The sequence below is a fragment of the Polypterus senegalus genome, chromosome 12, assembly GCF_016835505.1.
Source record: "Polypterus senegalus isolate Bchr_013 chromosome 12, ASM1683550v1, whole genome shotgun sequence".
Taxonomy (NCBI): Eukaryota; Metazoa; Chordata; class Cladistia; order Polypteriformes; family Polypteridae; genus Polypterus; species Polypterus senegalus.
The window spans coordinates 50,240,035-50,312,123 of NC_053165.1; positions in this window are offsets into that span (position 1 = coordinate 50,240,035).

Genomic DNA, 72,089 nt, shown 5'->3' on the forward strand with positions numbered 1-72,089 from the left:
GTTTGGGGCTTAGAGGGTGCCCCCTTTTGGTCACAACATACAATACACTGTATACTATCTAGCCAGTCCTCAAATCTATAAGCCTAAAATTAAACATGCTTAAATCTAAGTGCAGAAGTTTCATCTACTGTAGCTGAAATGAATTCAACAGAATGTAACTGCAGTCCACAATACCTATGTCATTTGCGACAAGCTCACTCAAGGAAGGTTATCATTCTTGACACAATCATTTCAGTGTGTCACATGTAAGGTTAAAATGCATTGCATTTTTCATTCCATAAGATGGAGCATCCATCCATTATCCAACCTGCTATATCCTAACTACAGGGTCGGGGGGGGGGTCTGCTGGAGCCAATCCCAGCCAACACAGGGTGCAAGGCAGGAAACAAACCTCGGGCAGGGTGCCAGCCTACCGCAGAAGATGGAGCATATCACCATCAATAAATCCTAATGAAGGAAACTGTAAGGAGAAAAGTGAGAGACAGTAAAAAAGCTAACAGAAGAAGTGCTAATCCTATTGGAACCCATGCAGAGGGAAGTAGCCGATGGTCTGACTGTGGTGGTCTCAAACCTTGGTCCTGGAAGGCTAGCATGATCTCTTTATAGATGTTAAAGGAATTTACTCTTCATCTATGCAATTCATTCCTACTGTCATTTTGCAAGCTTAATGAGGGCAGATCACCAGAATGTTTAATGGACTTAACTTGTTATCTATATCTCGCTCTATCATTTATTTTCAAGTATATTTTTTTCAATATAAACCTTCCTTTATCAAGTCAGTGTCAGCTTGTACCTTGCCTCAATTATTGAGCATTTGGTTCTCAACAGCAGTGGAATTGTTTGAGGTGCCATCTGTTGGAATTAAAAATACAATGCATTTTCTTACTAAATGCATCACAAAATACACTCCAATAGATGGCGGATCACAAACATTAACATGGAGAGTAACTACTGGCCGGACAGAAATCAATTTATACCACAAGATAGTGTATAATGGCTTCGTCAGACTAGCTTACACCAAATTAATATACCTTGCTGGACCGATTTAAGTCACTTTTTGCTCGGCTATCTTTTATATGCTTATCCACATTTTCAATCCATTATTTGTTAAAGTTTTTCACTTCTATAATGTTCATGACTGAATCCTACATCATATAAAAATATGCTTTTTTTTGTTGTGATATAATGTAGGTTTATGGTCTTATTTTCAGGTTGTATATGGATGATTTTGATTCTCAAGCCACATGCTGCTACATGAGACACATGTCTGTCTGCTTTATAAGGGAATGCTGAAGTAACGAAGAGCACTGAGCTTGTCTGAAAGGCTAACTAATCATATTACTTTAAGAATTTTAAAGAAGGACATAATAGTTTCCCATCACATCGTCTACAAAGACTACCTTGTTAAGTTCAAAATCATTCCTAATTTCTGCATTCTGAATGGTGACTAGAAAAATGATGTTTTCAAGCCATTCAGCATGCACTCACAGCTCTGTCACAAAAAGTCAAATCAAATCATTAGGATTCTTGTCGCATGAAAATGATTTTATAGCTGGGATGAAATAAATAAACAAATGGGGAGGATTACACCATTACAGTTTCTATTACCGATACAAGAAGTTGCAATTTTACAAAATAATCACCATGGCAACATCAGCATGCGGTGAGCTCTTGAAAACTGAAAAGTGTCATCGGAGAAACCGAAGACAGAAAAGCAAGCATCTTAGATGTACAGTAGGCTAAATGAGGCTGCAAATCTGTCCTCGGCCCTCGGGTGCAATGTCCTGTTCCAAAGGCCTGTACATTTTCAATATCTTGCCCTTTTCCATGTTTTCTCTGTTTGCTGTTGACAGGTCTATAAGGGAGGCAAAGAGATCAATCACTGTTTACAAAGAGGCAAGATGACAAACCTGTCTCTTTTTACAATTTTTAATAAGGTGAATGGCTGTGTGCACAAATAAAACAATCATACTGTATACAATATAGCCCAAGCATCCATCCATTGTGGCAAGCGGCTGGGGGTGCCCAGAAGGACTGGAGGAGGAATTACGACTCCTCCAGATCATGAGGGGGCGACTGCCCTGTTGGCTTTGGAGACCATGGGAAAGGAGCATGGAAGCTCAACCCTATTGGGGCCTGTGGTCACCGCCACACCCGGAAGGGGAGAGAAGACCAGGAACACCTGGAGTGCTTCTGGGTGCACAGCCGGTGTACTAACGAAACATCCTACCCATCGAAATGATCTACTCACTGATACTACGCATGTGCAGACCAAAATTACACAACTTTTCTCAAAGCTTGCCAACTGTTCGTTGATCTGTCCTAATGTCTTCCGGGCATTAAATGATGCATATAGAATAAATTGAGAAATGTTAACATTTCCATAAATTTTGATAGACGACTTCTAAATACAACATGTTCAATGATGACATGGTATAACGTTCAGTTTAATGTTATGACTTACAATAAATGGATGGGTGTAACATATACTGTGTATATATCATTTATGCCAAGTAACAAAGTAGGACAAATCGTCAGAACACCGGCACTTCCGCCACACCAGCAGAAGCTCATTTGGAGGCACCTCGAGCAAGTCCGGGTGAGGATAAAAGGGGCTGCCTCCCTCCATTCAGGAGCTAGACTCGGGTGGAAGAAGCACACAGCCTGGAGGAGAGGAGGCGGTGAAAGAAAGGCATTGATAAAGGCCTGGACTTGAGAGTGATTGGGTATGGAAGTACTGGGGTTGTGTGTTCAATTGTAAATATGGTTACGGTTAATAAACGTGTGGTTGTGAAACCATCGGTTTCCGCCTTTCTGTGTCCGGGCCAGCTTCCACAATGGCATCCCAGATGGGACTCCCCGCCTGATACAAGGTGGGGACCCATTAATTTTGTGGGCAGTCCGGCGAAGCAGGTAAACCCACACACGCACTGCGGTAGCAGTACGCACACAACCCCGCGAGAGCGACTCGCCCGACGGACCACCACCGGTTCAAAGAAGGGCCATTCCCACCTGGTGTGGGAAGGTGACCTTGGGCGTAGCCAGAGTGCAGCAGTAGTTTTCAGGTGAATAATCCAACATCACTGCCACTGGGATTTCATATTCAGCCCACAGACATTTTAGAAGGTAAGTAGAAAGAGATCTGCTTCTCAAAAAACATGTCCTGTGTATCAGAGAAAAAATAATGTATGTGCTGCTAGGCAGTACTGTAAACAATAGTGGGTGCTATATAACAAAGACCGGGTCCTCTGTGGCCCTGACAAAAATAAAAGACATTTTTGCATCAGCAGAGGGCACATGCTCCCAGGGAATATGTTCATTAGAAATTGAAGCTTTTACTCAAACAAATTTATAGACTGTAACCACCAGGCGGCACCACTGAGCCCCAAACCACAGACACATCAATCGCCAACACAAACCTGAATTTACATCAAAGATATTTATTTAGTCAAGCCACCCTTCTTGTAATCACCCGCTCAAAGATCAGCCACAATGCAAACAAATTAATCAAATTCTTCCTCCTTCTAGCCTCCAGTTGAGTGCTGCTTACAGCCTGTGAGCTGGCAGGCTCCTTCAAGCTGGAATGCTTCTGGTGCCTCAGTGTGCCTTCTTGTAAGCACTTCTTGGTCATTTGGAAAGCAGGGAGGTCCTCCCCATACAGGTTCTAATACCCATGCACCCCAGCAAGTGTCCAAACTGGAATGCCACAAGAGGACCACTGCCACTTGCTGTATGGGGAATGGAACTGCTCCCAGTTTCCTAAGGATAAACCATTCCATTAGTCCAACTGGATACTAAGTTGTTTCCTTGTGCCACCAGCCAGCTTGTCTTTCCTTCCATCCAAGCCTCCCTGTCCACTATCTTGTATCCTGGGCGGGATGCCCGTCCATCCTCTTGGGCACTTAAAAAATTATATATTATAAAATGATATCCTTCCCTAGTAATATGACAATGATCCTAAAATGAAAAAAGAAAAAAACACAAAGGATACACTTAGCTGGACACTCACAATTAAATTTTCAATGGAGAGCTACTGGTGAAAGCGTGCAGTTGTAGGGTTCCTGCAGTCAGCTCTGGTCTGCTTTGAGAGAGTGTGGGAGGCAAGTTTCCTAGGTATGGGCTGAAGCGATCTTTCTTTCATATACTTTTCCCAAGGTCTTTGTTTTCAAAATATTAACATGCATTTACCAAACATGGGATTCATTCACAGGGAAACTCTGAATAGCAGAAAGTAGCTCTTGACCATCATCAAACAGGGAGCACATCAGCACTTTGTAACAGCCTGCCTAAGTGAGTTGCCACCACTTGTCTCTTCCCATCTCCCTGTCAGGTCACTTACATGGCAGTAAAGTTTCTGTCCGTCATATGGTTTGCGTGGCTTCATCGGTATTTATGGCCTCAAATGCCCACTTTAAATAAAATTACGTATGGAATAAACCTCACAGATCACAGTGGCACATTTGGATCCTTTTCTTATGATTGGCTCAGGTAAAGTCAACAGATTCTGCTAGGACACCATACTTGGAGGACTACTGGGGGCAGTATGTGCCAAGGGCCCCTGAAGGTACAAGCATTGGACTCCATGGGACTTCCAGTTTATTAACCCAAATTCAAAAAGTTGGCCAACTTTTTATGGATGGCCCTCATTGTCAGGATAGCATGGAGGTTACATTTATATTAGTACGTTCCTGACAATTTTTCTACATTTGATAGCTTGTGTGGCCTGTACAGGACATACCAGATGTCTAACACATCTAAGACTAATGGTAAAAGTAGAATTCCTTAAATTTGTTACCAACTGAGAACTCTTGACTATGATTTCGGATTCCCCTGCTTTACAAAACACAGTGGGAGTAATACTGAAATATTCCACTGAAACGTTAGAAATGCAATAAAAGAAAAATGGAGTATTTTACATGATTTTTTTATCTCAAGGTTATGATTTTGTTTTTTTGTCCTCTAATCTCTGCCACCCAGATTTTCTACAAGAGATTCACTCTATTAATTGTAAAAAAACTGTATTCACCTGAGTATTGCTGCTGCCCTTTGAAAGGGAAAAGTGGGTTTGGATTGTAGGGAAAGCAGAAAGAAGGGTAGGAAATGACACAGGAAGAGATTGGGAAATCTGTCTATCGATCTATTTTGGTTGTGACTTTAAACTATATCCTTTGAGGAAATCAAGAAGAAAGCGCTGAAACTCTTTCTATTGCCGTCTTCTATGGCATAATCCAAAAATGAGTTCAAAATGAATGATAGGAAAGGCACAGCACTACACAGATGGAAACGACACTGTATAGCAGATTCAGTTATATTATCAAATTCATTTTATGTTATGTCCAGAATTATACTTTTGTAGTAGTCTATATGTTTACAATGTATGAGTATATTTTCAGGTCTGCATTTAGGTCATTCTCTTGGTGTTTTCCATTATTTTGCTACTTTTAGTATAATGTATGTGGCATAAAATATAAAATTCAGAAGAATTTGAGGAGTGCAGAGTTGTGTTTTATTATTTTTACCTAAATATTGTAGACTACTTGTGCAACATAGTTTTGAGACCTTTAAATCCTTGGCGTGTGGTGATGAGCAGTATCGGTATATGAATTTCATCACAAGTAGTACATTGTAGCTTTTTACAAAATTAATCCGTTTTTTATTTGTCGGAGGTTGTGTATTTTTTCCTAATGCTTTATCTATCTATCCTGCCTGCTATACTAAAATCTCTATCTATACAGAAGCCTGTAAAAAGTTTGGCTTTATATGTTACCTGTTATATTTTGATTTATTGCTATTTGATCAATAAAGATCATTTTTAAAATATCTATCTCTCATGTGTAATGAGCAGCAGGTTGGTGTTCCTGACCCTTCTATAAGTGCACAGGAGTGCTGCCTGTTAGCTTCTGCCTAACACTACTGTAGCCCCCAAAGGTGCAGAGATCAGAATATCCAGCACTATCCTGTCCTTTATGAATTCTCAACTAAGCAGCAATGGTTTGTGGAACTGCATCATTTACAATTCACGGTGGGTTTAAGTGAAACTCTTTGCAGACATTATTTAGTGGACTGGAATTTATCCTTTGTGTCTCAAGGGCTCAAGGAGGTCCTGTTTGGCGTCTGCCTTAGTACTATATATGCACTGTCGATTATTTGCTTTTGTCAGTTTCTTCATGCAAGAGACATGTTAGCAATTAGAGTCAAATTAAGCACAATTAGAGGGCTCAGCTGTGTGTGCTGCTTCCTTCACTAGAGCACCTGGGAGGGGCACAGAGGGCAGCAGATGGGCAGAGTAGCCCAGGGAGTGTTTAGTCCCTGGCATCAATACCAGAGAGGGCAAAAACTCTCGGGGTAGCTGTTTTGGCCAAGGTCAGTATGGATTGAATGGGTGCTCACCCAGACATGAAACTCAGCCCTTTTTTAAAATTTATTGAAATTAAGTTAAATTCATTCATTTTGATTTAGGTTTTTACTGCCAAGGAGAGGTGTATAGTGTATGCATGGCATTTTTGGTGTTCCTTGTTAATATGATTTGTTAAAGAATTCACTGGAAAGTGTGTAAATCTAACAAATGTTATCCTAACATAATACCAAACATAAATGGGGGGGAAAAAAAAGAAACAATGTAAAGTATATGTTGTACATAGTGTATTTGATAAATTTAATATAAAAACCCAGTATCTGCCTCTGTATAATTGTAAACTGGTCGCATCAGGCTGGCTCCAGCCTCAGGCATGACCTCCTACTCCTTCCTCTTGTTCATATTCAAAGTGCATTTAGCACTGAAGGAGGGGCTTTCATATTTTACGCTCTTATGGTTAAATGCCCATGGTTGCCTTATGTGTGTGTTGTAATATGCATTTATATTTTGCTTTTGAAGCACTTTGGCATAAATATCACTACAGGCATCACAATATCACATTAGTGGACGCTTCTGTCTCATACCCCAAGGGACTTGGGTTCAAATCTAGGCTGACTCACTGTCTATGTGGATCTCACTTCTCTCCTTTGGCCTGAATTGATATTCTCTATGCATTCCAGTTTTGTCTGACTCTCCAAAAATATGTATGCTAGGTTATTTGGAAACGAATGCCGCTTCATAAAAAAACCTTTATTGTTATTAGTACTATTTAATAACAGAACACTTAGCACTTGACTTTATTTGCCATAAAGCTACATTGAATTTCATTTTAGCTCATCTGAAAACAATTGTGATTTCACTATTAACCATTATTGAAAATGTGTTTTTAATATAAAATTGGATAATCTATTACAATCATTTTTAATCTAAGAATACTGTATTTTGGTTGTAGCATCTACTACAGTATTAGTATGGAATCCTATTATATTACGGAAGCTGGGAGGACAGTGTTATAAATATATAAGGTTCAGATATATACAAAGGATAGGAGTATAGATTTTGTTGAATTTTCTATATGCATATTAATGAATCGGCTCCCCAACCAGACTTGGATCCATGCTGGTACAATGGAAGAAGCACCACAGAAAACAGACAAATGGATGACGTCAATTTAGTTGCAATGTGTGGACCGTGTAGGTGATCCCCACATTATAGGGTACAAGGTAAGGACCACATGCGGTGGAGAGGAACTTCATGAACCTTCTCATCTCAACTTGATGTTTTAGACAATCTAGGTGAATAGGATGGGTGGACATGATGGGCCGAATGGCCTGTTCTCATCACTTGTTTTGTAATGCTGTAATGTTCCAACTCTGAGTGGGCCACCACAGGGTTTAATCACAATTTATAGTTGTCAATTAACCAAATAAAACACATGGGTTTCTGGGATGTGGGAAGAAAACCTATGCAGTCATGAAGAGGACATGTAAACTCTACAGAGACAGTGACCAGGCTACAATTCAAACTTAGAGCTCCCAAGCTAGAAGTAAGTAGGACCAATCCCTATTCTACTATCAAGTCAAGTGAAGTCGGGGAGCATGCTCAGGTACAGTGCATTGCCACACCCACTACACGGCGAAACAACTCCGTATCCCGGTCGGCAACCCCCCCAGGCAGACACGCGGTCCAGTCATACCTCCCGGAAATGACCCTCCCTCTGCCGCAGCCAGGTGTTACGTGGGCAACCCCTTGGTCTGGTCCAGCCGCTTAGGTCCCTAACAATGAGGATCTTGCAAGCTGGATCACCCTCCGGGGAATCGTGCCACATGGCCATAGTGCCGTAACTGACACTTCCTCACAATGCAGGTAATGTGCCTTATTTGGGACTCCATGAGCATCCGCTCATTCAACACAAAGTCAAACCAACGATACCCAAAGGTTTTCCAGAGAGACACAGTACCAAAGGAGTCCAGTCTTCGTCTCAGTTCACTGGATAGCGTCCATGTCTCACAACCATATAGCAAGACAAAGCACCAGGACTCAAGATTTGGACCTTCATCCTTTTTCATAGATATCGGGAGCGCCACACACCCCTTTCCAGTGACCTCATTTCCCCCCCAAATGCTCTCCCAATCCGTCTACTGACTTCCCTGGCAGAGTCACCAGAGACATGAATGTCACTGCCAAGGTAAGTAAACCTCTCAACAAGGTCCACACTCTCTCCGCAATCAGACACACTGCTGATGGCTGTGCCCAAGAGGTCATTAAAGGCCTAGATCTTGTTTTTTTTTTTTTTTATCCAGGACACTCGCAAGCCCAGACACTCGGACTCCTCACTCAGTCTCTTGAGTGCCCTCAGGGTTCTCATAGAGTGCAAACGGAAATATCAGCAGAGTTTCTTTGCAGCCTTTGTCATCTTTCTCAAAGTCAGTTGATCGAGCAGCCCTGTGGGACATGCTGAGTGTTCGCGGGATCCCCTCATGGTTGCTGGATATCATAGCTGACCTGTACACTGGTACTGTGAGTGCTGTGCAGAGCGGAGGCAGGACCTCTGCATTTTTCCCAGTTGATTCTGGGGTTCATCAGGGGTGTGTACTTGTTCCTACTCTGTTCAATGCTTGTATGGACTGGGTGTTGGGCAGGGTCATGGGGTCCAGCGGCTGTGGGGCTTCTGGTGACGAAACAGAATGATTGACTTTGCTGACAATGCTGTAATCCTCACGGAGTCCATGGAGGCTCTGATCGGGGCGCTCAAGAGATTCTACTATGCCACACCAGTAAGAACAAAAATGGATAATTCTAAAAATGGATTAGCAAATTGCAAGTCATTATTAATATATATTGGTGGAAAAAGCAGTTACTATTTTAAAAATGAATGATACATTATGTAGTCTGGAAAGAATACTCTGGCTCAGATATGCAGAAAGGATTGGGAATTAATGTCTGACTATTTTCCTATGGACCATCTAATTGACTAACATCCCTCCAAGAGCTGGGTCCTTGCCTCCAATGCTGCTAGGGCTTAATCAGTTTTTTTACAACTCTGTAATGGAAAAACAGCAAGTTCAAAAAGTGCACAGATTGATGTGTATCATTCTGTGTGGATCTTTCAAAGTGAACTTAATCTTGTTATACATATTTTGTAATGAATGCCCCTGAACTTTGCATTCATAAAAACAAAACATACACAGGAAAATTTTCCCACATCTAACAATACAGCTCCTTAACTTGTAACCTACTTTACAACTGTCAGTTTACAGAATTTGTAAAACCTTATTGCCTTTTTTTTTTTTTTTTGGTTTGCTAGATATAAATGCTTTATTTTCTTTGTGCTAGTTCATTAAACTCATGTGCATGTGTATGCCCTAGAGGATTTATCTGAAGGTTTTGCAGTGAAAAGTAGAATTTGTTTCAGCAATTATCTATGTATTGTATTGTAAATGCTGACTGGGCAGTTAAAGATTTTAATTGGAAGTAAAATGTACTTCTTTTCATCCCATAATCTCATTAAGAATGTACATCAGAATGCCAAATCACAAGAAAATCACTGCAGAAGCTCCTGTCTTGCAATTTGATGTGTGCACTATGATGGATATCACATTTTCCCCAAATGAATGAACACATTATTTCACTGAAATGAACTTAGAGTGATAATAGATTTCATTTATTGGGCTGTCACTTGTAACTTGGGGAAAAATAAGTCAAAGTATCCTGTCTGGTACCTTCGAGACTAAGCAAATAAAGCAGAAATCAAGAAGGAATTAGGACCCCAGAAGGTGTGAACTCCATTAAACACACACAAACACTCCCGGCAGCCACTATGACAAACTTCTTCTTAAAATCTTATGAGAGCTTGTTCCTTTATCCTCCTGGGTCATCAGACTGTCTGACAATGGAATGGGGACTCATTTTATGGTAGCACTGGCGCACAGAGTTAAGTTGGGGTCACAAGATTTCCTCAGTCGACGGCTTTGGGTCTAAGGAGTAAATAAACCTACCTTCTGCATGTAATTTGTATATCTAATTTTGATATAAAATTATTTTGTTTCTGTAGCTACGTTTTCTATTTTTATTATTGTGGGTAGTTATTTTATCTGTATTGACTAAAAAAAAATTAGTCAATAATTTTAAATATTCCCATAATACTGTGCTTTTGAATTAAAGGCGGGACTTCTGACCAGTGAATAAGGGTGAGAGGCAGCTCTTCAATTCAAAAGCACAGTATTATGGGGATGGCTTTCCTGTTTACCTTGTATGCTTATTTTTCCAGAATTAACTATCTACAATGCAATAAACTGCTGAAGTCCGTGGATGTGTCCGGTCTCTCTGAGCAATCTGATTAGTCAGTTTGGCTTTGGTGTGAATGGTCAGTTTCTCTTTGGTCACATGATTGAAGGAGGAAGTGCGAGTGTGAGATCCATGAGGAGGAGTAAAGGTGTAGGAGGCACGCTGAGCATTGCCTTCAAAGATGGGAAGCATAAAAGCAGACAAGAAGCAAGTAAGGTGCCTGAAAATGACAAGAGTGTAAGAAGCAGGCTTTATGGGAATGGAATCAACACAGAAGGCGTTGTGCGAGAGATATTCCAACATAACTGGATTCAGAGGAAAGGCAAAGGTACATGGCGTACAAGAGAGCAAATATTTTAAAATGTTCTATTACCACTCTGACAGGTATTGTGGTTAGATGATATTCTTGCAAAAAATGCATGCATTTTGCACATTTTGAGCACTGTCCTATAAACGAGTCCAAGACGTTATAAAGGTTTGGGACAGCCACTCATATATTTTTCCCAGCTGCAAAAGGGTTTTCTTAATCAAATACACAATGTGCATATCACAGAGTCCAAAACAGAACTGGCTATAGTAGCCCAAGATGGAGACTTTACAGGTCTGGAGAGGAAGTGACATCAAAGGGGCCGGCTTTGGAAGTGACGTCTTCTGAGGTGCCGGAACCTTGCAGTATTTCCTGGGAAAGGTCTGTAGGGAACAGACAGTCCCCGTACTCCGCTGCCCCCTGGTCGGATGTTTTATTACAATTACTCAGGCCATTTAGCTGCCTCCTACTCGCACGTGTGTGACAGCACACAACTGAATAATAAGCATATGGATTATGCAATAAGTGATATATAAAACATGTTTGGATTATTCCTTTAATGCTGTATTCAAAATTATATTCAAGCACCAAACATAACAGCAAGTTGTGTTTTTTTTTTTTTGTTTTTTTTTTTCCTATTTTAGTGGGACTGCTTTAATTTTCCTTTAATTTAACTCCTCCTTGTTTCTTGTTATAAAGGCCATTTATGAGATTCATTCATCCTCTTAGCTCTGTTTCTTTCTAATATAGAAAACAAACATCAATTATACACAAAACAAATACCTGCAATCTATATATTTAATCCCTGTCCAGAAACATTTGGAGTTTTCTAGGAAATTTCTTAATTCAGTGTAAGCATGTAGCTTTTTCAAGAAGCTGATGATCCCATCACTAGACAGAGACATTAGATTGGGCATCCTGGAAATAACAAGCAGTGTACCTATCTGACAGGACAGGTAGTTTACCTACTAAAATGAACAGATTTATAAGAAAGAGGAGGAATACATTTTATTTCCATAGATTCCATTAATATCACACCCAGCATGTAGTGCAGAAGACCTGACTAAGACCCATGAGGTGATGTGTACTCTGACATAATAAGGGAGCACTTTCAGTAAATGTGTAATATACTGTGCATACAATCATACATTTATGCTCTTTTAGCCAGTGTGCAGAGAAGCAGAAATACTTTGAGATGACATTTTTTCCCAGAGTCTTGAATGCAAAATGCACCTTCTTAGAAAATGCTAAGATATTAATTAGGGGTATTTTGTAACACAACACACACTTCTTAGTTCAGGTGAAGCTCAGGCTAGATTCTGTTTGGTTGACAGTTATAGAAGAAGTGCTATTATTTCGCTGTCCTTGATTAATGATGTTCACAGAATAACAGCTTTGTCTTGTCCAAGTGAAACTGAAGCGTGCAAAAGTTGATTTTCCTCACCTCATTTCCCACAGCTGATTTTAATGTCTTTGCCTCCTCAATATGGCATTTGTTGTAAAAAAAAAAAAAAAGGAAATAATGCAGGTCAGTAGGAGCCAGATTGGTTACTTAAGTGACATATCAATAAAAGATAATGCCAAGTCATTTGGTAGTTGCCAATGCTTATCCATGAGAGAAACGTCAAAGAGATATAATAATAATAATAAACAAAACAATCATAAAGGAAGTTGTACAAGGAGTTGAGTCAGGCATGACCATGACATGCACTAAAAATGTGCTGCTGTTGGGGTCTTGTAAGGAGACTTGACAGTATATTGCAGCAAAAAATGTCGCCGTTTATAAGTGAACTTTGGACGGTGCTCTGTCTTTTCGGGAGTCAGGAGTTTGGTGCTTAAAATTGAGCTTGCACTTCATAGTCACACTTCATAATATGTTACTTTATGTCAGACTCAATACACCATAAATTACATTTCATTAATCACTGTAAGTAGCATATAAAACTATATCATATCCATTTCAAAATATTCATTAGAGTGGCACAAGAGGTAGCTGTACTACATCACAGCTCCAGACGCCATCCCCGACCTTTGTTTGTCTACATGCTATCTTCTTATAAAATACGCTATCATCGCTGTCCGCTTGTCTGTCCAGAATTTTAAATCACCTGTAGCTCGCAAACCGTTTGACCTATTCACCTGAAATTTGGTACACATATTACATGATGTCTACTATCTGCTTTCAGGTGATGATTGACCTCCAAGGTTATTCCTATTTTTATTTTATTGTAGAATCAATTCTCTGCCGCGGCCAGCAGGGTGGCCATTTGGTGCATGTGTTCAGGCGCCGTTCTCATCCCTACCACCTTCACCTTCATATCTTACATCATTCTTGAGGCAGATTGAAGACTTAAGTGCCAGTTTAAGTGAAAAATTAAGGAAAATGTACTAAGTAATTGCAACACAAACACTGACTTAATCAGTTTTAATGTGAAAAGATGCTGACAAAAGAAGAGAAGAAGCGGGCCGTTAGGGTGGAGAAAAGGAGAGCTGCTCAGGAAGCAACAAGCGCATCAAACTCTGAGCAAATGAATGCTAAAAGTACAGAGAAAGAGGATGAAAACTGAGTGCTCAAGTCAAGTGTATTCACTGCACGTTATCGTCCAGTGCGCCGTTATTGGTAATATAAAACATTTTGATTCATATGGTAGGAGTTATTGACACCTGTTCAAGTTATTGCATGAATTCAATTATTACGTATCCAAAATGTATCAAAAAAGAAACTGAAGATTTCTCTCATCCTTACTGTCATTATCTATAGTTGTTTTGGACTAACTTCTTGGATTTTCAAGTATGTTTTAATAATTTGCACTTTCTGTGTATAATGTAGTGAATAAAAACCAAAACTGTTGTGATGTGCTCTTTGTTACGAAAGCCTTTTCCTGGCTGTCAAAAGTAAAAATGTACTGCATTATTTCACAAAACAATTGAGTGAGTTCACAAAGGTATTGCCTACTGCCATCCCTCTCATCTTACACGCATGTGCTCCGGTTGTCTAGTGACAGCCATTGAGGGAGAGGGTAAGCACACCATAGCATATAGTCAACTGTCAAAAACTGAACTTAAAATATATTATAGGAATAGACCGTAAATTTCATCTTGCATGTGCTGAGGTGTAAATTTAAAATGTTAAGTTAAGGGCCCTCTGAGCCAGTGATTATTGTAGCACCACTGGGTGTACAGCAAGAAACAATCTTGGTAGACAGTCCACCATTCCTTTTATAGGGCTCAGAAACAAAGCTAATCAGAAAAGAGTCTGTTACATGCAATTTAGTAAATGTATCTGTTTAGTTTTAATCTAGTTATTTGCTATAGATATTTTGAAACTGTGTGATCTGATGGCGTAGTGGCTAGTGTTTATACGTCAAATTTTCAGTGCTTGCATTGACGATAGAAATTTTCACAGCACACAAAACTAAAAATGTTTCGTTAATGGAGCAGAATTACTGACACATTTTCAGTATTTTGTGTTATAACCAATCAATCCAGAAAGTCACAGGAAGAACATGCAAACTCCATGCAGTCCCTTGCAATGTGAGTCAGGAATGACAGCTCTGCAGTATCACTCTACCTATGTTAACACACCTGTACTAAACTTTAACCTGATTAAAACTAACTGTACAGGGTGTGCACAAAGTCCATATACTCCTATCTTTAGGAGCAATTACAGGAATAACCATGATAATTTGGTTCCTGTGGACATCAGCCCTAGTCTTCCTGGTATTTCGAGGTGTGTTTCCGACATCCTGTCTGGTGCTGCCACCTGCTGCCGCTCAAGAAATCGCAACAACATTCCAAGACGAAGCGATGGGTGACAAGTGTTTTCACAATCAAAGTGCTTGGTGGCCCCTGTGTGGGTTCATGAGCAGCCTGTTACTGGGAAATCGATTAAAAATGTCATGGATGACTCTGTTGTGCATTTTAGGAAGGCTTCGCCGACAAAGAGGACGTTGTTGCAGTGGGAGAAGAAGGCTTGCAACGGGCAGCGTCTGAGATGCGCCACGAAGTGGAAGACCATCCACAAAGCATGAAACGTGTGCAGATGTGGCAGAGCCTGTCCAACGATCCCCAATGAAATCCACTTGTAAACATGCTGCTGAGTTGGGGAATAGCGGAATCAACATTGCAAAAACGCATCAAACAGGACTTGCAAATGAAATGTTGGTGTCCATTGCACGTTAACGAGTTATCAGTTGCCGACTTGGCCAGACGTCGGGAAGCTTGTGACCTGATGCTGCACCAATTTCTAACAAATGCTGAGAAGGAAAAGGTTATGTTCTCTGACAAGTGCGCGATTTATCGCAGCTCCCGCAATCGAAACGTGTGTTTTTTCTGGGGAAAAGAAAATGCACATTTCTTTGAAGAAATTGAGCATAACCCACCACACGTGATCATCTGAAACATGCGGTTCGCGCAGCATTCCAGAAAGTCGGGAGAACCTGGCGGCGAATTCTGCTGTGCAGAGATCATGGAGGGACCCATACAGATGTTTTGGATTCCTAAGAGGTAACCTTTAGCTTTCAAAATCTTCCAAAAGATGGGGGTATACGGACTTTGTGCGCACCCTGCATACTGTCATGGATGGGGCTCTAAGGATCACGTTTGAGGCAGTAATAAAGTATGTAATACCCCATCAGGACAAGAGGGTGATCCATGGCTTGCTTTGCTGCCTCTTTTCTCCTCTGTAGCTCAAGAAACCACCCTTTGAGGGCATCTAAGCCACACCTATGGTCACAGAGATTCTGCCTCCTCGGGTCGGGACCTTATATATTCGAGAGCTCCTGGAAGATGGAGTCTCAGTCTCCCACGATGATACTCCTAAACCTGGACTAGAAGATCCATTAGAGAAGCTGCAGAGGTTGCGAAGGCATTTGTAAATGGTTACGTTTTTTGTTGTGCCACTACATGCTCATTTTTGTTTTTTGGACTCTACTTTTTTTTGGTTCTCCTTGGCCTTCTCCTTCCATCCTCCCATACCTATCACTTTTGTTCATGTCTTGTCACTTGATCACATGCTAGATGAATGCTTAACCTTTCCTCCTTTATCTGTCACTAGATAACTGAAGTCCACATGTACACAATGTTACTGGCAGTAGTACGCAATATCTTTGTGAAATAATGCAACACTTTTTTTTTTTAAATAATGCAATCACTATTGCAATATAATGCAATTCTTTTGCAACATAATTATAGTTTCAACTGAAACACACGTGCACGATGTTACTGGCAGCAATAGGTACTATCTTTCTGAAAAATTGTGAAATAACACTATTTTAGTGCTATAGGAGAAAAATCACTTGAACACGTGTAAACTCCCTTTAGACAGCAAAATGGGCTAGGATTTGAACCTAGATGCCTAAGCTGTGGGAAACCAACAGTATAAATTGTATAAACCCCATAATTGGTAATACAGAAAAGCATATCAAAGTGAGTCTAAAATGTCAGCTCATTATCATGTTTGTTGTGTAATCATAACACACTCCGTGCATAAATGTGAGTGCACTTTAGTAGACCCAGGACCAGAGATGATCAGATCAGTTGAGGTCTTAAAATAAGATTAATGATCATCCATCTTTACACAACAATCCTTCTGGACCTTGATATTATAAATATATAATTGTTTAACAAATTTTGTACTTTTTATTTCAACACATCCTGCTTATCCCCCAACAGTCTATGTATATTCCTAAAGTTCTGTATTTGTTTTAATAAACTTTCACAGTTAAGTCCATTCGCATATGTGACAATTCACGGTGTGCTTCATTAACCTGCTTGAACATTGGGTGTAATTAATGAATTTACAACCAAAGTAAATCTGTCACGCCTCACATCTCATACCTGCAGCGTTTAAAATTGACACAGTATGGGATCAAACACAAACATATCCTGTAATCTGCCCTGTTTGTAAAAACTCAAAACAATCAACACGATAGTAATAAATGTTTGCTTGAAGTTATTAAGTTTTTGTTGATTTCTGTATTTAAATAATTCCTTTTAAATTTCTGACCTTAAGACTTGAACAGGCTTGAATTTCAGCCTGCTTACCCCATGTATGTGTGGGTCGTGTCTCCAGTTTCCCCTATCCCTGTTAGTTACTTGGTGACTCTAAGTTGATCCTGTGTGAGTTAGTGTACGTGTGTTTGTGAGTGTGCCCATCTAAGGAATGGTGCGTCCTCTACAGTTGGTGCCAGCCATGTCTGCTGCTGCTGAGATTGGCACTATCCTCTCTTTGAATCTGCAGCTGGATTACATGAGTACAGTAAATGAATGGAAGGGTATGTTGAACAGGTCTTAATGGCATAAATACCGGTGAAATAGTTAATACACTGTACAAAAAAGAGTGCCTTTGCAGCTCAAAAACAATGATGTAGAAAGAACTGATTTATCAAAGTGATGCCTTCATTTTTGAAACAGCACACACAGTACTAAAGCGAAGGGACAGCCAAATGAAATCCATGCTGCTCCTCTGGGTCAGTCCTGTCTGACTGGCAGTGTGAATTCCTAAATGTCCAAAGCTCTCACTTACTGTTGATCTTTTTCTGGTTGCAGAGCTCTTTCTAAAGAGCATACTACAAAGTAATAGTTCGCTAATTAATTTGTAACAAATCTGTCACCTCTTAATAGCTATTTCTTTATCTGAAACCACATAATGCTTGGAGTTCTGCCTTAACAGTTCAATTTTTGTCTTTTCAGATCGGAGAATCTTTTTTTTCAGTCTTTTAAATGCCATTTTGCTAACTTTTACCCAGGATAGCTAGCATAAACTAATATATTTTTTTATCACAAGCTGCAGTGTGAACTGTGGGACTTAATATACTTAGGCGTGTGTTTTTTTAAAAGATGTCCTGTCAGGACAGCTTGGCACATTTGGACTCCAATCAAGTCGGATCGGTCGAGCCCCGGGTTAACAATGACTGCCACCTGTCCTGTTAGCCAACAGGGTGCTGGTGGAAATTGGGATAATGTTGGCCGAAGAAGAAGAAGAAGAGGGGGGGGAGACGTGTCCAGAGGCAGGAGGAGAGGCGGAACGTAAAGAGTGGAACTGAGGGTAGGAACTTTGAATGTTGGCAGTATTGGGTGAGGGGAGTTAAGGGGAGAGAATTAGCAGATATGATGAAGGATATAACTTCCAGGCAAGAGAAAAAGAGGAAGGCCTAAGAGAAGGTTTATGCATGTGGTGTGATAGGACATGCAGGTGATGAGTGTGACAGAGTAAGATGCAGAGGACAGAAAGATATGGAAGATCTGCTGTGGCAACTCCTAACGGGTGCAGCCAAAAGAAGAAGACAAACCTTTTCTGAAAACTTGTTTTCACTTTGTCATAATGAGTTAAGTGTGGATTGACTGGCAAATACAATCCTATAAAATTAATTCCAGAACGCAATAAAGTGCTCATTAAGTGAAGGGGTCTGAATCCTTTCTAAGACCAATTAATCAAAATGGACTAACCTGCTGTTTAATTTATCTTTGACGCTGATAAGTCCGCAGACTTGCTTCTGTAGATACTATTCTGTGACACTGTCATATAAAAGGTGCTGTCCAGTCACCAGCGTTGACTTCTTTCCTACTGTATGGCCCCCAATGAATCATGTGTCGATTGACATAACTGATGACCTTCTTTTCCTTGGCAAACCTTTTGCAACTGGGCAGCTACTTACTACTTTTTATGAGTGAACAATTTTAATTTCTACTTTTCGACTGTCACGGTCTCAAGTGACAAAGCATACATTTAAGTGAATGCCTGACCAAAATCTGATTGAAATTCCATACTGTATTTCTTTGCATTCCCAGTAACATAACAGAAGTTTTACACCACCCACATAATCTAAGATGACAGAGTAGATAGTAAATGGAACTTTCATTTCAGTTTTTTTTTTTTTTTAAACAGAAGCCCTTTAAATAAATACATACATGCAGTAAATAGATTGATAAATAAATATATACACTGTGACACATGTAGGTTTTGGATTACGGTAATTTCCAGTCAGAACACAAGAGGGCGCTGTGGACTAACACCTTCTCATCCTCCCTCTGCAGACCAGAAGATTGACAGCTTCACCACCTGCCTGGACCAGCCTCTTCCTGCCAGAAGTCCTTATCAGTGGAAGCTTCATCATGTTGAATTAGTCTGCTTGGAGATTTGCGTCCGCAATGCCGTTTTCTTTTCAGTGCATTTATAACACACGTTTTGTTTAAATTATAGGGGGATTGCCTATGGTTGTCTGTGAAGGATACCATAAGGACTGATTGAGATCATTTATGTCAGGTAGAATGCCTAGAGGGGACTGGGTGGTGTCATGGCCTTGGAACCCCTGCAGATTTGTGCTTTTTTTTTTTTCTCCAGCCGTTTTGGAATATTTTTTTTGTTTTTTCTGATCATCGAACTTTACTTTTATTCTATGTTAATTAGTATTGCCTAATTTTATTTTTTATATTTTGTCCTTTTTCTCTTTCTCCATTCTGTAAAGCACTTTGAGCTACATCATTTGTATGAAAAGGTGCTATATAAATAAATGTTGTCTGTGTCCTTTCTTACAACACACATGCACTATCGTCTGAAAACATGACAGAATGACTGAAAAAAAGAACATTTAAGAAGAAAGAAAAAACTTCTGACTTGACAGTCCCAGTCCCAGTGAGGCATTATACAGGCGTACACTGGCCGAGTACCTTACTCAAAAATACATGTTTAGTTACACTCTTCTTTGTTAAAATATCGTTTTGTTGGCATTTTTCAAATTGTTGTAGTGCATCATGATTATGTTGTTGTTTATTGCCTCCCATTGCAGTTTACTGTATCCCTTCAAGCGTTGTGGTGGCTCAAATAACAATAAAGGCTGGATGATTGCTGATTATTTAAAAATTGGTGCATAACAAATGTAAAGTCCTCGAGGGATATTCTCTTTGGCTGAATACAAGGAGAACTGTTCTTTTGATGCCACTCTTGCTTATATATGCAGATCAACCCAATGGATTTGACAAGGCTCTCTTTGAGGTTTATTATGCTTTTCACCTTACAAAAGTCTTCCTCTGTATTTCAACCTCTTCTATGCCCCGGCTGGAGAAACACAAAGCTCTCTTATTTCTTGAGTATTCAGACTACAAAACTCAAATGTTATTTTTTTTTTTTTCAATTAATTACTAAGATCATGAATTTATTTTTAATTTATTAGAACAAATTAATTTACAAGGTAACTTTCCAGGTCTGTGATAGGGTTGTCAGTTCATAAATAAATCAAGTAGAGTTAAAGCTGAATGTCCAGCATATCAATATATATTTTCTATTAGTCTGCTAATTGAAGTGGAAATCTCATTTCATAAATGATCTGTTTATCTCTGCACATACATTTAAAACCTTCACACAGTTTGTTTTTGCTCAATAAATCGCATGAGAGGAGAACTCAATGCAGTACATTTTTCATGTTTCTGTACAGTGGTAGGCACATACAATCCAATAATTCTACCGAACTGAGATTTCTGACATAGGACCTTTCAATTGAAGTTCTACTCAAAGTGTTCAATTTCTGTCTTATCAGACCAGGAAATCTTGTGAATGATAATTAGGATAGATATTGTTTAAATCTGAAAATCACACATCCAGCATATCTCCATTGCTGATGCATCAAGACCTGCCTGTAAGCACTGGTGATGAGTCAAGCAGCACACCAAAGTGGTGAACATATATGGTGTCTGAACTATCACTGGGTATGGCTTGCATATCACTACAAAGCTAAAAAATGGAAATCATTTCATGTTATAGGCATGGGTGCAAATTCTTAAATATCCTCCAACAATGTTTTGGTCTGCACTTTCCATTATGGGATCATAGGCTGCTGGAAAGTGTTCCACAGCAGATAGATTCTTCTGAGAACATTTGCTACCTTCAAAATGGTTTCTTGACTTGTAAACCTTTGGTAGAATAAAATAAAATAAGTCAGAAAATGTACGCGTGATGTACCATTCATTTGCGTTTTAAGACTGTGAAGGCACTGTAGCCCTCAATAGACTCAGATTAGTAGGTAGGTTCTAAAACTTTCTCAATGCATTTCAGGAATTTGGGGGCCAAAGGCTTTCTCACTCGCTCATAAACCCACACACCACAATTTCCAATTAACATAACCTAAATAAAAAATAAAGAGAAGAAATCTTTGTAATAAGTCTCATCTTTGCTGAAGCATGTCTGGTCAGTGCCTTACCCTAGACCGATTTCTTTTTCTTCGGTTATATTCTTGAATAAAAGCGTACTTGTTTTATGTGTGTCTTTTGTGAAAGAATTTATTTGATATTTGGACTTCTGTCTTGACACATTATACACTTCACGTTAGTATTTTGCCAAATATTAGTAGAACATGAAGAAAATTTGTTTTAGGTATTTGTTCAACATTTCTTGCACTTCTCACATTTCCTGTTGTCCTACATTTACATAGATCGCTGTAGATGCGGAACACAAATGAAATGCATGTGTTCCAAATGGTATATTTACCCAGTACAATTCCAGGCACCTTATACGCAGATAAAGAGTCTTGAGCTGGGAGAACATTTTGCCCAAGTGGAGCTGTGGCACTGGGGGGTTGAGATAGCAGGCTGCTTGCTGCCTGTGCTGATCGACACATTTACAAAACAAAAAATGCTAATGGAGAGGTGCGAAGAAATTTAAGGTGGACCGGGATAATGAGTTTTTTCATAGGCTTTAGGAATTCTAGTGTTAAGCTGTCCAAATATCTCACCCAGATACTTTGTAAAGGTTGTCAAGGTTTCTGTTACAAAAAATAACATCTCAATAGTTTGTTCAAGACTCTCTGGACACTTTTTTTCTCTAGTGTCGTTTCTCGTGACTGAAGACAGAGAGATATAATTAAAGTTAGTAAAAAATCTTGTATTAATACACACCAGGCAAAGGTAAGAATGACAGAGAAGCACAGTCCTAGGACACCTGCCCTTCATCTGCCCCGAGAAGTCGGTGTCCTAAATCTTTTATAGGGCAAAGCTTTGTCTTATGACTTTAGTTGCACAAGAATTTTGAGACATTACATCTTTACAACAATTTGCTTGGATCAACATTTTTAAAGTTCATCAGTTGGTTTTAAAGTTCATCAGTTGGTCACATGTGGTTTTTTGTCTGTTAGGAAAAAACAGGAAGTTGCACTTGCACTATAGGCATTTTGCTTAGCATGCACTTCAGTTCTGATCATTAATTCCTATTTTCCAATCTATACCATCTGTATTTTTCTATTTCACAACTCCCACAAGTCTTTGAGTAAATTAAGTGCTTCTTGGCTTTAGTCCTAAATGCATTTCCCCTTAATCTTCCACTTCCAACTCCAAATCACCTGGCTGAGGTGTTGGAGCTTCTTTTGAAACTTGACCCAGGAGTAATCCTGGTCCAGCAATATTGCCTCCATGAAGCATTTTTGGGTCAGTGGAAACCTCAAAAAGACAACTTTGCTTTCTTTGACATTTGTTTATATTGCATATAAACACATAAATATTTTCTAGCTGAAGGCCAGTGTCTCATAGGCTGCCTTTGTTTTAATCTCTCTTTTATTCATCTGCTAAGCTTCAGTTTTATGGAGGAATATTTTGGACAAAATTAAATAAATAAATAAATGCATAAATAAATAAATGTGTCATGAAATGAGAGCCTAAATAAATAAATGTCATGAAATATGTTTTTTGTTGTTTATTTATTTATTTCATTTTGTCCGCAACATTCCTGCAAACCGTCATGAAATAAGACTTGAAATAAAACTGTCACTTTCACTCGTCAAAGTTGAGAGGGTGGGCTCTAACACGCCCTCTAGTTACTGATTGGTGAATCGATAGCACGAGAATTAATTAGAAAAATCCTTACTACTGCTAATGAAATGGATTCTGCCGAAGATATTACGCATTTCAGAGAGAGAATTGAAGATTTATCGGAAGAAATCCTTTTAGACTCCGATGTAGATGAAACTATTTTTGAAATTATCGAAGAACAGGTGGAACGGACTCTACTACACTCCAGTTCAGGTGATGCAGTACCCTGATCAGTTGCCACTGATCAGAGCTGTAGAGTTGTTTGAAAAAGTAGCTGCGAATATGCACCTGACTTTATACTCGTAAAACAAGGGTCAAATACTCCGTTCAAAATATTAGTTGAAGCAGTTTAAGTCTTTGTTTATTGTCTGACGTAAAATTGTTTTTCATAACAGGTTTATTTCTGTGACAACCTAAGTATTCTTACGCTGTAAAAGAAAAACTGAGTGGGTTAACACCTGGCTATTTACACAGCCTTTTACCCTGATGTGAATGAATGAAGGGTCCTTTCACAGAGCACACCATTACAAGTCAATGAATAAAATACTGTAATGAATTACTTCAGTTTGTGTGAGGGGTATCATTTGTGGAGCAGTAAACTGGCACCTCACTCAAACTGTAGTTCATTGTTACTAATGACATTCAAAATGAATGCAATGCTTTAGTTGGATAGATAATAAAGAAAAGGCTGAGAGGAATTCATATTACCTTTATTTTTACATTTCATTGGCTGTGCCAGCAGTTTAGGAAATTAGCATCTGTTGGTGTTGCCACTGTGGTAATTCTCACCTGGCACAAGTTTGTAATTGATAGATTAATTGTGTGCCACTGACGTTTGGCTTACCCTTGCTCTGTGAGATGTAATTAGGGATTTAATGTAAGACAAGGACTAGAAACCAGCAAATTCCCAATGCTATCAAGCTGCTGCTGGGCCAGAAAGCAAGAATGCTAAATGCTACAGTGGGAAAAAGCTTTATTTGTGTTAGAGAACAAAGCACATTATTAGAAAGAGAAATAGCCATTAATCTCCTTGCAAAAAATTAATTAACAAGTCATTTTTATGTAAGTAACTAATTAAGCAGGGTCTTAGAATTTGGCTTTCTCTTTGACATAATGTGGTTTTCATATTTATCTTTGCAGCAAAATCCTAGTTAAAATATATTAAGCTTCCATATTACATAATAAAATAGTAAAGAGTCCAAAGCAGTGAATACTTTATTGGTCATTGTGTGTATCTATGCATTTGTGCTCATATTGCCTCTGGAACAGTAGAGATGTAGCCCACTGATCAGATCTCAGACTACCCTTCTATGCCACCTTTTCCTGGGGTAGTAAAAATTAAAGCTCTAAAAGTCAAAATGAATTGATAAACCCTAAATGTAAAAGTATCTATCTATCCTCATTACCCCCATAGTGCGTAGGTTTCTTGACTCAGCCAGTATTCTTGTCATCTTTCTTTCACTGTAAGGTCTCACTGATATTGATATACTTTATTGCATGTAACCCTTATGAAAGAACATTAAGGATTAAGACTAGATTGACAAACCACAAACTCATTTTCAGGTAGAATTAAATAAGTAAACAACACAAACAATTAAAATTACTGTGAAATGCATCAATTTGTGAAAAATAATGTGTAATTAGAGTATAAATAAGTCAATGTGAAAAACAATATTTTTGTTGCTTATTTCTTCATGTGTTTATTTAATTATTGCTGAATTTATTTATTTCAATAACATGGAGATAACCTAAAATAAGCCCTGAAATGAAAATGTTCACTTTCACTTGTCAAAGTTGAGAAAGCAGGTTCTAGCGATTACTGTTTTTTTTTATTGGTGAGATGTACAGTGAGTGACTATACATGCGTTGCTTGAGTTGGGAATCCTGTGGCTCATCCACACACTCAAAGTTATGACTGTGCACATTGGTTATGAGTGCAAGAAAAAGTTGTGCAGACCACTGATGAACAAACCATGCAGAGAGATCAAAGGGGAAGGAGGAACTGAACTTGTTCTGAGTGGAATATAATGGTGCAATGGTGTTTCAATTGTCTCTAAGAGCAAACGAAGAATCTATCAACTTTGCTGAACAAATTATTCTGGCTAAAAGTGTGATCCGAGCTGTGAGGCAAGTGCTCCACTGTCCTACAAACAACAACACACACAGACAAGGTGATAAACACAAACATAAGCTAGCAACAAATATATATGCCCAATGGGCAGAGCAGCCCTGATGAGATCACTTGGAGCCGCAAGAGGGCGCTACAAGCAGACAAGATCCATGTTCTAATGAACTTTCACATGACCCGGAAGTGCTTCCACTGGGCAATCGCCCTGGCACCGGAAGTTCTCCCAGGCCCATTATAAAAGGGACTGCACTTCCTTATCCAGACAAGTCAGAGCTGGGAGGATGTGGAGCAACATTCGGATGGAGGAGGACAATGCAACCAAGAGAAAGGTATTGTGGAAAGAAGACTTGTGTCTTTGTACTTTTTACAAACTTTCTGGAAGAATTGATTTAATAAACCTTCCATTATTTGAACCCAGGACTCACTGTGTGTTCATGTTTGGGGGTTTGGGCTTGCTGATGCCCCTGGTTCCATCACTGTGTGTGTGTATATATGTGTGTGTGTATATGTATGTATATATATATATATATACACACACACACACTAGGGGGTTTTGCCCCTACTCACTTTGCTAACTCATCCCCTAATCAAACCCTAGGTGGGTGCGCTTCACACTCACCACTTCACGTCTCTGCTGATCGCGTTGTAATGGGGGCTGAACACATGCTAAGGTGATGCTGAGCTTGCAGCTGGTGCTACTGAGCTGCGTGTTCTGCATATCGTGCTGCGCATCGATCATTTAAAAGCCTGTACAGCAGCTGTCATTTAAGCCAGCTGCTGCTTGTGCCTTGCTGTGTGATCTGCATGTCGCGATGCGCGTCGATCATTTAAAAGCCTGTACAGAAGCTGTCCTTTTGTCTCACTTGTTTGTCTTGTGGGACGTTAAAGTGTCTCCGAGAAATTGTTTGTAAGTAGGGCGTGATATCTCTCCGAGATGATCACATCTCGACACAAGATTTTTGTATATAACAGATAAATATACACCATGTATGTTATATATATATATATATATATATATATATATATATATATATATATATATATATATATATATATATATATATATATATATATATATATATATATATATAAAAATAAAATTATAATATACACATACAAATTTGTTGACACAGATCCATTTCTTGTGTAAACATTAGCCGTGTGAAGAAGCCGTGGTGAGGACTCATTCCATCATTTGAAATCATGGCTCCTGGCAGAAGTGGAACTGCTTATTTGTTTCCGATCTTTGTGCATATACTTTCCTCTTTTTTTTCTTTCATGAAGAAGATAGAAACACATTGTAAACAGTAATAAATCTTTTATTATTATTATTTCACAACATTGTATGTTTTTTTTCCTTGGGGGGCAGTAGGCTCCTTTAAGGCCTGTTTTGGATCATAGCTGCAGCACATGGCTAATTATGTATGCAAATTAGCCATGCAGCATTGAATTGTCAGCCATCAGGAATCAGTGTTATAGGTCCACTGGCAGTACTCGCAATACTCTTCTCAGCTAATGTAGCCCTCAAAATTTTTATTTACTTTTTGCTCGGAATGTTGGAGTACTGGTTGGATCATGACGACATGCATTCCGGAAGCATATCGGCAACAATTTGACAGTACACATTTGTGAAAGTTCTGCAAAAGAATGCTACAGCTCTGTGATGTCAGTCTGGTCTGACAAAGCATCATGGAATACTGGGAAAAAAATTGTCTAAGCCATTCACATCAAAGTTCTAGCAAAATACTCAAGAAACAAGGTCACTGACGAACACAGCATATTCACTGTGAAAAACACTTTGACAAATTTTTCCAATCAATACTAGTGCAGACTCCATGTACAAAGTGACTACTTGAATTGAAGAAACTCTGAATTCATCATTGGGAGTTTGTATCTGAAATGTCTGCTGTAAATGTGGCAACTTGATGGTGGAAAGTTTACACCACCAGTGAATCACCAATCAGTGAGCAGTAGTCGCTAGAACCCACATTCTCAACTTTGACATGTGAAAGTGACAGTTTTAATGTTATGTGAGTGTACTGAAACAAATAAATTAAGAAATAAATAAAGAAGCAAGCAACAGCAAATATATTTTGTGACACATTGAATTATTTATACTTACATGCCATATTACTATTTATTTCCACATTTCACAGTTCTTTATTTGCATATTTATTTGTGTATTTAATTTTGTTTGAAATATTCCCCCATAGGGAGCAGTATGTATAGAAAAGAATCAGCACCTTCAAAATATTTATTTTGTTGTTTTGTTGCCTGAAATGAAGACACAAACAAAAATATTTTTCCAGCTGTATTTGCTCAATGCAACTTATACCAGCCAAGTGAAAGATATAATAAGAGTTCTGAAAGAAAATAAAAAATACAAAAACAAATATATAAAGCTATTTAGAAATGCTGAAGAAAATACATAAGCAGTAATAGTTTAGTCAAACTTACATAATTTAAAATGTTTCCACTCTTATAAATGATGAGTCCATTAAATAAATAAACTACATTGTAATCCCTTATTCGCTTATTCTAGTGCTTTTTGTGGAATTAGCAATACTTCTGTGTAGTTTTAAAATGTTTTTTTTTAAACTCCATTTACTGTTTTTTTAACCAGGAACATTTTTTGAACAATGATGTCTTTTATTATGTCTAATGTACTTTTGTAATTATTTGATTTAGTCTTGTGGATTTATGAAAACGTTTTCAATGGCAAAATAAAAATGTCAATGTATTTCGACATCCTGTTTATATTATATGGTGTGTGTGTATTTTTAGTTCATTGCCTGCAATTTGTCTTCTCAGGCAGATAATTACGGGACTTGCTTAATTTCATAATAGAAAAGAACAAAGCATCAGTGCCATAGGTAGAGCTCTGTTATTAGCAGCATAATGGCCTGATAACTAAAAATAAATTCTTATACAAGGTGTAGACATTGGCTAGGTGGGGCCCTTAAGGACAGGAAGGAGGGAATACTGGTAAACAATTATAGGGTCTTATAAGGGTCTAATATTATTAATTTATGCTGCACTTGTTTTCATGCCAATGTTGTAACACCACCGTGAGACCAAGGGATGCCCTGAAAGTAACTTGGGGCACAACCACAAAGTTAACAGGGTAAAATAAACACTAGAGTCATTAACCTTTACAAAAAATGACTTGTGACACAAAAGTATCCACAGAGATATTGGTGTGAACATTCACAGAAATACGTAAAACATTTTTGAGGAAACAAAAAATCACCCAAGTGCAAACTACAGGGCAATTTATTGGACACTATATGAATATACAGAATAAAATTTTAAAAAGTCTCAAAATGCATGTTAAACAGACCAATTTCTTTACTGAACGATGATATCAAGTCAAGTCAAATTGGGGAGCATGCACTGGTACAGTGCGTTGCCACACCCACTACACGGCAAAACAACTCAGGATCCTGGTTTGCAACCCCCCAGGCAGATACATGGTCCAGTCCCACCCTCCAGAAATGACCCTCTATCTGCCAGTTGTGGCGACCCCTTGGCCTGATCCAGCCACTCAGGTCCCCAACAATGAGGATCCTATGAGCCAGATCACCCTCGGGGAAACTCGCCACATGGCCGTGGTGCTGTAACTGACGCTCTCTCACAATGCAGGTAATGTGCCTTATTCGGGACTCCATGAGCAACCGCTCATTTGACACAAAGTCAAACCAATGGTACCCAAGGATTTTCCGGAGAGACACAGTACCGAAAGAGTCCAGTCTTCGTCTCAGGTCACTGGATAGCGTCCATGTCTCGCAACCATATAGCAAAACAGGAAGCACCAGGACTCTAAAGACTTGGACCTTTGTCCTTTTGCATAGATAACGGGAGCACCACACACCCCTTTCCAGTGACCTCATGACCCTCATGCTCTCCCAATCCATCTACTGACTTCCCTGGCAGAGTCACCAGAGACATGAATGTCACTGCCAAGGTAAGTAAACCTCTCGACAAAGTTGACACTCTCTCCGCAAACAGGCACACTGCTGATGGCTGTGCCCAAGAGGTCATTAAAGGCCCGGATCTTGGTTTTTATCAGGACACTCGCAAGACCAGACACTCGGACTCCTCACTCAGTCTCTCGAGCGCCCCGACCAGAGCCTCCATTGACTCCGTGAAGATCACAGCATCATCAGTAAAGTCAAGATCCGTGAATCTTTCTTCAGCAACAGATGCCCCACAGCTGCTGGACCCAACGACTTTGCCCAACACCCAGTCCATACAAACATTGAACAGAGTAGGAGCAAGAACACACCCCTGACAAACCCCAGAATCAAATGGGGAAAAATGCAGAGGTCCTGCCTCCACTCTTCATAGCACTCACAGTACCAGTATACAGGCTAGCCATGATATCCAGCAACCTCAATGGGATCCCATGAACCCTCAGTATGTCTTACAGGGCAGCTCGCTCAACTAAGTGAAATGCTTTGCTAAAACTGACAAAGGCTGCAAAGAAACTGCTGATATTCACGTTTGCTCTCCATGAGAACCCTCAGTGCCAGGATGCGGTTGATGGTCGACTTCTTGCGCGTAAAACCAGACTGTTCCAGTCGCTGGTAGGTGAGCAAGTGATCACGGATCCTAAGCAAAGACCTTACCCGGCACCAAGAGCAGTGTTATCCCCCTGTAGTTGCTGCAATCCAGGCAATCACCCTTCCCTTTCCGGATAGGGACAACATGTCCCGTTTTTTCAGTCAGTTAGGATGATGCCAGTCTCCCAGATGGAAGCAAAGATTGCTTGCAATGCCAGGAGGACAGCCTTACCACCAGCCTGGAGAAGCTTATCCCAGGTACCACAGATCCCTGCAGCCTTTCTCCCCCTCAGCTGGTTCACCACCTGTGCAATCTCAGTGAGATTGGGTGGTTCACAGCTAATTGGAGGATCAGCCTCATAAACCGTGGACCCAGAGATATCCAACATCCTAGCCAGAGGATCAGCTTTGAACAACTGTTCAAAATAGCCAGCACAGCGGTCACAACTGCAGTGTCATCCGTAAGGACAGTTCCATCAACTGCCCTGACTGCGACTCTCTGAGGAACAGATTCTGATGTGTGTAATGCTTTGATTCCTCTGTATCAGTACGTGGGTCGCTAAACCACAGATGGTGTGTCACTTGCTCACAGATTCCTCTAACAAACGCCTCTTTATCTGCCCTCAGAGTCCTCGCAGCCGTCCTTCTCAGTTCCCGGTACAGACCAGAGTTGCCATTGAGCCGTGCACTGCGACTCCTGTCGATGATATCCAGGGTGACCTGCAAGATTAAACACTTCCTTCTAATATGATATCAAGACTCTGCCAAAAGCATTAGTAAAAAGAATAGTGAAAACACTTTTTCTTATTAGTATCACAGGGTCAAACTGGACCTGTTAAAAACAGATATTTACAGTACTTCAATGAGTTTTTAGTGTATTATACTGTATACCGTGAAGCATCAGAGCTTTCACATTTTTTGCAAATGTGCATAGATACAATTTCTATACACTAAACCAAAAGCCTTTGCTTAATTAAATAATTTTAAATTCATTTTTGCTTTAGAATGTGGAACCATAAAGAGTTGTCCATTATCACCACTAATATTCGCTATTGCCATTCAGCCCCTAGCTTTTTGCCTCCACAAATTTATATTCAGTAAATTTTAAAGAAATAATTAACAAACAAATAATAATACTGTATATACTTTGGTGTCATGGTCTTGTACATTACCAATCTGTATTTATCACAACCTCATATACTGTATTGGGTATGTTGGTGGTGTGTTATAGGATTTCAGGATTCAAAATTAACTTAAATACGAGCACACTATTATTCATAATGAATTAACTTGAACGTTCTCTCACAACATTTAAAATATCTAGAAGTTATTTATTATAGATATTTTGTGCTCCTGCCATTACTAATTATTGCCAATTATAATGTAATGGTTGTTCACTCGGTGAAAATAGGCTACACTGATATAGAAAGCTGATTAAGGTTGAGATGTTACTGTCAAAAAACATCTACTCTTAACCTCTACAGTATTTAATTAATGAAATACACTTGATCTCCAGAGTTATAAAGACCTCCATATTGACAGCATGTTTGCATCCATTGAACAATTCAAACACAATCTTCCAGTAATGCGATTTGTTTATGTGTAAATTTAGAAATGTCCTCAGCTTTTTAATCTTCTTTCAGACTACATCTTCTGCATCATGTAGTCAGTACATTTGGGAATGCCTACCCTCAGACTATATTGGGAAAAGGTTTGGATTCCCAAATACTCTGGATCTTCCGATAGTAGTATTCAGAATAATACATGATGAAAATTATACTTTTATAATTTCATATACTACCCTGCTTGCTGATCATCTTATCTTAACTTGTCAAAAGAACTTGCTGCTTTTAACTTATTGGGAAAAATATTTATTTTTATTCCAAGGTAAAAAAAAAATAACCTAATTTTGTCAATTAGGAAAGGCTTAAGGCTTTTTTCAAAATCTGGAAAGGGTACTGTTCTGAAATAAACAAGATGTGTCTCTGATAAGCTTTTTAATGTCTTAATATCCCCGAGGGAGTAATTCTTATTGGCTCTCTGATCACATATCTTTCTCCAAGATGCTGGGACTGATATGGAACATTAATGTATGGAACTGATTAAATCTTTGATCGATCTGTATCTGTTATTTATTGTAGAGCGATTTATAAAATTCAATGAAAATACAAAAACATAGAATTGATGAACTGACCTGAAAAAATGAATAAAACTCCCTGAAAATATGGCGTGTTTTTTTTTTTTGTGACACGTATTTCTTTAATGTTCAATTTCAGGTCAGGCACGTATTGAGCCTGATATTCTCTTTTCAAACACAAGCTGTGGCATGTATTGCATATTGTTTGTACAAAAATGAGAGCCATCTTTTTCTTCCTTAGTTAATCGCACAATCTCCTGGTTATCACTCCAATGGGCCTTTAAGTATTTCCTGAGCCTACTAGTAGTTTTTTAATCATCTGTTTAATGAGTGATAACAATCCACTTGTCCTTTTTATTGTAAATAGCTTTGACAATTGTCTTAAGTAAGTGTGAACTAATGTACTAATATACATATGTAGGTAATGGTAATTAATATTTCATTTTAAAACTATGTCATCCAATACATATTTTTCAGTGAGTGGATTAAATTCTAGAAGCTATAAAATAGTGATCTCTTACTGTCAACATCTGAATGGTCTGGTGATCTGGTACAGTGCAGTAGTTAGCACTGCTGCATCTCAAATCCAGCACTGAGGCTTCAGATCGTCTGCCTGAGGATTGCACCTCCTAATTTTCCTTCCACACCCTTAAAGAGGCATTGGTTACACTAATTGTGAGCTCTGAATTGGCTTAAGTGTGAATGTGTGTGTGAGTAGATTCTGTAATGGACAGGTTAACTTCCCAACTGTTGGCTCCTAGTGTATGTTATAGATTACTAGGAAAATTTAACATTCAAGTCAAGTTGAGTCAAGTAACTTTATTGTCATATATTCCAAGCACTGCATTGCAGCATACAGTGGCACAGAATAACATTCTCTAGGGCCGTGGTGCAACATACTGTATACACAAATAGTACACAGGACAAGAGCCAGACAAAAAATTAAACTATACTAAACTAGCTATACAACACTGTACTATTCTAATAGCTAATTGGGTAAAATTAAATAGATATCAATAGTCAAATCAAGCAGCTTTAATGTCAAACCATCTATACTGAACATTGCAGCATACAACGGCAGAAATACCAACAACAACAACAACAACATTTATTTATATAGCACATTTTCATACAAAAAAATGTAGCTCAAAGTGCTTTACAAAATGAAGAATAGAAAAATAAAAGACACAGTAAGAAAATAAAACAAGTCAACATTAATTAACATAGAATAAGTAAGGTCAGATGGCCAGAAAAAACAAACAAAAAAACTCCAGACGGCTGGAGAAAAAAAATAATCTGCAGGGATTCCAGACCATGAGACCACCCAGTCCCCTCTACAAAGTAGATAGTAATCAACTTAATAGTAACAATAGTTAACAACATAGACAACAATAGTAATGGATGTCCAGCAAACGGATAAACTACTAGGAATAGACCTAAGGTAGGGGAGGCAGCATAGAGTTCAGAGTCTGGACGGCCAAGGGGTAGAAGCTGTTGCAGAGCCTGGAGAGCTGGTTCAAATGCTATGTTACCTTCTGCTAGATGGAAGTGGCAAGGTTGGGCCTGGTCTGTCATAATGATGTAGGCTTTGCAGTTTCAGTGCTTAATAACGGAGGGTTGAGCGGTCCCAGTGAACTTTTCGGCACCATCCATTGTTGGACCTTGTAGTTAGAGACGCTGTAGTTGCCATACCAAATGGTGATGCAGCTGCTTAGAATGCCCTTGGTAGTATCCCTAAAGAATATGGTAAGAATGGGGGGGGGAGTTAGAACTGCCTTCCTTAGGTGCCGAGGGAAGTGGAGACGCTGTTGCACCTTCTCTGGTATGGAGGTGGTGCGTCAACTGCCAGGTGCATGCCAAGGAATTTGCTGCTCAAATTCCACCAGGGTGACCTCAATGTGGAGTTGAGGTGTGGGCATTAAGGGCCTTTCATAAGTCAACACTCATCTCTTTTGTCTTGTATTCATTTGTATAACAGTAACGATCAGACTTACTGTTCTGTTGTTTACAATTTTGTAAATTAATAGTGTTAATGTGTATGTGTTACTCCTAATTAAACTCTTAGTAATAAACCTAGTTAGTACTGTTACTTCAAAGTGCCAAGAGTCTATGATTCAATCATATGGTTACAGTTAGTGTGGTGCTTGCACAATTTCCCCATGGCCATGTGGTGATGTCCTGTAGGTTTTTGGGCTTCTTCTCACATTCCAAAGATGTAGCGGTTAAGTTGATTGTAAGTAGGGCTAGTATGACTAGTGTGTTTGTGTAGGTGAATGTGAAAATGGCACAGGCTTCATCTCCCTGTGACTGAATAAGCAGGTCCTGAAAGTGAATGGACTTTACCCAATTGGTAATAACTGATAATACCCATTCCAATTTCCATAACAAACAGACTGGTTGATGTTCTAGTTAGTTTTATTCATTCTAAAACTGACTTACAATCTTTTTTACTCTGTTTTCTGCAGATTATTCCATCAACTTCTCCGTCCAATGATCTCACTGCACTGACTTTCCCTCTCATACCTGGTACGATACTGACATTCAAGAATGTTCAATTTTTTTTCTCCAGCAACCTCAATGATCAATTCACACAACTTCAAATACCTTGCAGACTTTACCCCACTCCTCAAACATTTTTAATGGGTATCTCCTCGGATCCACTTTGCCACCTGTGTTTGCCTGGTTGCCTTTCACTTTTTTACTCAAGTTCTGGGGCATAATTTTATGATTTCTTTCTGTGACTATTACTTCTGTCCCAAAACATGTTTTTATATTGGGCCTCTCTACCCTCACTCTTATTTCTCACCAGTGGGAACTGTTCTGTCTTCCAGGTTTTTACCCCACTCCTCAAAAATATTTTTTAATGGGTATCTCCTCTGATTCACTTTGTCACCTCTCACCTGTTTACACAAGCTCTGGCATTGCCTTCTTTTCTTTTTGGTCACAATTTTGTCATTTCTTTCTGCGACTATTACTTCGGTCCCCAAACGCTTTTCACATTGGACCTCTCTGTGCTCACTCTTATTCCTCACCTGCATGAAATGTTCTGTCTTTTCACTTTATTCATCAAATTACTCTTTGCCTCTTGATAGTAAACCCCTGGACCTTTGCACTTTTAACAACTGATGTTCCTTGATTTTTTTTTTTAATTTAATCTACCTTGAACCATCCACATCCTGAATTAATCAGGTTTCACTTAAATCCATTGGGAATTAGTCTGTTTCGAATCAGTCAATTAGGGATTGGCTGTCTGGTCCCATTGATGCTGTCTTTATCATTCTTTTAGCCTGCTTGATGGTGTGGTCAGCTTAATATTTCCTTACTGTTTTCTTTGCCTTTATCCAAACATTAGTCTATTTTTATTTTTTGGCTCCTAGCGTCTGGTTGGGGTGCTCATGGGGCAGGGTGGGATAGGGTAGGCACTGTGTGGGTTACATTGTTCCTTTCTTAACTCTTTGAGGGCTGAATATTTTTCCCAAAAAATATCAGTTTTCTGAAAAGCACACAAAGCAATGGTTTCATACATAGGTCAACATAAAACATCTGTTGCTATGTGCTGTGGCTGCTGTTGAATGATGTTTGGCATCTCTGTGGCTGCGTTGGGGGCACCTCGATGGTCAGCAGGAATGCATGGTGGGCCAGCTGCCTGGCTGTCTTCACACAGCAGGTGGGTGGCATTTGCATAGTTTGTACCTCTTGTCATCATAAGTGGTGGTCCTCCCAGGCAAACACTGCTGTAGGCGCATCAGCTACTTGAAAGTGTTCAGCACCACGATTACCTGGGGACTGATCAGATGATGCTGGTACCTCACTTTCATTTTTGATCTCCATCTCCAGATCACTTGCATCAAACTCTGAATCAGACAAGTCAGAGTCCTATTCAATGAAATTATGTAAAACATCCATGGAGTATTTTGCTTTGCACAATCGCTTTGGTCTCTCGCCAGATGTCTGATGCCATTCAGAGGTCGTTTGCTCTTCGCTAATCGAGGTTAAATAAACAAAGCTATGTAACTTTCCTTCTAGCAAAGAGAGTCGAACTAAAATGTACGGGTGAGTTTTGTTGCAGTTTACAGCTGATTACTTACTAAAAGTCGACATCAACTCTGAAAGAGTTAATTGACTTGTCTTCACATTCTCTGGTGGAGTTAAACAATTTCTATGGCAGCTATCATTGGACATAGCTCAAATTGATTTTGAAAGAAATGGAGATGAGGACTGAACCTAACTAGACCAAAAACGTCAGGCCTGAAGCCTGTGACAAGGCAAGCATGAGGCAACTTGTTTGAAGAAGATAGGTCAATTTTTTTTCAGAAGTTATTGTTGTACGGAAGCTGATAGTTCTAAAATGTTCCATCTTTGCAGGGATTTAGTCATCCAGGAACCCTACGTAGTGCAAAAAAAAAAACAAAATTTCTGATGCAAATTGTTGTTTTTAAGATGTCAAAATCAATTTCCTTTTTCCAAAGACAGACACAAACACACAGACTGCATGCTAAAATCAACTTTTCTTGGGTGTTTTGAGCATTGCAGAATCAGAATCTGAACATATTTGATAGCAGATTACTGATTGCATGACCACATTTTCATTAGAATGGAAGTAAAATGGACTTCAAGGCATTGTGTGCCCCTCTAAGATCCAAAGTATGAAATATATACTGATACATATTTTGTCAGGATTAGAAAGTACACAAATGGATTGATTCCATTAGCAGAATGTCACAGTGATTTTTTTTTTTTATTATATTAATTAGCCTTTGCTCGATATGTTTAAGAGATATCTATTTAGAAAGTACAGCCTTGAGCCCCCTACAACATCAGAGAAGTAGCCAGATTACACCCTCACGTTGGTAAAAGTTACTGTATATATTTTAGGTTTCTTTAAGGAGAAGTAAAAATAAAACTATACAGACGTGTTGTATGCGTCCATAAAGGCATCTTGAAATTATATTTAGGCGTTTAAACCCCCCCCAGCTACCATAAAGATGTGTCCATCCATCCATCACGATGGCCTTCATGTGCAAAAATCACCTGAAGGCACCAAAGTCTTGTTCCCCACTCAGCTTTGTTACACTCTATCACTTACATCTACGGTGTGTGAGACCTGGATGATTCCAGAAGAGGGCACCCTGGGCTAAGAGAAATGGAAATATTAGCCAAGAAGCAGAAGTATACTGTATATCTGATCATTTCACAGCTGGCCTGAGAAACCTGTAAAGAATACAAAGGACGGAAAGTACAAAGCACATCACATCAGATGATATTGTCAGAGCTGCTGACGTGTTTAATCTTCCTTAGACCATCACAGCTCCTTTCGCTTACCCCCTACCCCCAACACACGATTAGCAGATTTTCTCACAGTGTGAAACAAACCTCCGCTGCACACAGTCCTCTCGCATCTGTGGCTTCAGCTGGCACTCCTCCATCAAAATCACAAAGGCACCAGCTCCGACTGGAGTGACACTGCTGATATGCAATGACTGCCATTCTCAACTTGTGGGAGTTTATGTTGGTTTCAGTTGACAATGGTCTTTAAAAGTGTTGTGCATCAATGCTTATTACTCACAGCTGTTAAGTTGTGTCTACAGTTTAAATTGCCACTGTTCTGGAGAATGGCACGCATTTTGCTTTTCAGTTAAAACACAGGCATCATAAGCTCTCATTTAAAAGTTTATTATTTTGCTACTTAGATGTGGAAACTTTTGATTAATGATATAACTCACTTAGGCAGAACAGTGGTACAGTTATAATTAACTACTACTAGGAAGCCACTGAGAATGTTGTTTTTTTTAGGACTCTCTGCTTTAAGAATCAAAAGTAACTGAAAAATTAGTCTGATTACTAGATTCCAGCATAATTTTTAGTGCTGCTGCCTTACAGATCCAGAGCCTTGGGTTTAAATCCCACACTTGGTTATTGTCCATGTGGATTTGGCATACTTCTCCCAGCTCTCCATGGATACTTCTCCCGTTGTTCTTCCCACATCCCTAAAGACTTGAACATCAGGCTGATAGGTAATTCCAAAATGGTCCTTTGTGTTCTTATAAGTGGTCCCATTAAAGGGATGTCTTTTTGTACCTTGTGTCCTCACAATTCTGAATTTCATTGTGTAGGTTTTCAACTTATTCTTACAGTTTTTAAGGTTCTACATTTTGAAGGTCTCTGTTCTTTAAAATGGAACCATATGTTGCTAAAATAAATAAACTATAGTAGCTTAAAAAGAGGGAAGTGAAATAGCACAATGTCTAGAACCACCGTCTCAAACTTCCAGGATATGTGGAAAAAACGTTTCTCTACCTTTTACAGAGTCCATATGAGAATGCAGAAAATATGAGTTATGCACAAATGTCTCAGTCCATGGAGCAAGCAGAGAGTTAAACAAGTCATCTCCTTTTATGTTTTCGCCTTATCTAATACATGTACATCATGTCATCTGACTCTTAACATGCAGAACTTTATCTCCTCTTCCTGACAACTAAAACCACCAGTAATTTCTGACTCATCTTGATTCTTCCATTATATTGAGTACCGCTTTGTTTACAGGGGTGTTTTGCAGATCATTCTATGGATCTCCGCACCTCTTCATTAGAGGGCTGTATGGACTTTCTTATTTGTTTATCCCCACTTTCTGGAGGGTGTTCATTACTCACTTACCTCGTTCTAACCTTGGAAAATTACACTGGTAGCTTATCTAAGACGAGGCATAGACTGCATGCGCTTAAGGTTTTAGGTTACAATTAATTAGCCCTTGAGTTGCATGCAATCTTTTTCTTTGTTTAATATTTCATTTTGTTATAGCTTAATATATACAGCATATATACTTGGCAACTCGGTGCATGTCCTTATAAACAGTATTTACCAAATTGCGACATACATGAAAATTGCGATGGTGTCAAAAATGAATGCAAATAATTCATAACACTACAGAAAGAAAACAATATCAGAAACAGTTTTGAACAGTTCTAATGTTTCCACGTACATTTTATATCTGATCGACAAGTTATACAGGGCCATGCAAGAATCAAAATTACTAACACAAAGTAGTGCAATAATGTTTCATGGCTCAGCAAATAATATGCTACTGGTAACAGTTACTCCTGCAGATTGTACAAGATAAGGATGTTCTCGAACTTTGACTATTGTAGATATCACTCATTTTGTAGTGTGCTTATAAAGATAGGCTTAAACAAACTTATAAAAATTAATAAGAAATAACCAATCATAACAAAGTCAGTCAGTGTCCATCCATCCATCCATTATCCAACCTGCTATATCCTAACTACGAGGTCATGGGGGTCTGCTGGAGCCAATCCCAGCCAACACAGGGTGGAAATCAGGAAACAAACCCTGGGCAGGGCGCCAGCCCACTGCAGGGCACACACACACCCACACACCAAGCACATACTAGGGACAATTTTAGGATCCCTAATACACCTAACCTTACATGCAATAAAAGTAAAGTACTGTTTTCACTTGTGTACCACGCTTCCTCGTGTAAAACGAGCACCCTAATTTTTACAAAGAAAATAACAAAAATCGTTTTGCCCCGTATACGACGCGCGTTGTGATTGTATAGGAAGCGTTTAGAGAGAGAGAGAGAGCGTAAGTAAGAGAGAGTGCGAGAGAGAGAGAGAGAGAGAGAGAGCGAGCCCAAGCAGAAGTAAACATTACAATTACATTTCCTCATGTATGATGCGCACCGGATTTTCTAATGCTAATTTTCGGGAGAAAATGTGCGTGTGGTACACGCTTAAATACGGTATATTAATATCAGTGAGATCTTACAGTGAAAGAAAGATGACAAAATCCATTCATCCATTCATCCATTTTCCAACCCGCTGAATCCGAACACAGGGTCACGGGGGTCTGCTGGAGACAATCCCAGCCAACACAGGGCACAAGGCAGGAACCAATCCCGGGCAGGGTGCCAACCCACCGCAGGACACAGACAAACACACCCACACACCAAGCACACAATTTAAAATCGCCAATCCACCTAACCTGCAATCCAAACCTGAATTAAACAGAGAGACAGGGAAGGTTAGGAGAATGCGCTTTTAGCACTTTGCCGCTCCCACCACATGATGAACCAACTCAGGATCCCAGATGAGGACCCGAGTTTAGCCATGCAACAGGTCACACCTCAACGCCACACAAGTTCAGATGGAATGGAACCAGTGTGAGTTTGTTGTTGTTTTTTTTTTTTTTTAATGTTGACTAGAGTGCCAATTCTGCCACCAACCCCCAGGTTTTTCCCTGCAGGTTGGAGGGCCTACATGCAGGGCTGGATGCACATTAACGTCTTAGCCAGGACGGAGCAATTGAAGGTTAAGGGCCTTGGCTAAGGGCCCAACAAAGCAGAGTCACTTTTGGCTTTTGCGGGGTTCAAACTGGACACCTTCCTATTTACCACTGCAGATCCCTAGTCTCAGAGCCACCACTCTGCCCAAATTAAACAATTCAATAAAAAAGATGGATGGATGGATTTATTTAATAAGTTTATTTAAACAAATGAAAAAGCTGTTTAAAATTAATTAAATCTACTCTCTATATATAAAATCCTAAGCCTGAAAGTGCAACGATTTTATATCGCATTTTTTGTTATGCTTTAAATCAGCTTATTTTAAAATCTACATATATATGTTTGATATTCTTTTCAGAAATTTTCGAACTTTAATGTTAGATTTTCAGATTCTTATTCTGTTCTTAAATTACAAACTAAAAAATATCAAGAACTCGCGTCCCGCGAGACGAGACTTTGTGCCAAGAGATTTAACCACTCCTGGGGCCGGAAATAAGACGACTAGGACAGCAGCTGTACAGGCTTTTAAATTAGATGAAGCTTATGCGGCACGTCAGCAGCAGCAAGCCAGCAGCTGATCGAGCAAAGAGGAGGTAAAAAAAGCTGTATTTTTTCCCATTTTATCACAGTTTTTAAGAGGGGGTTTCGGAGGAGCAACCGCGTCTCCTTGGGGTGCGTTCAACCCACCTCTTTACAACGCAAGCGGCCGAGATGCGAAGTGGCTGGCGCGTAGCACAGGCCGGTGGTATGGTGAGTGAAGCGAGCAGGGGAAGAACCCCGTAGTAAAATTTATAAATTTCAACAAAATAACATTAATGTATTCTTGGTAGCAGCACTCTACAAAAAATATTGCTGTTACTTTTTCCAGTGTTTATTCCTGTTTGTGTGGTTTAGATCTTTTTAATTTTTAAGTGTGTTGGAAAGGGGCTCTTAATATAAAACATACAATTGAATTATCTCTGAAAATCTTACATTATTGTGTTGTATCTTATAAAGATTATTTTTTTGTGATTTAATTGATATATTTTTCATAGAAGTCGTGAAAATGAGCACATTTCTGATTGGAAGGGATTTATTAATTTGCAATTTACCGCTTTTTGATAAAGAGTTTGTCATAACTTTTAGCGTCAGAATATATTTAAAAAGCTGTCAAGTTAAAATCTACAAATTCATCAAGCATTGCTTTGGAAAAAAGAAAAAAATGAAGGCAGTATATATGGTAGTGGGAAGAGATTAAAAATAAAAAGAAGTCTTCCACGGTCAGTTTTATAGTTGGCCTGTGATTAATAAGTTGGTTTAAATAAAACTACATGCCCCCTGGGTCATTAAGGGTCAGGACTAGAACATCCTGGCCAAGTGTACTGATCTCTATCAACTCTCTTTCAGGTATCAATTCTATTCCCCCATTCAGGTATTTTAACACAATTTAAATTCTATGCCATTCATGTGCAGCACCAGACTGCTGCTGCTTTATTCCTTCACTTCAGTTGTCTCTTGTGAAAAAATAATTGGAACAATTAACCTTGAGCATATCTGTCAAGAGTCTGAAAGCATCTGTTAAATCTCTCCTTAACCTCTTGATTCCTAGTGAGACGTTTACCTTTTGAAGACTGCCTTGGTAACCCATCATCCACAGCCCACTGATTCATCTTTTTTGCTACATTTCTAATGTTTCCACGTACACTTTATATCTGATCGACAAGTTATACAGGGCCATGCAAGATGCAAAATTACTAACACAAAGGAGTGCAATAATGTTTCATGGCTCAGCAAATAATATGCTACTGGTAACAGTTACTCCTGCAGATTATTGTACAAGATGATAGGGATGTTCTCGAACTTTGACTACTGTAGATATCACTCATTTTGTAGTGTGCTTCAAATCGTGGTGCTGTGGTAGAGTCGCTGGGTTAAATGCACATCCTCTTGTATGTGAAGTACAATCAGATCTTCCTTAGGTTAGGTAGAAACACTTGTGAGGTCCTATGCTCCTTCTCGACCACTTGGGTCTACTGATTAACAGCATCTGGTGATGCCGACTCTCTGTGCTATTAAATCTCAGTCCAGACTCTCTATGTGAAGTCCTTAGCTCCATTCAAACTTCAAAGTCTCTTGTTGTATTTAGGGAATGTTTGAAGGCTCTCTTGTTTGGTGAATATCTGCTTAGCTGCTGTTAGGTCTTGTAACTAAGGAATTGTAATGTGCTTGTAATTTGTTCTGAGCTCTTCACTTGTACTTGTCTTCTCCTTTTTCCTAAACAGTCCCACAGACTGATGATTACTCAATTATGTGGACCTCTTTTGTTCAGCATTGTTCATAATGGCACTCAGTTTTTTGTTTTAATTCTCTTGTTTGCTACGAGCTCCAGGAGGTTCAGAGTTTGTACTATAACTGAGCCTGCCCTTTTAATTAGTTTGTTGATTTGGTGGGCCACTCTTGAAATGATATCACCAGCTCAACACACCACAGCATAGAAAATTGTACTCACCATCACAGGATTGTAGAAGATGTAATGGATAAAGTTAAACTTCAGCCTAGAGAACACAATCAATTTGTTTCTTTCCATTTCTCATCTTAGGCATTGCCAATGGATTTCATTTGTTAAAATGTAGTGTGATCCACCAGGGGCGTATCGCTGCCTCAACCCCAACACAGACAGGCTAAGACACAAGGTCAACAAAGCACAGACTTCAGTGAGGAAGCGTTTTTCCTTTGATCCCCACTACACAGCACAGTACAAAGCACCAATATATAAATAAATACCTTTCTTTCTTTCTCTCTTTCTCTCTCACCTCCACTCCTCCTTGCAAGCTTTATCCTCCACCACCCGACTCTGGCTGGTGGTGAGGTGGCTCCTTTTATAGCACACCCAGAAGTGCTCCAGGTGTTTCTCGGCTTTCTTCTGGCTGCACTTCCAAGGTATGGTAGAAGAGGTTCCTCCAAGGACCCTGCAGCACACCCTGGCGACATGCCCTGTGCGGCTCCATGGTGCTGTAGCAACCCTGGGGGCTGCCCTCTAGTGCCTTGGGGGAGATAATTTGGTCTCTCCCTCAGTCCTTCCACTAGGGTAATGCTTCTGGCCATCCGTCACAGTAGGTTTTGTCACTGATTCTTGGACTTAGAAAAACACGTGTATTAGCTACACAGAAGGCATTTTACTTCCTAAGAAGGTCTTTCAATGAACTTTGAACTGTTGATATCACATGAAACACAATGCTAGCCTATGAATAAGTTGTTACTGGGCTGGAGTTATGACCTGTAAGAGCCATTTCTTAATTAGTTAGGTTATTTTAAATTGATAGAAGTACCTGCCCGATTTTGGGAACCTGGAAAAGACGCAGCTACACGACCAATGAATGAGGGGATTGGAGGCGGATCTTCAGTTCAAATATTCTGTTAGATGTTAGTTCACAAGATAATTGTTTTATTTAATAATGCTTTAGTAAATATGTGTTTGAGTTGTTCCGATATGAATAGATGAGCTGACATGTGAATTGTGCAACACGAGTAATTTGATTTGCTCTTGTCCAGTGTTGGTCATCGTAAACACCTGTTTTATCAGATACTTTGTTTCTTCATAAAAATGTGATGATTAAAACGTTTTCTTGGCCATCACTACAGACTACAGGGGGTAAGTAACATATAAAATAAAACAGACTCTTTATGTAGTGTATTCCTTTGATGGTTACTCAGTGCCAGCATTACTTCAAAGATCAATGGATTAAAGAAAGGAATCATCCTTGAACTGGACACCAGGCTGTCAAAGCCACACACCCAAACTGATTCTCACTGAGCCAGTTTAAAGTGAGCAATTCACATCAAGTACCCAATCTTATTTGGCAGCAGGAAAAGGAAAAGATCACTTTTCTGAAATTCAAAAATTACGCAAGCTGCTTGGCTGGTTCGCTCATCAGTTTAAACGTATAATCCACCAAAGCCCCCTCAGAAAATTGGCAACAGCTGTTTTACTTGCGTAAACGGTATCACCGAAAATGATTTTAGCATCTTCCTCATCATCAGTGGAGTGTAATTAAATCCTGCCATTATAAACATTAATTGGCACAATTACATCTGGATGGTGAAGCCATTATAAGCAACACCAATTGGTGTGATTTTAAGAACTCATTTGAAAAGGATATTGTAAAGGCAGATAGCAGTTGACCTCCTAGGTCCCCATTTCTTATACACTCTAATTTGTTGTAGGTATGTGGTCTGATCTGTGTGGTGAAACGAGTGCAGAGAGTTTACCCCTGAGATGTGTGTACTGTGCCTTTGGCCTTTTCTGTGTAAATATGCATTTTTCATATGCATTGTTTGTAAGCTTGAGGTTTTGTGATGCTATTCCCTCCAGCGGCCTAGCCTCCTGAAAATTAGGATGAAAAATGAAGACAACGAATGAATGACTCTTCATTTAATTGTCTGAGTCCAGCAATAAACGAAGATGCCTGTACCTCCAAAATCACATTAACCCATGGCCCTAATGACCTTCCGTGGTAAGATGATTTAGGAGAAGATGTCCTTTTTTATGACCCTTTAGGTCCAATTGCTTCAATTGATACACCATTAGCATTCTTCCTCCTTCTACTGCCTGAATTTTTGTTCCCTATCCCCCAGTTCCAAGGACATCTTACTCCTCTCTAAAAGTGGTCCTTTTATTCTATCTCTCTATCTATCTCCTGTCCATGTGTCTCACAATTACTCACAAACTAGTGGGGCTTGAACCTTGATCTCGACTGAACACCTATCACCTGATACGTTCTGGAAATTCAGTAAATATGAGGTGGTGGCAACTTCAGCAAACTGCTGACTGAGATAGATAGAGATACTTTATTAATCCCAAGGGGAAATTCACATAATCCAGCAGCAGTATGCTGATACAAAGAAACAATATTAAATTAAATAGTAATAAAAATGAAAAAAAATTAAAATTAAAATTAATGTTAGCATTTACTCCCCCGGGTGGAATTGAAGAGTCGCATAGTGTGGGGGAGGAACGATCTCCTCAGTCTGTTAATGGAGCAGGACGGTGACAAAAGTCTGTCACTAAAGCTACTCCTCTGTCTGGAGATGATCCTGTTCAGTGGATGCAGTGGATTCTCCATGATTGACAGGAGTTTGCTTAATGCCTTAATGACTGCGCTCACATTGAAACGTCAGATTGGGTAGATCACCAGAATATTTAATGAACTGAAATGAGATTGGGGTGGCGCAGTGGTAGCGCTGCTGCCTCGCAGTTAGGAGACCTAGGTTCGCTTCCCGGGTCCTCCCTGCGTGGAGTTTGCATGTTCTCTCTGTGTCTGCGTGGGTTTCCTCCCACAGTCCAAAGACATGCAGCTTAGGTGCATTGGTGATTCTAAATTGTCCCTAGTGTGTGCTTGGTGTGTTTGCCATGCAGTGGGCTGGCGCCTTGCCCAAAGTTTGTTTCATGCCTTGCACCCTGTGTTGGCTGGGATTGGCTCCAGCAGACCCACGTGACCCTGTAGTTAGAATATAGCGAGTTGAATAATGGATGGATGGATAGAAAAGAGATTGGTGCCTTCTGACAATTTTATTTCCTATTTTAAATTTTCTTTATGAAATTGTAGTGTTCTTTTATCTGTGGCCTCAATTGTGCTGTCCTAATGTTTGCAATGTGCCACCTGTTGGAATGCTTAATGCAAAGCATGTTATTACAACATGCAGTACAATATACATTCCAATAGATAGCGGATCACAAACGTTTACACTGAATATGTCTTAAAGTTTGTGACTGCAGAACATACAAAAACTGGCTTATCTTTTTATATAATACGCTACCGTGGCTGTCCGTTTGTCTGTCCAAGATTTTAAATCACCTGTATTACTATTGACCTGAAATGTGGTACACATATACTACGTGACGTCTCCTACCCACTTTCAGAGTGATGATTGACCTCCAAGGTTATTCCTCTTTTTATTTTATTTTATTGTAGAATCAACTCTCGGCAGCAATCAGCAAGTCGGCCGTGCGGTGCATGCGTACGGGCGCCATTCTCATTTCCTCCCACCTTCACCATCCCCTACCTCTTCATATCTTAAATTATTCTTGAGGCAGATTAAAGACTTAAGTGCCATCTTAAGTGAAAAATTAAGGAAACCATAATAATAATAAATAATAATAATTCATTACATTTATATAGCGCTTTTTTATCAGTTACTCAAAGCGCTCAGCAATTGCAGGTTAAGGGCCTTGCTGAAGGGCCCAACAGAGCTGAGTCCCTTTTGGCATTTACGGGATTCGAACCGGCAACCTTCCGATTACTAAGTAATGGCAACATAAACACTACACTGTGTGCACAATTATTAGGCAAGTTGTATTTTTGAGGATTAATTTTAATATGGAACAAACACAGTGCTATCAGTCAATCCAAAATGTTAATAAACCTGAATGTTTCACAACGGAAATGTGAGTGTGAACATCATCAGGGGAATACATATGTGCGCACAATTATTAGGCAACTATTAGTGTGCAGATTTATTATGCAACTAAAGGAAAAATGAAAATTTTCCCATCTCACTTGTTTATTTTCATCTGTTATAGTGAGAATAATAAACAAACACCTCAAAATTTACAAATAAACATCTCTGACATTTCAAAAAAAATAAATCAATCAATCAATGACCAATATAGCCACCCTTCTTTCCAATAACAGTCATAAGCCTTTCCATTCATGGAGTCTGTCAGTTTCTTGATCTGTTGACGATCAGCTTTTTGTGGAGCAGTGACTACAGCCTCCCAGACACTCTTCAGAGAGGTGTATTGTTTTTCTCCCCCGTAAATCTAGCGTTTAAGAAGTGCCCACAAGTTCTCGATAGGGTTTAGGTCAGATGAGGAAGGGGGGCCATGTCATTATTCCTTCATCTTTAAGGCCTTTACTGGCTGGCCATGCAAGTGATGGAGCATTGGCCTGCATAAAAATCATGGTCTTTTCCTGTATCACTGTTTGAAGAAAGTGTCTTCGAAAAACTGGCAGTAGGTTTGGGAGTTGATTTTGAGTTCATCTTCAATGCAAAAAGGTCCAACTAGCTCATCTTTAAAAATACCAGCTCATACCAGTACCCCACCTCCACGTTGGAGTGGAGCTCTGTGCCCATTACTGATCCACAGGTCCATCCATCTGGTCCATCAAGAGTCACTCTCCTCATCGGTCCATAAAACCTTTGAAAAAAATCTGTCTTCAGATATTTCTTGGCCCAGTTTTGACGTTTCAACTTATGTTTCTTGTTCAGTGGTGGTTGGGTTTCAGCCCTCCTTACCTTGGCCATGTCTTTGAGCACTGAACACCTTGTACTTCTGGGCACTCCAGGTAGGTTGCAGCTCTGGAATATGAAAGTACTGGAGGATAATGGGTTCCTGGTAGCTTCACGTTTGATTCTTCTCAAATCTTTGGCAGCTAATTTGCGTCTTTTGTTCTCAACACGTTTCTTGCGACCCTGTTGACTATTTGCAAAAAAATGTTTGATGGTTCTGTGATCACACACCAATATCTTAGCAATTCCAAAAGTGCTGCATCCCTCTGAAAGACTTTTTACAATTTTTGACTTTTCAGAGTCAGTTAAATCTCTTTTTTGGCCCATTTTGCCCGAGGAAAACTAGCTGCCTAATAATTCTGCACACCTTGATATAGGGTGTTGATCTCCTTAGGCCACACCCTCCCTCATTACACAAATACACATCACCTGACGTGCTTAAATCCAATAAGCATTCAAGTTAATACAGCTTGGAGTTGGAATATATGCATTAAAAATGATGATATGGTCAAAATACTCACTTGCCTAATAATTGTGCACACAGTGTAAGTTAATCAGTTTTAACGCAAAAAGATGCTGACAAAAGACAAGAAGCAGGCCGCTCACAAAGCACATCAACCTCTGAGTATGTACCATGCACCGTTACTGTCTATTATTACATACAAAATAATATTTAAGCTTTTTCTCCATGTATGTGTGGATTTTTCTCCTTTTTTGTTCCATCTCCTAAAAGCATGTAGGTTGGGTAAAGGTTGCTGGTACTCCACAGCAGCCCAAGATGAGGGAATGTGGGTGTTTAAGTGAGTGTGCATAGTGCTTGATTCGTGTCTAACTGTCCTGCCATGAAAAGGAAAACGGCAGACAACAGAGAACAATTTGGAAACAGGTTAGAAGATAAACCATCAACCTTAATAAAAGGATACGTGTCTGTGTGTCCGTCTTGTGGAAGAAAATAAGCCACAATATTTAAATTTAACAAAAGGAGGCCTTTAATAGCATTAATGCTGATCCAGAACTTTAAATTTTGAATGCCGTCCTGAAAGCAGTTTGGACTTTTACAGCTTAAACATCTTCCTCCTACTCTTGCCATTCTATCAATTAATGTCAACCTGCTTACTTCATACCATCAAGAGTTAGTGACCCTTGGTTAGCAAACATTTATCAGTTTTATTGCTTACAAAGATAATTAATTGTCTTATCAGTAACTGCCTGCACTCACAAGAACAAAATATTGCCTTCACATAACTCTGTCTGCCTAAAGATACTTAATAAGTATCTGTAAAGATACAGATTTGGCCAACACTTAAAGAAAATTTAAGTATGAAACAATTTAACATATATGAAACCCTGTTTATTACTTATTGTTAAACAGCTACATACATTTACCTTGTGATAAGATTTAAAGTTAACAGAGCAGAATACAAACCCTAAAGAGACATACAAACTGAGCATATATTCTTCCACAATCTGATTGCTTTGTCTCTGTCATTCCAACAGATGGTGCATCACAAACCGTTTTAGCAATAAAATGCATTGCATTTGTGATTCCAATAGATGCCGCATCACAAACGGCAGTTAATACTGCTTTTACAAATCCCATACCAAAAGCCATATAACGGACACATTGCGTCTACATAGAGTAGTTAGATTTCAACTTGTCGTAGACAAGTAGCACTGCCAGTAACACAGCAGGAAAAAAGCTTAGTACACTTCTAAATCCAAACGAGTACCAAAACCAAAGTCGAGAAACCATCGTAAGATCAGAGCCAAAGAATTCAAAGCATGAAATACTTTAAATAGCTGAAGTAGAAGCAGTTAAACTCAGGCAGTAAATACACCGAGGAGCCGATTTAAATATTGTTACTTGCATTTGCACAAGTTTGTGACACACAATAAAATCAAAAGTATTGGTAATTCCTTTATATACACGCAAATTCATAATGCTAACACTGTACAAGTATACTCCGACTCCCTGGCACCCTAAAATTTAATGAGGTGAGTTTAATGAGTGCATGAAATTTCATTTGTCATCAAGGAATTAAATGTCATTTACCCAAAATTTACTTTAATCATACTATCCATCAATATTTAAGAACTACTTTTTTTATAATCTCAAACATTTGGTAAGGAATGTGTATTTTTGTAATTGTAGTGGGATTAGTAGAAGTATTGTAAACAGTAATTTTAAAATTCTTAAATTCTCACTACATTTCAAAAGTAAAAATTTCTGTATTACATAAAAACCTCAATGCTCGGTTCACATCATTCTTGTATGGGATAGGTTCACAGAGCTTATACAGATGTAAAAATATAATATGATAATAGTAAAATCCAGCATGAATGTGAACATTACCAGATCCACTAAACACAAATCAAGGTTGCACTTTCCCAGAGCCTGTTATTTCAGCTCTGAATGCATGGACACAGCCAGCCCTAGATGGAATGCTAGAGCATTATAAGGCCTACACACACACACACACACACACACACACACACTCACACACACACACTCACACACAGATAACCTAAGGGGCACATTTTGACACCACTTAACACAACCTGAGCATCTTTTGGGATGCTGGAGGAAAAAAAAAATTAGGAAGAATGAATGCACAAACTGCATGTAGACAAAGACCAGGTACAGGACTGGATCTGTGATTTAACAGTACATTACTTTAAAACATTTACATACATACAATAAACACACATAAGGTAGACAAGCAGTAAAATTTAAATCAATCAAAACAAATAAAAAACATCATTCTAATATATGTTGCTTTTAGAAATGAGATATGGCCAGTTGACAGCAGAAAGGAATACAAAAACTCCAGTAACATCACCAGTAGTGAGCATCCTGGCTTACTGTCAGCATCTTGCAGAATGTGGATATGGAGCTCAGTTCAGCAGTCTGGTTAGCACTGTGGGCCTACTTGTGGCAAAGTTATTGGCCTGTGAAGCATAAGGTGGGTTTATGCTATATAGATAGTGTGGTGGACGGCGGATGATCCTGTCCAGCTGGGACACCTGAAAGGACTGGGAGAGGGAATACCTCTCCTGGGACAAGAGAGGGCAGCTGCCCTGGTCTGCATGGGAGCCATGGGATCAAAGCTTAGAAGCTCATCTCTGTTAGGGCCCGTGACCACCGCCAGGGGACACCCTGAAGATTATGGAACCCTGGACTGCAGCACTTCCGCCACAACCGAAAGTGCTGCCGGAAGAGATTCCAGGCAGACCCGGAGTGCTTCCGGGTGCTCATGCAGCACTTTCACCACACCAGGAAGTTCCATCAGAAACTCATCAGGAAGCACCTAGAGCACATCTGGGGAAGTATAAAATGTCCGGCTCACTCCATTAGAGGAGCCGGAGTCAGGAGGAGAGGAGTAGAGGCGGGAGAATTGCTGGGAGAGTAAAGGAAAGAAGGGACTGAGTTTGGCTGGAAGGACATTGTAAGGTCTTGTACAAGGCTAAAGAAAATAATAAAATAATGTGTGTTCTGGACAGCTGGTGTCGTGTCTGTGTATGAGGGCTGACTCATCACATAAGATAGATAGATAATAACAAAAAAGTGCCTGCTTTTCCTTTTCTTATATAAATTCCCTGTGTCATAACACCATTGATGTGGAAGCCCTAAGTACTTGTAGCAGAGCATGGCCTCAACATCCAATTCAAGGTTAGTTACTGGACAGAGAGAGACTTTCTGATGCAGTCAACAGCCAGTTCCTTGGTGTTGCCGATTGTTAAGATGCAGACAGGTTCTCTCTGCACCAAAAAACAAAGTTCATTACCTGACTCCTCTCCTCTGTCTCATTCTCCTTATCAGTACTCCCCATAAGTGCAGAATCATCTGAGAATTTCTGCAAGTGACATGACCTGGTGTTATATTTATGGTCTGAGGTGTTCAGAGTGAAGGGAAAAGGAGACTGGACTGTTCCTTGTGGTGGTCCAGTGTTGCTCACATCCACATCAGGGGCACAGTCCTTGAGCCTCACAAACAGTGGTCTTCCCAATAGATAGTCCAATATGCAGGACACCAAAGGGCTCATCCACCTACGTATCTCTGAGCTTACCGCTTAACAGGGATGGCTGGATGGTACTGAAGGCACTGGAGAGATCAAAGAATTATATCCAGCACTGTGTCTTGTAAGTCAGTGTGTGTAAAATCAGGTAAATAGATGTAATTATAATCAAATAGCATTTAAGTGTAGAAGTTAAAGCTTTGGACACAAAGGTAACAGGTGTACTATGTGACATGGCCTGCTCTGAAAAACGATGCATAACAGTGGTCAGTATCACAGAAAATGTGTAAATTACGGATTAAGTAACGGAAACCAGGGAAAATAAGAACGGCTTTCCCGTCTCTCAAGGAATCCCATTCTGTATTGTGTGGAAATGTTGCCTTTTAATTCTCATGCTTGAATGTCATTTCACTAAATGGCAATCTCAGTCTGTAGAAAAATCACAGGGGAATAATTATCACCTCGAGTTACAGGCCCCTTGTTTGCTGACACCTCCTTTACCACCTGTGCTGCACACAAATGTGTTTGTTTTCCTGAACTTGTAAGCTGGAGTCAAAAACTGATCACGAATTCCATTAATAACAGAGGATTTTCCTGCAATATCTCGGGCATTAAGTACACATTTTTAATAAAGGATGAGCTCCATGTGCTTAACTGAAAAGACCAGTTTCTTCATTTTTTTTTTTTCTTTCTAATGCTTTGGGTGGACTTCATTTATTAGCCTTTACTCCTCTACAGTGCCTTTATCTTATTAAAGGACTGTAATGGCTTACTGTACTTGTTTGTTATTTACAGTGCACAAAAGTTCAACATCTGTGCATGAAGTACACGTTTAGACAGGTCATGTAAGGGGGACCACTGTACTGTATATTGAAGAGCTCGAGGAAATTATGAGCATGAGGTAACCAGATTCTCACAAAACATCGGAAAATATATTCTTATTAGGATGTTATCTTCGTTTTAGTAGAAGCACAACGGCACAGAAACCATTCACGGGTTCAAAAGAGCTTTAATTCAAAGCAATAAGGTTTACAGGTTACCTTCCAATACATAGTTGTCTGTCTGTCTGTCTGTCTGTCTGTCTTTCTCCTGCAAACCATTCCAGGTAAGTGTTATCCTTCTCCTGTCCTGACCCCTAATCCCATAGTGAGGTGAGGCAGCTCTTTTTAGGACAGACATGGGGGTACTTCTGGTGCCAGACCATTTCACCTAGGAAGTACTTTTGGGTCAGGCAGAACTTCCATAATGCAAAGGGATCTTCTCCCAGCAGTGACCCCTGGCAGCACCTGGGGAACCCAAAGGAACAGCTCTTCAGCGGTATATTTCCCATGCAGCCCTGCAAGTGTCCACACCACAGCCTTTCTAGAGGAGCACCACCACCTATCATATTGTGGGAACAATTGTTCTTGACAGGCAGCCTCCCTGTGTCCATCCACTATGTATTCATTCCGAATGGGAACGGGAATAGGAACCATTTCACTGTCCTTTTATAACTGCCTCCTGACCAGATAAGAATACCCTCTCCATACCAGTCAGGATGCCAGTCAATCCATTATATCTACGTATGTTGTAAGAGAATGACATGACAAATTAAAAGGGCTTAGAGTCTTAACCCCATATATTAGGCTTGCAAGAAGAAAATAAACGAATGAGAAAAGACTTGAGCTCAATACTGAACTAGTGAAAAATGACTGAGCTTCTAGTTTTCAGCCATCTAGACAGGAAGGGGTAGATAAAAAGAGGATGGACCACTGGAAAGAGACATCAGTCAGACCATAGCTGTCAATCATCCAGTCTGAAAGGGGAAAGCGAGAAAAAGTCATTAAAGCACAGCACCCAGCTCCTGGTGAGGTGGTATAATTACAGTCACTAGACCCCTTCAGCTGTCTATATATATATATATAGATAGATAGATAGATAGATAGAGATATATATAGATATATATATATATATATATATAGATATATATAGATATAGATATATATATATATATAGACATATATAGATATAGATATATATATATATATAGATATATATATAGATATATATATATATATATATATATAGATATATAGAGAGAGAGATGTATGGCTGGCTGTTCATCCCGGCCAATACCCCCACGCCGCCAGGTGGAGCCCTAACTGCAGTATGGAGGTGCCCCGAAGACCAGCAGGGCATTATGGACATTGGAGTCTTTATTTACAGCCCTGCTGGATACCATGGGGGCCGCCAGGAGTCGCTGCAGGGAGGCCCAGAGACTATTTGCCTTACGCCCAGGAAGTACGTCATAGTCACATGGACAAAAAGAACGATGTGCTTCCTGGGTGAAGAAAAAAGATTTTTTATCTGACCCGGAAGTGTTCCAGGCCACATGGACAGAGAGGGTGAAATGCTTCCGGGTCGAGCAGTATAAAGGACTGTGGGAAATCCCAGATGGACGAGCTGAGTTGGGAGGCAGGGTGGCTACGCGTCTGGGAGTTAGGAGGATTGTTATTGGTTTATTGAGTATTGTGGAGAGGAGTGTGCTTTGTGCACATTATTATTATAATAAACAATAATTGGACTTTTTATCTGGTGTCTGACGAGTGGTTTGAGGGTACAAGGGTGCGAGAAAACCCTAAACTGTCACAATATATATATACTGTATATACAGTGTGTATGTATGTATGTGTGTATGTATTTATGTATACTCAGTGGTTGGGAATACCCATCTAGTATAGGATAGGACCCTCTTTTGCTTCAAGAATAACTTCAATTGTTTGACTCATGGATTCAACAGGTGCTTGAAACATTGCACACTCTTAAAAAGAAGGTTCAGTTCACTTTAAAGCAATACCATCGGGGAACTGTTTTTAATTCCCAAAAGGCCCATCCACATGAAGGTTCAGGAAAGATCCTATTATTTATTTAGATCAGCAGGCTCCATAAAGTAAATAACCCAACAGATTTAAAAAAATACCAAAAACATATGATTTTAAAAGGACTCTTGCTACCGATAACACAGGCCAAGTCCAGGTTTTGTTAATTTGTTAATGCCTTGCTAGGTAGCCATTTATCATACATTTAAAGATTTCAGTTTTTTTCTACATATTAGGAGGTTTTTCAAAGCACAAAAAAACAGCTTCATATGCAGAGAACCCTTCCCAGAATAAAATGGTGCTTTGTCAAGCAGTACGAAATCACGGAATCACACGATCCAGTAAAGAAACTATGAAATGCCATTAAAGAACCAGGATTTTTAAGCATGTACCATCACATAATTTTTTGTCCCCAAATTCACGCTATGAATATCCCATTCCACCTTGATACTTCAAACCTGTACATATCTCTTCCCAGTAACCACATTGAAGTTATTAAGACAAGAGAAATGTGGTAGTACAGAAAGGATCGATTTGACGTGTTTTAAAATTCAGCTTTCACTCCTGAAATATATTGCAGTATAATATAATAAATACATTCATACAGCCAAAGAGGAGCCGTGGAACAATACAATTGCCTTACAGTTCTTCAGTAGGGTCTTTGATGATTGCATTTCTATCTTCAAGAGGAACTGGAGGCATCTGCCTTGGCACAGAGTTGATGTCACTTCTGTGCCCACAGAGCTTCTGGTTCTTTGAAGCTCTGACTGGGTTTTTTATGCACACTTTCCTCTGTCCAATACAATGTATGGATTACTGCCACTTTACCACATTCGGTGGGCTATTGGCAGGCTCTACTGACCAGTGCACACCTCTGGATTAGTCTCCCTTAGCCCACTCTGCCCTCTTCTACTAGACTGGAACAAGTCCACCTGTTCCCGTTACTAACCTTCTGCTTGAAAAAATGTTTCTGCTTTCTTTAGTTAGAAAACGTATAAGGTAAACAAAGTAAGTAATAAACAAATAAAACGTCCACAAATCACAGTATCGAGGTTGTTTTTCAACTCTGCTTACACCGTGTTCTGTTGTTTTTGAAGCATTTAACCTTGATTCATTTATCTGCTGGGACGGCTGGCATTTAAATCTTTTTACATTGCTGTTATTTATAATAAAAATGCATACATTTGTTCTTTTGTTTGTGCTTTGCTGTTGGAAATGTACTCAGATGATGTCATGAAATGCAAATGAAATGTAAATAGACGCCAGTTTTGCAATTCTTGAACATTGACTCTGAGTCTGACCTTTTTGTATTTAAAAGCGTTTCCCATGTGTTTTCACTTTCTGCACTTTGCTTCAAAGGTGGAAGGTGGAATTCTAAGCATGGAAATGAACTCCAACCTTTAAATGAAAAATGTGATTGATACACACTGTTTTTGTTTTTTTGCCATTTTGGTTGAAAAGTAATTAAATCTGTTTTTTGTTATTTGTGCTTATACGGACTGTGAGTTTGTTTCTTTATTCTTAAATAAGATTATAGTTTGATCTAAAGGTTGCTTGAGTTGTGGATCAGTTTGTAGGCCTTGACATTATGAGGTACCATTTATCAAATAATCTAATTCATGTACACATAAGCTTGCTGTGTGTGCTTAAGCCTGTGTTTAGTATGCACACTTGAGCACTCGTCTGTTTGCGAGGACCAGTATGCTGGATTGCACAGAATTTGTGTTGCAGAGTATGAGGAGTCCAATGTACTGGGCTGTATATCACTAAAAAAAGTTATTTATGGCAACTGTTTCTCCATGGTGGCTTTTATGAAGAATTCTAGTACTTCATTATTATATTAAATATAGAACAGTAGTCACAGGGTCATCGTAACTTGTGTTTTGTATGCTAATGTGTCTGAATTTTCAGGTTTTAGTATGTGGAAGAACCGTATTCTCAAGAATTGGTTGACCCATGCATTTGCCATTTTGTTACTATGAGGAAAATGTATTCTTGACAATAACAAAAAAATCGCCGGACAAACTGTATTATCATGTATTGATGTTTGCTTCCACCTTTCTATTTTTAATATTGTGATGAGTGCACAGGTTGTTCTTGCTTGGCTCTTTTTTTCAAAGACGCATGGCCTGGTCCAGTGGTATTGAACTGCAGTCCTGGAACACTGCAGTGGATGTTGACTTTTATCCGTCCATTATCCAACCCGCTATATCCTAACTACAGGGTCACGGGGGCCTGCTGGAGCCAATCCCAGCCAACAAAGGGCGCAAGGCAGGAAACAAACCCCAGGCAGGGTGCCAGCCCACCGCAGGGCTCACACACACACACAAACACCAAACACACACTAGGGACAATTTAGACTCACCAATGCACCTAACCTGCATGTCTTTGAACTGTGGGAGGAAACTGGAGTACCCAGAGGAAACCCACGCAGACACGGGGAGAACATGCAAACTCCACGCAGGGAGGACCCGGGAAGCGAACCTGTGGGTCTCCTAACTGTGGAGCAGCGCTACCACTGCGCCACCGTGCCGCCCCCATCCATTATCCAACCAGCCAACACAGGGTGCAAGGCACGAAATGAACTTTGGGTAGGGCGCCAGCCCACCGCATGGCAAACACATCAAGCAAACACTAGGGACAATTTACAATCGCCAATGCACCTAACCTGCATGTCTTTGGACTGTAAGAGGAAACCCACGCAGACACGGAGAGAACATGCAAACTCCACGCAGGGAGGATCCAGGAAGTGAACCCGGGTCTCCTAACTGCGAGGCAGCAGCACTACCCACTGCGCCACCGTGCTTCCCTTGATTTTTATTCCACTTATAATATTATTAATAATAATAATTCTTTACTTTTATATAACACTATTCTCACTACTCACACCACTTTTTACAAAGAGAATGAGGAGCCACTTCAGCCTCCACTAATGTACGGCATCCACCTGGATGATGCAACGGCAGCCATTTTACACCAGTATGCTCACCCCACAGTAGGTGGTGAAGTGGTAAGAGAGACAGCCAATTAGAGACAGGGGATGATTGTGGGGCCAAAATAACCAGGCCATAGTGGGCAATTTAGCCAGGACTTTGGGGTACACTCTGCTTTTTGTAAAGAATGTACAGGGATCTTTGATGATCACAGAGAGTCAGGACTTTGGTTTTAGGTTTCATCTGAAGGATGGTGCCATTTTCACAGTACAGTGTTCCCATCACTGCACTGGGGCATCGGGATCCACACACAGACCACAAGGTACGCACCTCCTGCTAGCCTCACCAACACATCTTCCAGCCGTAACCCAAGATTTTTCTGGTTTGTCTTAGGAAGTCATGACATGGAGATGCTGCAGGTCGGACTTGTTCTTCCAACATGTCCAGCAGATACTTAACTGGATTGAGGTGAATATAATTTGATTTGAATACAATCAAAAGACTTTATACTTGCCTATATAACACACTAGTGAACCACATCTGGAGTATTTTGTGCAGTTCTGGTCACCATGCTACAAGAAAGACAAGGCAACACTTGAAGATGTGCAGAGGAGAGCATCCCAGGACTTAAGGACATATCCTACTGTGACAGACTCGGAGAATTCAACCTGTTTTTTTAAAAAACGTCTCAAGCTGAGGAGACTACATGTGGACCTCATTCAGGTCTTCAAAATCCTCAAAGGCATTGGCAAAGTAGATCCAGAAGAATTCATTCAGTCAGTTTCATAATTAGATGTCAGGCCTAGCGATAATGAAAGTTGGTATGTAATTATGTGGCTTGTGAGTGCTTTCATTCTTTCAAGACAAATCTTTATACCATTGTAGATTTTTCCTTTTTTTTTTAAGAATATTATCCATATGTTGTGTGGCCCGGGACAGATTTATACCTTTTGGTCCTGCCCTACACTCTCATTTATTTGAAACTTTGTATTAACACAGACACTTCATGATGCCTGTCCATAGGTTCAAATGGAAGCCTGCTGGCTGGAGAACTTATGGTTTCTTGATCATTTGCACCTCATTATTAATTGATGACAGGTAATTAAAACAGACAACAATTAAAACCTTCATGAAGCTATTTAAAAACTAAAATAGGCAATTAAGGGTTCTGAATCATAACATAGGTGTTAACTAAAACCTAACCCCAAAAACATATCACTTTAGTAGTAAATAAATAGGTTCTAATTAAAAATTTGTTTAAAGCAAAAACCTGGAGTCGCTGCAGATCTCCAGGGCCGGCACTGAATTCCCCAACCCTAGTCAGTACCTGTTAATAAAACTTCAGCCGTATTCACTAATGCAATGTTTCCTTCATCTTCCGAAGAGCAGAAAGAGGAGAATGTGTCATGAATTTCTTTTTTCACCTTTTTCCGGTCTCAAATCTTAGATTGCCTTTGAGTATTGCTCGTAAAGCTGATTTTCAGTTAATAAATTTCTCCTCATCAGTATCAAAGAAAGAGAACGCTGTTAACGCTTCAAGGCTTGCTTTGAATTTTCTTCTTCTTGACTCTAGAGACAGGGGCCAGTGTACTGTAAATACTTAAAAAAAGAGCGCAAGAGCCAGGAGAAGAATTAATTAACATTACTTGTAATGCGGAGAGCAAACAAAATATTGTCTTGTGTGGCACACTCCCTGCGTTTCAAGGTTGGCAAGAGCCGGGAATGAGATAAAGAGGTTCTTGTTCTGTGGGGAATTACACAGATGGCAGTACTCTCCTGCCTTCTGTCTCACATCTGATTAAACTGAGCGAAGAGCCTGAATAATGAACCTTTAATATAAAAGTAAATAGGATCCTTAACCAGCATCATGTACTGCAGTGCTCAAGACTAATTCATCTAAACTCTCTAAACATACTGCACATTACATTGTACCGCTGGTCAGTAAGCTCTTCATCGTCACAGTTAATATCAGGCTAACATTATTATCCCTGCAGATGGTTTGTAGCATGCCCCTGTGGTTTGAGTCTTTGGATTTGAACACTAAACTCGTAAACTACACTATGAAAGAATGTTAGATTTAGTGTCCAATTTTACCTGCTGCACTAACAAGAAACTGTATACACTTCAGATGCCATCACTGTACCCAGTGAAATATATTAATGGATGATAGCTCTGTGTAGAGGCATTTTAAATTATTGACTACATGAAAATAAATCAAACACTTCAAGCAATAATCCGTCTGAAGCAAAGGTTTACTGCTAGACACACACAGATGCCCTGCTATACTTTTCCATATACTTATCTCCCTATTATAATATAAAAAAATTTCCATCGTGTCTGTGTTATTCAGTCTGGACCGCTCCACTCCACACCCACCGCTCTCCCAATTATTACTCCTACTGCACACATCCACTCTCTGTACCACCCCGTGATACTCTCGGTAGCAACTTGCCCTTCAACGCAGTGGCTTATAATGGCAAGGCAGAAAAGCAAATTATCTATTCAAGAACTTTTGAATTTTACATTGCCATTGGAAAAGAGCTGATAATGAACGTCGAAAAAAGAACATGAAGAAAAAAGAGCCGCATGTAATATAAATCAAGAACAAAGAGAATCGTCCAGTAATAATAATTTAATAATTCATTTTATTTATAAGGCACTTTACATTTGTAGTAAACCTCAAAATGCTATATAAAAAATGTAAACAAAGACACAACAAGATAAAAACAAAGAATAAACAATAATTTGAGGCAATTTTGTTAATATGCTTTCCTAAATAGAAAAGTCCTTTACTCTTTTTTAAAACAGCCCACAATCTGCTGTGTTCTCAGGTTCTCTGGTAGGGCATTCCAGAGCCGTGGAGCAGCGACTGCAAAGGCTCGGCCACCCATTGTACAAAGTTTGGTCATAGAGGGGCGAAAATAAAGAAACAAAATAAGAGGAAAATATCCCAAACAATGTGCACACAGAAATGCAAAAAAGCAACATTATAGAAGGTATTATTTTTTTTCTCCATCTTTTGGAGTTTTTTTTTGTTTTTTCTGTCCACCCTGGCCATCGGACCTTACTTATTCTATGTTAATGTTGACTTATGTTTATTTTTTATTGTGTCTTCTATTTTCTATTCATTTTGTAAAGCACTTTGAGCTACATTTTTTTGTATGAATATGTGCTATATAAATAAATGTTGATTGATTGATTGAAGGTAAGTTAGAGGATAAATCATGATATTGGTTTTGACGAGAAGTTAATTTAATTTGTTGTTTACTTTTTATTACATTTTACTTTTTTACTTTTGCTTTTACTTTTTATTTTTACATTTTAGCATGTTTTATTACTCATTGGTTTTAAGATAGACAGTTGTAGTAAAATACAGAAGTAACAGATTTTCTGTCTGTAATTACTGAGGACCAAATTGTCTTCCTCCCACGCTTTTCTACATACCATCTCTTTACGTGAAATCGCTTTCTCTAATGGAGGAGTGCACTTACGCCCTTCGAGTAGCTCAACCAGGAGATAGCAGGTACCCAGCACCCGTACCTGGGGATTGGTGAGCAATCCTAGAGCTTGCTAGTTAATAATACCAAGTCAACACGCAGAACTACCTAAACTGGGAAACGGCAATCATTTTACAAAGCTTGGATTTTTGCAATAATCATTGCCCAGACAATCAATCATTTTTAAATATTCATTTTCTTTCTTGCTTGCTTACAGGATTTAAGGACTGTTAACTGCCCAACCCACAGCTGTTAGTAGAAATCCAAAGGGAAAAATTGAAGCTCTAGCAAAATGGCTTCCCCAAGTCTTACCTTTATTCACCAGTGTTCTTTTTTTATCCTACAATCAGCCACCAAACTGTAGATTTATTTAAAATTATTACCTGTATGAAAAAAAACAAACGCTTTAAGCCTTGATCAGTCTGAAGCAAGGGTTTACTAGAATACTAAAGAAAAGCCAAGCAAAATAAAACCTTTTATTGGCTAACAATATGCAAGCTTTCGAGGCAACTCAGGCCTCTTCTTCAGGCAAGATGTAATACAGAAACTGGAGTTCCCTATGTTTATATCCACACACTAGGACAAGAAACAACATTGGTAAATCTTTAAATGAAAAATCTTAAATGTAAAAAATTAATAGGTTCATTCAGGCTAAGATTAATTTAACAAGAGAGAGAAGAACAATGTACGGTCAAGATCTTTGGATAAGATAACTGTCCAACAAAGTCCTTTGAAGTTTGTGATGAGTTTTTCAAAACAATATGGGTCTGTAGACAGGTTATCCTCTCTCTTGTTAAATTAATCTTAGCCTGAATGAACCTATTAATTTTTTACATTTAAGATTTTTTACATTTAAAGATTTACCAATGTTGTTTCTTGTCCTAGTGTGTGGATATAAACACAGGGAACTCCAGTTTCTGTATTGCATCTTGCCTGAAGAAGAGGCCTGAGGTGCCTCGAAAGCTTGCATATTGTTAGCCAATAAAAGGTGTCATTTTGCTTGGCTTTTCTCTTCACTCATGATGGCTAACACGGTACAACACCCTAGTACTACTAGAATACTAGACATACACAAATAACCTATGCACGGTCAGGGGCCCTGCTACTGCTCCTAAGATGTGTGTGTGCTTGTTGAATGGAGCAAGTGGCTTTCATAAGTTCACACATATGTCATTATTTATCTCTTATTAAGTGTCATTTCTCTGAAATGATCTTAAAAACTAATGGGAAGGATCATTTTGAAAAAAAGCTTTCATAGGCAGCTTTTGCTAGTACAAACCACAGAAGGAGACTTAAGAGTCTTAACATTGCTTTGGCATCATTTGTCATAAGTCAAAGTACAATCTAAGGCAATAGATAAAAATAATCAAACATAGGCTAAAAGCCTTTCTGAGCAAATACAAATATGGGCTTACATGAAATATTAGTCAAGACCACTGCATGGTTACAAAGACAATTTAACCCTTACCACTCAACCTTCAACATTTAAACACCTCTGAACTTCACCAACCCCTACATCTGCATTAAAGCGGCCTTTTTATTTATCCATTAAAGGAATGCAACCTACTAAAAAAAAAAACAGCCTGCTCTACCCTTTCTTATATAATTCCTGTTTTCTGAGACCAGTGCAACCTGTGATTGATGTGGACCCCCAAGAACTTGTAAGAATGCACCACCTCTACATCCACTCCTTGAGTAATGACCAGGCGTAGAGGCTGTTTGGTATGGTGGAAGGTCAAAAACCAATTGTTTGGTTTTGCTAATGTTAAGATGCAGATAAGTCTGTCTGAATCAAGTAACAAAGTTACTTGTTCTCCACCTGACTCCTGTATTCTGTCTCATCCCTCTTTAATCAATACCCCCATAAGTGCAGAATCATCTGAGAATTTGCAAGTACTAGTCTCTGCAGAACAACATGGGCATTCCCCTAACAGTATGGGCTGGTTTCAAGCATCCAATCATCGTTAAACTTTTTATTCGGTAACAAAAAACATGGAAACTGAAATGCAACCTGCGAAATACAACTGTAACGGCTTGGTTCCGCCACTAACTTTCAATATTTAAAATGCGATGAGCTGGGATGTGTAATGTGCCTGCTTTGCTCTGCATTAAGCGGTACCATTCCAATTTATAACCACACACATCCACAGGCGATCTCCTGCTAAGCACGCTTTTTTTTTTAATCAACCTACCATTCTTCCGGATGTCAATGTCAGATACGGTGCACATTACATTTATTCTCGTCACTGTGTTATGTGTACATTCTGTCTACCTCCCCATCCCCTTAGCACAGTAACATGACTGTACAATGCCAATATTTTTGTCCAATATGTCCAATATATATTTATATCCTGCTACAATATTCAAGTTAATGTGTATTTAGCTCCTATATAATATTCTGTCTCTGTGCAATGCTCATGCACTTTACCTTTTATACGATTATTCATGTGTAGATATTCCACAAACCTAACACCAGCTTTAAAAACAAATGGCTCCCTCACTCGAGGACATTGCCAACACCCGGTACCATAGCAGAGCAAAGAACATCATCAAGGACACGTCTTATCCCGGTCATCAACACTTCGAACCTCTGTCCTCAGGAAAACGTAACGTCAATCAAAATACGCATGAACAGACTGCCGAATAGCTTATTTCAAAAAGAATTCCACTCGTTCAATAATATCTTTAAACGTCTTTAATATCCATACTCATAAATCTTGTTCATAATACATGTACTGGCTACTGTAATCTGGCACTCATTACACCTTACACTTTTAAGCACTTTATATTTTTATCTTTTACATGATTGTGAATTTTACTAACTTTTACCTGCCTTGGTTGTGGTTTATACATTGTTTTTCATGCCAAGTCTTGTGCTGTGTGATTTCAATGTTTAATTCAACTGAGATGGGGACTTGAAGTGTCATTGTATACAGTAAAAGGGGGTCCAACTAGCTACTAGCAATATAAATAAATAAATGTTGTTGTACTAGCAAGATGCACCCAATTAAGTGGCCATTGAGTGTATAACGTAGATTCAGGTGGGTAATTTTTTTTTTCTGTCTTGTTTATAGTTATACTTAAACATTTTTATACATTTTAATCTATATTTTTAACTTGTATTAAAATAAAAACTAATTTTGAATTTCCATCTTATTCACAGTAACCGGTAAGTTTAATATTTTTGTTGCATTGTAACATCATTCAATATCTGTTGTAGGATGTTATATTTTAAATATTATGCATGGGTCATGTACTGCATCCGATCCGCCGCCATTGTGTCTTTTTCCGGTATGATAAGAAGTCCCGTCACACAGCCAATCAGATACTTAACTTGAAATCCGCCCAGTTGCCGTTTTAGCCAATTAGAAACTCCAATGGAACTCGCCTACTCCGCTTGAAATCCACCCAGTGTTTGTTTTAGCCAATCAGAACAACGTTTTGAAACCGCCCACTGCAATACACTTCCAGTACTTGAAATCTGCCCACTCGGGTCAGTGTTCTGCAGAGACATCCTTCTCAAAATTTCTGCCAGTGACATGACCTGGTGTGATATTTATAATCTGAGGTGTACAGAGTGAAGATAAAATGAGACAGGACCGTTCCTTGTGGTGCTCCAGTGTTGCTCACATCCACATCAGAAACACAGTCCTTGAGCTTCAAAAATATGGTAACAAACGATGAGTACAGGAAATGTTAACTGCAATGGGAGAAGCACTGGGACAAGTGCATCTCAAGGAAGGTGACTTAAAGTGAATTGCTTTAAGTTCAATAATAAAGTTTAATTAAGAATTCTGGAAATTTTTGTGTCTCTCGTCTTATAATAAAAATGAATACATTTGCAACCATTTATTTTATCTTGGACTTTTTTTAGTATACAATGGGTTTCCTAGCAAAGTCAACTTTCAGCTTAAATTGGCAGAAAACCCTTTCTCCCTTCATCTTTGTCTACTAATGCATAATGTCATGGTGACAGTTTTATTTCCAGGGTTTTGAAGAAGGGCCTTAGTTGAGAAAATGTTTAGTGCACGTAGTAAAGTAATTAACAGAGTAGGAAAAGATAGTCAGTATGAGGCATAAAAGCAAAAATAGAAAAGCAGAACTTCATCCAGATGGCTATAAAAGTCCATGACATTTATCAATTTAATGAAACTTTGCAATGTGGAAAGGAAGGAGGTTTGGCTTATGAAAAGAAAAGCTGGAAGCCCTTGCAGTATTTGCATGAACTTCATCTAACATTGCATCAGTTACAGTGATCACATACCTTTTATTTTTAAATGAATGGAAACAAGATCAATTAACTATAGTTCAGAAAATCTAACAATAACCATTGAATTGATCTGCTTTATTGTAGTCGTTGAAAATGTCATACATTCTTGGGAAAGCATTTAAAATTGGAAAAACATTTTGCCTATCTGATTCAATAATATGTTGATAACACCTCGCCAAGTAAACCTCAGATTAGATGAAACCTAAACAGATGGCTTCAATGTTTGGAGCATGTCATTAAATCATTTGGGGATGTGTCTGTGCAATGCGTTTAACACTGCTGCCTCGTAGTCTCAGGGACCTGGATCCAAGTTCTGTTCCAGTAACATGATTCAGACACATTATAGTGAGATGCCCAGGTTGCCAGCAGCTGTCATCTCCTTCCTTGAACCTGAACGTGAACAGTCATTACCAGGATGGCTAGGGCAACGAGGACACATCTTCTTATATAATATGCCACCGTGGCTGTCCGTTTGTCTGTCCAGGATTTTAAATCACCTGTAGCTCACAAACCCCTTGACCTATTGACCTGAAATTTGGTACAAATATACTATGTGACCTCTACTGTCTGCTTTCGGGGGGATAATTTTTATTCGTCCTTTTATTTCATTATAAAACCAACTCTTGGTAACAGGCCGTTCTCATCCCACCTTCGCCATCACTTCCTCTTTATATCTTAAATCATTCTTGAGGCAAATTTAACTTAAGTCTTAAAAAATTAAGAAAAACGTTCTAAGTATTTGTAACACATTATCTGACTTAATCAGTTTTAACGTGAAAAGATGCCGACGAAAGAAGAGAAGCAGCGGGCCGCTAGGGTGGAGAAAAGAAGAGCTGCTCAGGAATCAGCAAGCGCATCATCCTCTGAGCAAATAAATGCTAAACATACAGAGAAAGAGGATGAAAACTAGGAATGCTCAAGTCAAGTGTATTCACTGCATGTTATCATGCAGTCTGCCATTACTGGTAAACCATAAAACTGGTACATCAGTAAGTGCATAGTGCAGCTTATTACACAAATCAGTGTCAAAGCAAATAAAGTGCGGTCCTATCTTCAATAAACAAATAAATAATTCAGGACAAAACAGTGTCTTGTGGATGTTAAAATCCAAATAAATTATCTATTAATAGGTTAAAATCAAGGTTTAGACCAAAGTTTGAATCAATTCTTTTAAACATTGAGTCCCAGTTCATCCCTCCACAACCTCATCTCCTCTGTTAACCTATGGGATCTGTTTAGCGGATGGAGACACACGCCCAGCACGTGCGGTCAACCCTTCTTGGCTCCCTCAGTATTTGTGGGACCACATCTGAGCAATTATACAACACTCAACAGGAGTGACCACTCCCCCAGAGTGCCATTGCTCCGCCCAGGACATCCCTGGTCATCTTGTAGCATTTATATTAAAGCAGCTCTGCCTCGATCCTGATATTCTCTTTGTTTTTATTCTTCACTCTATTTTACCTCCATCTTTTTCTCATTTGTTATCTTCCTTTTTAAAACCTTCTCTCTCTAATCTCAGGCTGCTTTAATACTCATGTGGGTGTGGGAGCTTTACCTTAATGACACACAAAGCACCAATAGGGAAAAGCTGAGCTGATCACATCTGTACATTAACCCTTAAACTGCCACATACTTGGGAATTAATGCACCTCCGGATCCCAAATACTTTTTTGCTGCACTTTTTAAGGAAATGTCACAATTCCATCCATCCATCCATTATCCAACCCGCTATATCCTAACTACAGGGTCACGGGGGGTCTGCTGGAGCCAGTCCCTGCCAACACAGGGCGCATGGCAGGAAACAATCCCCAGACAGGGCGCCAGCACACTGCAGATGTTACAATTCACTAAGAGTAAAATTTTAATGGAGCACATTTTTTTCATGCAAAGAGCATTACAATTACTGCAACACTGATCATTTTACACACTGCCAATGAACTTTAAAAATTATTAAAAAAAATACTGCAACAATCTATTATATGTACAAGGTGCAACTGACGCCATTGATGAAATTCAGTAAATCAATGAGCCAACTGCACTTGAACTGGCTGCACGCAAGCGCACAGAGGCCAACGCTGATGCTTGCAGGCTAGTCAAGAGCAGTGGCTGAATCCCAGGGAAAGTGATGCTGATTCGCTAGGGGGCGGCAGTGGTCATGAGCTGGCTGCTCAACAAATGTACGGCACTGACTGATCAGCTCTGCCGCGTTGGCAAATTGCACTGGAAATAGACTATAGCCAATTTTGGTGTTCAACGAATGTACGTCGCCGAATATACTTGGCTCCAGCATACTGGCAAATTGTATTGGGAACCGACTATAGCTGGTTGCGGCATTTAATGAATGTCACTGAATATACTGTACTTGGCTCTGGCGTGCTAGCAAATTGCACTGGGAATGGACTATTGCTGGTTGCAGAGTTCAATGAATATATGTCACCGAATATAGCCAGTTGTGGCAGTTTTAAGGGTTAACAAGCAGTCTGTCTTCCTCACCATTGAACCCCTCATAGCTGCACATCTTCACAGCAGCATGCACCCACACCCACCAGCCAGAGCCGTGCTGTTTTTATTTTAAAAAACGTGCACCACCATGGACCCCCTTACTCACTTCACCACATGGTGCTGCTGCCTAATCGCTTCTGAGGCCTTGAAACCGAAGCTGCTTAGCTTAGCCTGTATTAGCCTGTAATGGAAAAGCTGGGTCAGGATATATGAAGGATAAACAGGTGGTATCACATTTGACAGGCTGTGCTTCTGCTTCTATCTACTGTAGTTTTAATTATTGCAATAGTCAAGAGACATCAGAAAATAAACTAGTCGACTCTGTCATATGTTACAGGAAGGAAATATTTTTTCTAAAAGTTTAACTTTTGAACTGACTTGCTACTATTCAAATCTCCAGAATACTTCACTTCTAACATAAAAAGCATCAGTGAATTAATCATATGTGCTTCATTATCATATACAGAATGTACCTGCTGAGCTAGACAATACAAGGGAAGCTGCAGCTCTTTGAAATGTAAATAAGACTCTTTGCCCTTAACTTTAAATTATTGGTAAGGGGCTGTGCAGTTAAAAAACTTCCATAAATTACTGCTTTAAAATGAACTTTCAGTAAATCCTATGTTATAAGACTTTACACTGAATGTGAAATTGCTTCTTTGAAGAACATTTCATAGTGTACTTCTGATAATAGATTTGTAGTGCATCAGAGACTATTTTACATCATTCTGGGGTCCTCTGTAAAAGGCCACTCTATTTAATCAGTATATTTAAAAAAAAAAAAAATATATGTGTGTGTGTGTGTGTTGTCACATACACGTACATGGAGGACATCTTAGGAGCTTATTTGCTAATACAACACATCTCTGAGCTGGAGGTTGGTGCTGTCATTCATGTCTTCTCCCCTTTTTACCCTCAGAACAGAAGATCAAAGGCAAAAGGGACTGTGATGACATCACTTCCTTTTCAGCCAACAAACCCGCCTCTTTCTGACAGCATCATTATTAAGAATGCCACTACCAGATGGAGTCAGACAATCTATGACTCCCATCTTAAGAAGGCAGCATTCTACAGCACCGGTGGTTGATTGTTTTGTTGATTTTGCTTTTTTGGCCAATTCACCTGCCAGTTACATGGGGTTCACCATTCAGTACCCCAACTCTTTATCACTGTCTTGTTTTCATTCTTACAGTGTCTAATATCCATTGCATTTGCATCCCACATCATTCCATAACATAACCAATTAGATTTTACCTCCTATTTTTATGAATGCTCTGGCAACCCAAAATAGCAAGGGGGTGAGCCACCAAAATAGCTCAATTAAGCAAATCCAGATCATTGGAGGCTTTAGCTAGGCCTCACAAGGGAGGGTGGGCTTTTAAATTGAAAACAATAGCAAAAAGTCCCAAAAACCTTTTGAGGATATCTTACCAAAGGGAAAACTGTGAAAAGTCCGGCTGGAGAAGAGACAAGTCACAAATACAATTTATAAAAGAGGACGTTTATTAAAGAAATACTCCATCCTAATTTAAGAAATGCCCCACCCTAATTGTTTTAATATTTCTTACTCCATATCAGGTGGCGGAGAAAAATTTTTTATCTTATGTTTACGTAGAGAAAGGACATACTAAAGTCTTAAATTAAATTTTTCCATAGGCACCACTACAAACTGCATGGCATAAGTAACATATACTTGTTACTTTTGGGTAGAGTGTTCCTTTAGCCCAAGATTATGAAGTGACATGATTGAGGTGTTTAAAATTATGAAGGGAATTAGTCCAGTGGATCGAGACTGTTCTTTTAAAGTGAGTTCATCAAGAACACGGGGACACAGTTGGAAACTTGTTAAGGGTAAATTTTGCACAAAGGAAGAAAGTTTTTCTTTAAATAGAGGATGACAGACACTTGGAATAGTCTACCAAGTAGTGTGGTAAGCAGTAAGACTTTAGGGACTTTCAAAACTCGACTTGATGTTATGTTTTAGTAGAATTAAGTGTATACGACTGGCGGGCTTTGTTGGGCTGAATGGCCTGTTCTCATCTAGATTGTTCTAATGTGCTAATGTTGTAATTAACTTAACCACCACCATTTGTCAACACATCACCAGAATCTCGACTTGATATTACTATGGACAATCTAGCTGAATAGGATGGACAAGCTTGATGGTCTGTATGGTCTGTTATAGTCGCAATTGTTCTAATATATCCTAATTACTACTGTCCTAGAGTCCTAAACCTAAATTCAAATGGATTTGACATGGCTCTGCAAATGTGGGGTCCAAAGTGTAAACAAAAGGGGGTCTAAAGTAACTCTCACAGAATTCCCCAAATGTTTTTTTTTTTTTCTCTACTGAACAAAATATACACGCATGATTGATAGACAAATTTGTAAGAACTCCTCAAATATCAATGTGAGAACAGTATGTCCCTACAGATTTTATTTATTTTTTCTCCAGCCGTCTGGAGTTTTTTTTGTTTTTTCTGGCCCCCCTGGCCATTGAACCTTAATCTTATTCGATGTTAATTAATGTTGATTAATTTTGTTTTCTTATTGTGTCTTTTATTTTTCTATTCTTTATTATGTAAAGCACTTTGAGCTACTGTTTGTATGAAAATGTGCTATATAAATAAATGTTGTTGTTGTAGTATGTGTGTCCACTCTTCTACTTACAGGCTAAATTTGAAAGTCCTCCTTCTGAATCTTACACTAAGCTTTTGACTTGAGTCTTCTTTCCAGGATCTTGGCAAAACCATCAAAAGAGAGCTAAGGAAATATAATCCTTTCAAAGACCACCCTTGTTGTGTCAGAGGCACTATCACCCTTCTCCTTACACTAGAATACACCAAAAATGCACAATAACAGAAGTATTTTTTCTGGAACTCTGCTTAGCTTCTCAACTATCACAGTGATGTCAACTACTAAAATGAACCCAACTTTCCCCTTAGGTGTTTCTGGCTCTGCCACATCTGAATGGATTGCTTACGCCATCTTCAAGAGTTCCTCAGAGCATTTCTTCCTCACTCAGAAGTTCATCCTGGCCATTTCTGTAGCTGTGGAATTCTAAATCTGAGAACACCTACAGCATCTCTCAAACCCAGAGAGCCTCCTGCTATGACTGTTTCCTTGGATTTCTTCATTGCTGATGCCCATTTATAATTTTATGTAGTAACACAATTACAAAAACCAACTCTCTTTTTGGCTAAATCTCCCTTGGACTACTTGTTTCTGACTTCTCATGAGATATAAGAGAAAATATTGGTTGATCTGAGGCATTAGCTAGATATTCCCTGGATATCTTTATTACTCTGTAGAATCTCCTTGGATTGCCATCTTAACGTAGCATTTCAGATACTTACAATATTTCCATCCATCCAAAGGCAGGCTCAGAAAATATAAATATGAATGAGTGGATTATTTCTGATTATCTTCTGTACACAGTATTTTAAATAGCTTGCCGTCATCCTCTGAAGCATAACTTCATTTACCATGCATGTTTTCCTAAAGTGATTTCTAAATATAAGTACATGATATTTTGCCTTCAGTGAAAATATCAAAATGAATAGATACTACATCTCGCTAGAAAGCAAAAATCAAGATGAAGTTTCAATGTAGTGTTAAGACACCTTTGACCATCTTTGCTCTTTTTGCTGGTGGTGTTCTTGAAAGTATATGTGTTTACAATATGCACCACTAAATCAATCATTAAATAAAATAAGATAATTAGCTTGTCAGTGCTAACAGAAATACACACGTTTAAATGACAGCCTGGACTGATCCTGTGCCAGAGGAACCTCTCTGTGTTGTATGCCTCTAACACTGCCAGGCACAGGATGATCTGTTCATTAAACAAAGTCTAAACTCTAAATTGGAAACTCTCCCAGAATAAGAACGTTATGAGGCAGAAACAAAAGTTATGAAATAGAAGAAAACTGAGAAAATAAAAACCTTTAAATGCTCCTAATAGTTAAGAAAACAAGTGAGGACTTAAACTGGAACACACATGGGGTGACGCAGGGCAGGAGTCAGCCTAGTGTACAATGTCCATTTTGGTACAACTTCCCCCCTCCTGACAAAACGCCATCTTTCCTCCCACAAAAACTTAATCCTTCCTTCTACGTCTTTCAAATTGCATCCATTATCCTATCTCTCATAAATCGCTAACTGCATTCCACCATCTAACAAAACACCATCCTTCTTCCTGATTCCTACCTCCACCAAATTCTGTCTCTCTTCCCTCCTACCTAAATCACAAAAATTAGAAAAACGAAAGAGAGTGGTGTGTGGGTGTGTGTGTGTGTGTCCTGCGGTGGGTTGGCACCCTGCCCGGGATTGGTTCCTGTCTTGTGCCCTGTGTTGGCTGGAATTGGCTCCAGCAGACCCCCGTGACCCTGTGTTTGGATTCAACGGGTTGGAAAATGGATGGATGGGATGGATGAAAGAGAGTGTGGCAGACATAAATCATTTTTGCAATGACTGCTGTAAAAGCCAATCTTAGAAAGTAAATCTAACTCATATTAGTGTTTGCTTAATTTGAAAAGAATATAATTTTCTCTCATAGCTATAGATTATGGTATAGCCATCCACCCCCTATAAGTTAATATGTTTCTTAGCTATATCTGTAAATAGACAGATACTTTATTAATCCCAACGGGAAATTCACAAAGTTGACTACTTGAATAGACGAGTCTCTGCGTGAAAAAATCCATGTCCAAGTAGTAAAAAGTAGTGTGGTAGATTGCCGGGGTCATTACCTGGCCGGGATGCCTAGAGGGACCAGAAAATGACAATAATAGCTTCCGCATCACAAGAGAGCAACCACCCTGGACTAGGAGAGGACCACGGGAAAGGAGGAAAAGGGTTCTGGCCT